Source organism: Cyanistes caeruleus, chromosome 1 (genome assembly GCF_971803275.1).
Source record: "Cyanistes caeruleus chromosome 1, bCyaCae1.hap1.1, whole genome shotgun sequence".
Taxonomy (NCBI): Eukaryota; Metazoa; Chordata; class Aves; order Passeriformes; family Paridae; genus Cyanistes; species Cyanistes caeruleus.
This window is the reverse complement of record NC_141701.1, coordinates 81,619,425-81,691,513: the sequence shown is the minus strand read 5'-3', so window position 1 is coordinate 81,691,513 and position 72,089 is coordinate 81,619,425.

Genomic DNA, 72,089 nt, shown 5'->3' with positions numbered 1-72,089 from the left:
TTCAAACATGTAGTAACAGTACTTGAACATGTACTTGAACATGTAGTAACAGTAACTAGAACATGTTTCTAGAAAAATCTATCAAGTAGAAATATGTGTTTAAAAATATATACATGTTCTGATGGGTAAAAGGAAAAAAAATCACCATATACACAAATCCAGCAGTGGAACAGGCTGCCCAAAGTGACTGTGCAGTCTCCATTCTTGATGGTTTACAAGACCCAACAGGATAAAACCCTGAGCAATCTGGTCTGAAATCAATGTTGATGCAGCATTGAGCAAGAGACAAAGTGACAGCCTCACAAAGTCCTTTCTCAACCTGAATAAATCTGTACTCTCTGATACAGAAAACTAAAAGACAGAGACACAAGCTTGCATTTCCTTCACTCAGGAATGGAGGTTACAATTTAAATGTTCAGTCTATGTTAGTTAGGATGTTCTCTCCTAGCATACTTAAATCAATAATCTAGCGAATTACAGAGAAAAACTTAAGAACTGTGCTTCTTATAAAATATTTTTTCCTGAAATGCTTGTGTAATATAAATTTAAATGTCTTAACTGCACATATGTAAAGTAATTACAAATATGTACAATAACTACATATATTATTGTACATACTTAATATGTTATCTTGTATATATGCAAACTATGTGTGGTAGTTAAACTTAATATAAACCTAATATGCCTTAAAAATGCACTGTAATTAGTTGATTCTTGGTAACATAATATTTTCTAAAGCCAGATAATATAGATCTTGCAAAGAGAATAAGCTGTTTTAGAAAAAGCAGGGTAACTCTTAAAGTCAGCTCTGATCTTACAGCAGTCCCAGCTTGCCAGAATTCTGTTCAAGTCCTTCCTGCCTCAGAACCAGCAGACACGCATACAAATTTAGGCTTGAAGTTTATTTTTTTTTTCTGCGCAGCAATGGAAGAAACATTAAAGCCAATCATGCAAAAACATAACAGGCCGGATGCAAGATGAGACGGAGATCATGCAATAAGTTAGAGCATGAATAATAAAGTAGATCCTGTTTGAACAACTGCAAAAGGATTTCTTAATTTGGCTTGAAATTAAAGTTTTGGAGAGAACTAACTGTGTCAGGAATGGGACCCAACACTTGATCTTTTATACATCATTACAAAGAACTTCAGAGGCGCTAGGGACCCCTCTAGGTGAGAGCATCTACTGAGCATATGGAAGTTCTACCTATAGTTACATTTCAGGTCATATATACAGTTTCATTATTATGTATTCAGAAACTGGCAGGAATTTTCAATATATGAGTTTAATTCCAGTCTGAAGAACGTCAGACAAAGGCAAACTATCTACCTCATAAATAGTTTATATTTTTTAGGTTGTTTTTTTCCTTTTTTTTTTTTTAAATTTTCTCCATTTTGTAGTGTAAAGCCTACTCACATCCCAATGTTTCTCTCACAGCAGGCCTTCACAGAAGGTTCCAGTAGATTCAACTGACCATGATTCTGAAGACAAATGGGAGGTATATGATCTTTATCTCTTTAAAAGGGTGATTCAGACTAACAAGGTTGATGTTTCCATATGAAGACCAACAAAATGGAAGTTAATGTGGCTAACTACAGAATGAGCTCACTGCACAGTGTAGTCATCAGAATAACAATACTAATATTTAATCTGACACTGCAGACACAGTTGTACCATTGAGTAAGGAACAGCAGGATGTTTAAAAAACCCTGTAATGAAATAATAGGAAAAAAAAAAAGAGGTGACAGGCATTGATGGTTAAAAGGTTGAAGAGAAGGGTAAGTGCTCTTAAAAGACGAAAAATGTTTTACCATTGCATATTAATGTCTGGATAAATGATGTGGAACATCAATGACATTAAATTTTTCAGATTTATAGTAAATAATGCTAAGAAAAAATCAGTCTTACTCAGCCTCAGGTGATCTTATGTATGCAGGTAAATCTAAAATCTAAAATCTAAAATCTAAATGAAATAAGAATGAAATGGACACTCACCAGCTAGACCAGCCTGTATTTTGGAAAGCAGAAAGTATGAAAAGGCCTTTGGAAAAATGACATATATGTTTGACTCAAGATGAACTCTCAGTGCAGCGTAATGCTATGGTAATAAGGAATGCTGTGAAAACACAGAGGTGTATAGAGGAGGAAATACTCTATGAAAATGAGGACTAGGTTTTTCACAAAGGTCACAGATGAAAAACATATAGGACACATTTTATGTCTCTTGAGAGTGTTTTGGCTGCATGAGTGTCACAGAGCTCCTTTCCTGCCTTTATGGCTACTCCAAGAAATGGTGTCTCAGAAAATTCTCTTTTTGACCACCTGTGCCAAACCAGCAGAACCTACCACGCACGGCACATACGCATCCTTGTACCACAAGGATCTGTTAAAGCAGCTAATTTAAGTGATGCAGAAATTGCATATTGGATATTAGCTTTAACTTCAAAGGAACACAGAACACTACATTCTGCATATGCAGCACAACACAGCATCCTAGCTATATGTTTTTTTACCTTTATATTATATGACTCAGCTATGGCTATTTCCTGTCCCCCATTTCAGAAATGAGACTAATGGCTGAAGACGTGGGGTCTCCCGCTCACTCTGTGGTTTATGCACACTGTTCTGACAGCACATCATGTTTCCCAATCAAACTTTATAGCACTTAAGTCCTTTTTGATTCTAGACTTAGGTTTGGAAATAATTAGCCACATGTAAAATACGCCAAGCTGCTTATAACTATTTTCCATTTTGTGGGCACAAACACTCTTGACTAGTTTGCAGATGTTTACTCCAAACATAATGTATTTATTGCTGTTCATTATCTCTGAACAACCACCTTAGGTTTAACTCCTGGTAGTGGGATTAATATAAAATAGATGCATGTGGAGACTACTGTATTCTCATCCACCCCCCTCCCATCCCCCCCACTAATATTCTGACATTAAAGATCATGTATTTTGGTGCCCACGATTTTAAAAAGCTGGAGACAAAAAGAAAATTTCTGAAAAAAACATAACTTGAAAAACCTGACATTTTAAAAAGGTGGTTTGCAGAATTTCTGGTGTATCCAGTGAAAGGGTAAGAGGTGACTTGATTATAGCCTACAATTACTTACAATGAGAAGATTTCTGATTGCAAATAGCCCTTTAATTTAACAAATGAAGCATAATGAGATCCAATATTTGAAGATGGAAGCTAGATGATTGATATTAGACTAGGTGCATATTTTTATCAGTGACTCTAATCAACTATTTGGACTATCTACCCAGGGAAGTACTTGGTTTGTCATCACTGAGAACTTTAAATGAAAATTGTATGTTCCTAAAAGATATGTAATAGCCCAAGCAGAAATTATGGACTTTATGCAGGAAACACTTGAAGGAATTCTGTCTTGTATTATGCTGTAGTTCTAACTAGTTGATTATTATGGCCTCTTCCAGTTCTAAACTTGAGTGAAATTTAGTTCCATTAAAATCAATGTGAATTTTGTCACTGACTGGAAGCAGGATTTTCCCATCTGAGTTTACACTAGACCACTTTAAAGCCTCGCTAACACAATAAAAATAACTTCAACTATGCAGAAATCTAATCATATTTAATTGTCTTCTACACTCTTAGGGTGATGGAAAAAAACATTAAATGTAATTAAAAATTAGGCATTCCTAAAAACTATATATGAATACTTTTAGAACCTGGGGTTGGAATATTGTGTTTAAACTAGTCTCCTACCATGAAGCTTGAAGCACATAAACTTCCCTGCTGTAAAGTGTTGCTGATAATAATTTAAGGCTGATATGGCTATAAATCAATAGAAGGAAGCAACTGCCCCCTCTTTCTTGTGCTTAAAAACCTGTTGTTTCTCTTGGACAATAAAGCCTTTTTGTAGTATTAAATTGTTCTCTCCTAATTTATAATAAAACAGCCACTAAGCCACTGTGTCAGAAAGCTATCATAAAAAATGTATGTGGTAGAGCGACATTAATAATTAGATGTATTAAGAAAATCCAATACAAGTTAAAGATATAGATTTAGGATTTTCATTACTGCAAGCAAGAAATGATACAGCTAGAAAAAAAAAAAAAAAATAGGGATACAGGTTAGACAATCTGAGTTGTACTACATTCCTTCTCTTTTGGTAAGAAAATAAAAGTATATGCAGTAGACTGAAGAGAAAAGCCACAAATTATTTCATTTATTAGAGTTATTATATAAAGAAAAATTAAAAAGGCAAAGGACTTGCCATTGAAAGAGACCACAGTACTTAAAAGCATTAGGTTTTCTATCTGGTTTGTGTATGTAGATTTACAGTAAGGGGGGTGGGGCTTAATATGTTTAAAGTTTTATGTTACTAGGTTTACATAGGCTAAATGTCACTGTCAGTGTGGAGCTGGAGCATCAGGTTTATCCCTAAAACAGCTCACAGGGCAGGGCAGAGCTATTATCTCCCATTCTGGAGGTGGGAAGACCCACAAAACCAAATACCCCAAGGACTTCCACTCCTAACCACCAACTTGATCAAGGTATATCCAGAAGCATCTGTCAGGATGTCAGTAGTGTTATGCATCCAGAAACTGAGTAAGTAGCTCTGCCACAGAGGCTGAGATTCCAAACACTGTAATTGTTCGGTGTCAGTACTTGCTGAATATGACTGTCCTTAGAAAACATTGTGAATGTCTCACCTCAGCTGCAGGCATCCCAGAACCAGCAGTGTTGACACATGGACTGCAGGATAAAGAACATGTGATTTACCCCTGCCTCTTTTTGTGGTCTGGTAGATAGTTGAGACACAGAAAAAGTGGTAGTGGGTCCACCTGCTAAAGGGATGGGGAGCACTGTGGGTATCACAGCAATTCATTCTTCAGATGGATTAATGACTAAATTGATCAGGCAGAAAAAACAGCTCCCTTATCCAGCTCAAAGGCCATTAGAGGCTCAGTTATTGAACGGATGCATAACACAGAAGGATGAGGCATGTTTTATGAGAAAAGCAATGTGTGTGTGCCCCTATCTGATTTCAGGGACATGCATGTGGGATGAGGGCCCTGGAGTCTGGGAAAGGTACAATGAATAAGTACACATCAGTATGGCATTTCCAGCTGCCTGTGTACCACCCCATACAAAGCGCATCATCCTGCCTGCAACCTCTCCTGTAGCTGCATTCACTTATCAGAGGAAATTATACTTTATGTTCAGACTCCTTTTACCTGTCTCTTTAGTGCAAAGTTCATAAATCTCTGTCACAGCAAGAGTATAAGTGCAGGTTTACTAAATCTGAGGCAGGCACTCCAGCATCCCAACTCATGAAATTTAAATCTTCTTTACAGGCAAAAATAATGGCTTTCATCATGTCCTTTAGGAACAGATTACATGCTAACAGTCAACTGTGAGATTTCTTGTATTGAATTCTCTAATACTGGAAGCACTTTGGTCAAGAAGATAGCAGACTAGTCTTTTGTATCTTTGTGAAGATAAGTCGAATTTTAAAATATAAATAACTTAAAGACATTTGAATATATAATCTGCATATCATTCTAAATGTTACATTATTAAATACCCCTCAGGTAGGAGAGATTAAAAAGTCCTACTGAACTATTGCAATGAATATGACTTTTATTTATTATTAAACGGATATTAATGGACTAAAGAGTTGGTAAATACATTTTACATAAAAATCATTTAGTCCTAATAGGGCAAATGGAAAGTTGACATGCTAATTTCTAACTTGAAAAATTCTTCCTTTCACATCTTAGCTGCTTCGCTTCCTTTTATATTGATTTTGCGTTTCCAGACAATGAGATTATATTTTGAAGCATTCACACTGGAGAGCATAAGGACAAGGCTATAACAAAACAATTAGATTCATATAAATGAGTCTCTAAAGACTTGAGTAAAGCATTATTCTTTGCTCGGAAAATTATCAAATTCCTTCTTTCACCTATCCATCACATTAGGTGGTGTGAAACAGTTTTAAGAAAGCAGATACAATTTTAGTCCATCACACAAGAAATAATTCAGACTTTTGATGACCCTATGCTGAAACACCTTGTTAAGAAAGGAAAAAAAGAAGTTTCAGTGATGTTGTCAAACAATTCTCAGACAACTCTGTCATGGTGTTGCTCCTGTTAACAAGAAAAGATAGATGAGGCAACATTAAACATAACAGTAACCTCAATATGAATTACAAGACCAAGTACTCATGACAAACATTTGTGTCAGGGTCTTCCGTAATTCAGTACTCATGCACTTGAGCAATAGAAAATGCAGCCAGAATATAAACTGTACATTAGAACTCATCTGAAAAACATGAGATCCTGAGCTCTTGCACACAAAAGTGGACCATGGGCAGACTGAAATATTTTTATACAAAACCTAAATTTGTCATTGAAGGCAGAAAATCTCTTGTAGCTCTGCTTCTTGTTGTTCTTTCCCAGACACATTGAGGGGCAAAGATGGGGTGGGGAGAGGAAGCTAAGAGTGAAATAGTAAAATTGAGGCTATTTCCTTGAAACAAAGCCTTACATATAGATGAAATATCTGCTTCAAAACCAAAGTATTTCAGACAGACAGGGTGAACAAAGCATAAAGTGATGGCAGGAACAGGAGCCTGAATTACACCTTTCCATATACTGGAAATGCCTTAAGGACAGTCCTGAAAAAGATGCCTCAGTGGAGTTTTTGGGTTTTTTTTTTGCCAATATACAGCCATGGGTTTCTATACAAACAAACAATCAAATGATAGCTTCAAAATAATTGACTTTTTTTTTTTCTCATTGGAGGATTTTGCTCCAAATAGGTTTTTGTGTTGTTTATTACAATAATAAATATATAGATTGAAAGGTATTCAGAGGACATAGAAATGGTAAGAAAGGATAGAGAAAATATACATTTCCTATATTTTCTTATGCCTTCTCTCGGATGACTGGGTACGTTTATGGTGAGGAAACAATACATAAGAAATAGGATCTCGACAACTGTAGCATCTGCCTGGACTCCTAAAAGGCAGAAGTGCAGTACAGAAGCTGAAAAGCGGACATATAGTTGTACCAGGAATATCCACTGAAGCACAGTGTTGCTCCTCAGCTCCATGAAAAATTTATGTGAAAACTTCATCTCTAATTAAAAGAGCTGACCAGGTGTCTGAAACTTTGTCTTGCACAGATACTTGGGACAAGTGCACTGAGATATATATCAGGTGCTTTCATATGTTTTTGAAAGTCCCAAATCAAATACTTCAAGGGAGATAGGTTGCAGAACACCTTGGGTTTGAGCCTTGTTATTGCCTAGGAATAAAATAGGTAGGAAGTTACATAATACTGGCAAGATCAAGGCAACCAGGGCATGTGTAGGAGTAGAAATGCTGATGTTGGAGGTTATTTGATGCAAAAAGCCCAAGAGGTATTCATTGTTTTTAGACATTTATGGGACTGCTGAATAAGTAAATGGGGACTTGAGAAGCTGCAGTAGGACACCAGAATTCTGTGTGTAGGCTTTATAGTATATTTTCATTCCAGCTTTCTAATTTTTCTTTCTGTATCTCCACTTCAATAACTGCAAAAGTAGGAGGGGTATGATTTGCACTCACTGATCAAAGAAACTTTGTGCGAGTAAGGCTCATTTATTATAATTACCTCTGCATCACCCTGCCATTTGGTCTCCTATCTAGGGAAATGTTGGCTGCTTAGCATCAATTTTTGCTTTAGTTTTCTGCTGAATCCCATCACCACCATTACACTGTGCAACAACTAGTTTTGATGTGTAAGCCAACATATGGCCATTAAACTATTGGCTTCAATTACAAACATAAGGACTCGGAAGTGTGACTTATTAGCATGAAATTATTAAGTTCCTCTTAGAAAATGTGGCCTCATCTTTTTAGTCAAATGAAAATGCACACAAAACTAGACCTAAAAGATCTCATTTTCTCAGATGATACCATTGTATTTCACATATTGCCATATTATGGGAACAGTTAAAAACCCTTCCTTTAATAAAAGTGTTATCAAATTTAGATTATTTGATCCTCACATTCCTGAGTCTCTCTTCCAGTAGATGTCATACCCTTGGTTTGTTCTTTTTATTCTCTAAAAAAATAAAAAAATAAAAAAAATCACAGATTCTGAATCTTCTTAGGTATACGAGATGAAGCTTCATGACAATATAAAAAAAAAAAAAAATTTTAGAAAGCCCTAACTATTTATTTGTAAACGTTACTCTAAGGAATGGAAATTTAGAAGTATTTTGTCCCTGTGTTGTGGTGGAAACTCACCCAAAGTTTTTGAATTGCTTGCTTAAAGGTGATATACAAAGAATATTTTTTCCTGTAAGCCCTTGTCATTCTTTCTGTATTCTGTGTAATGAATCTTTCCTGTCAAGTTTACTATTTCCCCTTGGTATTCTCATTAACATTAGTCATTAAAGCAAGATTGGGCAAAGTGCTGGAAAACCTACCCTGGGGAAAGACTTTATTTAGAAACCACACACCATTCTACCAGACTAGCTTAAAATGCTGCAGTTATTTCCCTTCAAGCCTCAGTGTTTTGGATGATTAAAATAGATTTTTTCAGTATTTGGAGAAAAAAACATATTTCAAAAATAATAGAGAAAGTTTCATAGTACTTCAGATAGACCTCGAAGCTCAATTCTAGATTCTTAAAATAATAGGGAATAGAATGGGAGGGACTAAATCATCATCTAACTCCTCTCTGTCTCCAAAACAGCATTAGCTATGTTAACGTATTTCTGGTAGATGCTGAACAATCTTCGTATATCTTTGAAAATACTTTTTACCATCTCCCAGTAAATAAAAAAAATTGCAATCCAAAAATTAAACACCTTTCTCTGTGTGAAATATTGGTTTTATTTTGACTTTTAGCAAGTCCTAACTTCTTCCTCAGCTAATGCATCTAGGAAAAAAAATTGCCTGTTCCTTTTTCACAGGACACAATAAATACACATGATGAAGAACATACTAACAAAGATAGTTTGGTAGAAGAGTTAGAAGTTAGGAGCAACCTATCCTGGCACTCTGAAAAGGAAAAAAAAAAAAATATATATATTATGTTTTTATTTTCTCATTTTCTAAGACAACATTTGCATAGATTGGGACTGAACAAACACTAAAAAAATGAGGTTTGGCATAAATTTTACAGTAGCATGTATTTATGATAAGCTGATTCAAAATAAATTCTAAGCAGAAAAACCAGTTGTTTTGATACTAGCAAATTCCGAACACTTCACAAGCATTTCTGTCTCACAGCATGACATTTCCTTCTGCTAAAAAATGCTTCCCTGTATTAATAGTTTTCAATAATGTATCACTAAGAATAGAGAGTTGGTCATACATATGAATGGAAGATGTTTTGTATCAGAAAGAAAATTAAGTGTTGCTTACTTTGCCAGAAATAACTGCCTCTGCCTTCGCCTCTCCTCCTCAGTACCAGATTTATTATTGCCATTATTCATTCCTGTATGTTGTCTTAGGGAACACTTTTATGTGGAAATGTCACTTACTTTCAGATGGCAGTAACTAGAATTGCTTTACAGTTTCATTAAAACCCACCATTGCTGCTGGCTGCTCAGCAGACATCTCAGCTAGTAAGCTCTGATGTGCTCTTTACAGCCAAGTTGAGAGGCAGTTTTAACTTGTGCTTTCCACTTGCCCTATAAATAAAACACTTTTAAGAGCTAAATGGTCCTGTCTTCTCTTCTTCATTACCAGGCAATGAATACCTGCCATTTTCAGAGCACTGCAGAACTAAGGACCTTTCCCATCTCTTACATCTCTAAGCCCCAGCCTGACAGGCTGTGAGCCTGCACCGTGCTCACTGAGGCTTGACGTGTCTCCAGCCCCCCAGGCCAGCCAGTCTGCTATGGGACACAGAGCACTTTTCCAATCTGCCACGCCACTTTAAAGCATTATTTTTTGTCTGTGTTTTAGGGAAGAGGGATGACCAGACATACTTTTGACAGGTAGCTTGTTACCTGATTTTTTCCATGCTAAAATTTATACTAAAATAGATGTTTGGTTTTCAGCCACAATAAAGGCTTTCTACTGGTTTATAATTGTCGTTCTGGAGAGACAAAGACTGTTTGCCTATTTCCAGATGTAACCCAGTATTACACATTCAAGAGTTAGGTTAGACTTCAGCCCTAGCTCTACTCAAATAATTATTTTAGGCTATTAATTCATACACTATTGATTTACAGAAAAGGGTATTGACCAAGAGAGAAAAAGCCTTAAGGATTACCCAGTTACCCAGTATTAATTCCTGTTAGAAATGAAATTGCATTCTTGATGGATTGATGTTTTGTATAATAGACAAATCAAACACTTCTATTTCTAGATGATGAGGGATGCAGGCGATAAGTCCTGTCAGGAAAATTACCTGAGCAAAAGGCAGACTTGATAAACTCAATCAGTAAGTTCTCACTTTGAAAGAAATTGTAAGTTATTACTTACAAAGAAAACATAATTCAGTGTGTTTTATTTGTTCGCTTGTTTATTTTCTTAATTTAATCACAATTACTTTAAATAGATTAACAAGGATTAAAAGGAGTGCAGAGCTCTGGGGTTCTTTTCTTCTCTCTATAAAGTTCTGTGAACACCATAAGCTATCAGCAATTCTATTTTGAAAAGAAAAAAAATTTCATATCCAGAAAAAAAAAGTTTCCAGATAAAATGATGCAAGATGGAAACTTTTTGCAAGCTGTTTTTGCACCTGACTGAGATGAAATCAATTGTGCCTGTGAATCAGCAAACTCTTTCTATGCAGAGACATTGTATGACTTTGTTGGTCTCCTCTCCATCTGCTATCTGGTTAAAGGTCTACTTAGCAGCTTAAGTAGTACAAATAAAGAAGAAATTCAGAGTGTTAGTGAAAAAACTTTATCAGTGGCATACAGCTTGCATTTAGTGTATATGAACCAGTGAACAAAACTGTTGCACACGTTCATTATACCATAAATTTAATGTATTTGCTTTCTTAACTTATATAAAGAGTATTGTGGCAGATATCGAGGAATGGAAGTGGTAAAGTAATATCAATCATTTTTCAATAAATATTATGCCATGCTGTGTCATCCTGGTCTCCCAAAGTACATGTTAAATGGGATACAATGAGCAAAAAAAATAAAGTAACAGAGATGAGGACAGTGTTACTTATGAACCTTATGGAAAATAACAGTATTAACAACCTCTTCTTACATATATTTCATAATATCATTCTCATTTCTCCTGTTTTATAAGTGGCTGACTTGAGCCACGAAACACTGAAGTGACAGTGGCTCAACAACATTTCATTAGGATGTGCATCCAACAGGAGTTTAGCAGCTAATTCCATTTTAGGTGACACATTTGTACTGCATGACAATCTAAACTGAAAAGAGAACGCTACTGGGGCACAGCCCAAGCGACAACCTGATCAAAATCTAGGAGGGCTATAAAGGCCTTGGGGTTCAAGTGATTTCAAAACCTACAAGTGTCCTTCAGGTATGTAAACAACAAGCAGAAAGAAAAGGAAAATATTGGCCTGCTGTTAGGGAAAGCAAATTAATCATTGACAAGGAGCACCTCTTTGGAAAGTGACCTGGAGTGGCCAAAATGCTCCTGTGAGTGAACAGTGTGCTGCTGCATTAAAGCATTCCAATGTGATGCTGGGCTGCACCAACAACGGCATCACCAGCAGAGAAAGAGAAATCATTATTCAGTGCTTGTCAGGCCACACCAGGAATAATGTGTTCACTTTTGGTCCCGTCTGTGCAAGAAAATAAAAAAAATACGGCATTTTGGAAAGGGTCCAGAGAAGGATGTCAAAGATGACCAAAGGACTGGGAAGCCTGATGTGAGGAAAGGCTAAGAAAATTTGGTTTGTTCAGCCTTCAGAAAAGAAGGCCTAGGGTAGACCTTACCACTATGTGCCACTATTTAAAGGGTGACTACAAAGAAAATGGAGACTCCATTTTTACAAGTGGTCATGACGCTGCTCTTGGCCGCACCGGAGCTCCGGGCTAGCTCTGTGGTGCCACTCCGGCACAGGCAGTCACCAGGAGTGCGGAACTGCAGGGGAAAGACGATCCCACTGCAGAACCTTCAGAGCACCGAATCCTGCCGAGCTCTGCCAAATCAGGCGTCGTGGGTAAGCATGGAGGAGACTCACTCGGCTGGACTTCCCAGGAACAGGTTTATTCAGGAGAGGGGACGAGTACAAGGGTCTGAGGTGGGAGAAATCAGGACAGAAGAGAGCCCCGAGCACCTCTGTGCACTGGGTTTTATCTTGGGGCGGGCACAGTCCAGGGTCCAATCGGAGCTCAAGGAGGGAGAGGTAAGGGGAGGAGGTTACAATGTCAGGGACCAATGGGGATACAAAGAAGGCGGGAACATAACATAACAAACAATAATGTGTCGAGGAAGGGATTATATACATGGAAGGAGCTGGAAGGAGAGGTGGGGTTTATGATGATGGATGGGGAGATGGGACAGGGTAAAGGTGATTGACAGGGAACATTCAGGAAAACTGGGAGGGGTTTATATAACAGACAACTGGGGCTAAACCATTACAATCAACAGGGGGAAACAAGAACATACTAACAAGTTTTAACAAATTCTTAACAAAATTAAATAAATGAACTACAGCAGAATCACATGGAACAGATGAGGAATAATGAGGTTGAGTTATACCTGGGGAGATTCTGATTAGACACAAGAGGACATTTTTCACAGTGAAAAAATCAGCCACAGGAATAATCTCCTCAGGGAAATGGAGGATTGATTCCCTAATGTGGGACAATTCTAAGGCCCAGATGGAAGGGTTATCTTTTCTAGAGCATGCTTTTGTCAGGAAAGTTTGGAGCAGGTGATCCTTGAGGCCCCTTCCCCACCTGGTATTCTACGATTCTGTGAAATAGCCTTTTGAGTCAGACTTGGTATTATTAATCACATGCTGTACATTGTCTTTCAAGGCAATTTTAAGCCTCAGTCAAGTAATGTTTTCTGTGACTTTAAGACTATTTCTTTCTGCCAACCTATTTTTAATAAAAAATCCATCATTTTGGTAGGCTCCTTGACATGTCTCTGTGAGAATGCCTTTGACATCACTTTTTAAGCTGAACTGTAGATATATTTTATTCATGTTGACTTCTTCTTACCTCCATAAGCATTTTAAAAACAGCTGGCCTCTTTCCATACCTTTTAGTGCAGTTTCTTAGCACCAGCCATTTTTATAGTTGTATACAAGTTAAGGATTGTCTCTGTCCATTTGTGTTTGCATACTGCAGATGAAGATCACCTTACAGACAGAAATAAAAAATAAGCATGATTACCCTTGGCTTATTGGATACCTCTTTAAGTAAACAAAAATGTACATGAAATAATTGACCCATTTTTCTTCAAGCATTATCAGAGCAGACTAGGAACAGCTAGTTGTGAAACAATGTTAGCATAAAAGGATAATGAAGATGGATGAAGCACAAACTTTGATTTTGAAGCTATTCCACAGTGGTTAATAGTAAAGAAGAGGACTCCTGAGGTTCCCTTTAGATGCTTTTCCAAAGCCAATATACTCAGTAGGTACCATTAAAAGGAAACAACTTTGATTGATACAGAAACCTAATAATGGTGCTTTCTAGTGATTATAGCTTAAAGTCATATGTCAAAATCAACAAATATCATATCTTCCATACAATCCAGCTATAAATCAGAAAGGATTCTTGGCTGTAGAGAATCTAAACAACATAATGAGCCACAACATTTTTTTTTAATTTCAAATTGTAAGTGTAGATTTGCTAAAAGATTAACCACAGGATGAAACTCAAGTGTTTGTATCAATAATACTGAAATCTGGAAATTGAAATTTTAGCAATGGAGCTTCTCTGCCATGTTACATCTACCCCTTATGATATGCCAGCAAAAAAAAAAATAAATTTAGGCATATCCTCCTATTCCACACATATAATTTTTACCTCTAAAAAAAAGAAAAAAAGAAAAGCTAGAGCATGCCTTAAGTCATAAGGAAAATAAGATCCCTTGACAAATTTTGTATTAATAATAATAATAATAATAATAATAATAATAATAATAATAATAATAAACAACTTTTCATTTATTCTACTTAATATATGAAGTTTTGATATGAGTTGCCACCAACAAATGTGGTAGAGGAATGCAGTTAATATGAGACATCTTGCCCCAATTTTTAAGGAACTGTCTTTAGTATTTCTGTGTAAATTCCTGTGGGTATAAAATTAAAGACAGTCTATGTATAACTTATGAGAAAGATCACACAGTTTCATGAGAAATCATTTCACTCTTATTTTTGGAGTGAAATGTTTATTGTTTTTATAATTCCAAAAGATATGTTGTTAAACATACCTCTGAGTTTTTAACTATAGTCATTAAAATTCAACCATGTAGAAGACTTTTAGTCTGTAATTATCCAGATAGAAAATATTAAGAGTCAAGAAAAGAATCTGAATTCCCTGACTTAGATGAGCCTGAGATTCTGTGAGTAGTACTGGGGAAAAAGTACCTTTATCCTTCACAGTGCTGGTCAAAGAACTGAGTCTTTCAACGTGATATGCATGATGACCTAAATCAAAGAAAGTGGGTACAGAAAGCTGCTATTGCTTAACAATTCCAAGACTAGCAAAAAAAATATCATCAAAAGGCAAAAGTTATAACCTTTCATATTCAATTTTTAAAACTCCAGTTGAAGAGGAAATGTTCCCATAGCTATAGGACTGAGTTTGTTCCCTAGCATTTGATAATTTATTTTGTATTAAAATATCAACAAGGAAGATAGGAAGATTGCTTTTATTTAGAAGTAGACCACATGAGAGAAAGAAGGAACAAGACTTGTACAAAAAGCTATGCAGCAAATTTCTCACTGTTAAAAGATTTTAGGAATGAAGAGTGTTAGTGATCATGTTCAACAGAATTTCCATGTTAAGTGAAAAGTCTTAGTAAATAGGTTAAACAGCAATCTAACTTAAATTTCTGGTAACAGCTGACTGACAGTGGTCACTTATGCCTACAGGACTAAGCAAACTTTTTATACTCTTCTTAGATTAAAGAAAGAAAGAAAACAAAAACAATACCAAAAAAACCCAAACCAAAAGACCAGAAAAGTCAATCTGAGATGGTTAAGTAGAAATAATTGACATGAAAATTTCAGCCCCATTTTTGTTAAAAATAAATCATGATAATTTTCCTTTAGAAGGTTTGATTTTAGTTTTTGTGGTACCATAAGGGTATTGTTTATTATTACGAGTTCCTATAACTAATACAGAAATTTGTTTCATAGTGTGCTTCTTTTTTTTTTTTTTTTTAAATCAGGGAGTCCTCTGTTCCATTTCTACTGAAATGAATCCTCAAAACAGGCCCAATTCACACCCTGCCAATTAAGAATCAAATTAAGAAAGGACATAGCGGTTATGTGAATATAGAGCAAGAGAAATGATTTGTAGTGCTTTCCTCACAAATTTACCTCTCTAAGCTCTAGGAAGAGATTGGTACCTGACCAGTTGACATTCCAGGGATGAGAGGTTGCCCTGGCTGCCAGGCAGCGTTTTTCCCTCCCTTGTCCAGGCTTTCCCTGGGACTTCCACCCACTCACCCCTGGCTGAGGGGCTCAGCCGTACCCAGCCCCATCACTGCCGACACTGCTGGGGCACCATGGCCTGTACAGGTGCAAAAGCACAAAATAGAGATATTTATTGCCTTATTCCATAGGAGGCAGATATTTTTATAGGGGGTAGACAAAATACTCCTGTATGTAGATTCCAGGAGAAGAAACAGCTTGGACCTATTGAAAAAAACATCTGTAAACAAATTTGCTGCATTCAGAATTGAAAAGCTATACTTAGTTCTTCTTTCTTTTAAAGGTAATAATTTTCTTGTTATTTATTACTCTTATTTCATTATATTATGGTATTTTCTCTGTAAAATAACAAAGGCAGTGGAGAGATGACGTGAAAGAGGAAATCAATAAAGAAGCTTATCACAAAATCTGTAAATAAAACAAAGTTGTGGGGAAAATATCCCTGCTTGCAGAGCAAACGGATGCAGCCAGAAACAAAAACAATAGATTTATTAGGATCAACAATACTACTGCTTGCAATCAATATGCAAATGCAATTTCTGTGCTCAAACAGAAATACTGTGTGGAGCAGAATACTTATGAATTCACATGATTAGGCACAGCACACTAAAAGCTGACCACTTCCATCACAGGGGTGTTATGAAAAGACAGCAGGATACATGCAGGATCCATGTTTGTCTCTTAAATCCAGAACATTATTCACATAAAATTATGGTGAAATTTTAAGAAGTTAGACTCTGACATTCGAACACCATTACTGACACTCACCTCAAAAGTAATTTTATCATCTTCCAAGCCATTTGATTCCAATGCAGTAATATAGTTTTTTTATTTTCTTCCTTTTTTTTTTTTTTTCTTGTTCTTTTCTCTGGTGGTTTATTATTGTCTGTATTCATAAAGGCTGATCTTTGTTCTGTGGATATGGGGCCTAAAAATTTCCATTAACAATTAAAGAAAAAACAAAATGAAAAAAAGGCTATTATTCCAGTATTATTCCCAAATCACAGTATTTGGGAATTTAAGATAGGTGTAGAACATCATGATGCTTCTAGAAGAACTGTGAGGGTTGAAAGCTTAATATCTTTGAACTGACTTAAATAATACACTGACTAAAGGAAAATATTTCTGTCAGTTGCAACATAGGATCTAAAATGTCATGTCATATCAGTGATACCCACTTCACCTTCTGTTTTCACAAAGCGTTTTGCTCAGGCTTAAGCTGGTGTTTCATATGAAACACACAAAATTATTTTTTATCTATCTGGCACTGACAAGAGACCATTCAACCTAAGATGTCCAGAGCAGAAATTGCAGGGTAGAAAACAAATAGAGCATTTAGAATATTTTGTTTTCTCTGGGAACTATAGAAAACCTGCCTGAAACTGAAGGCTGTCTTCACATTTTGGTAAACTCACTCGATTCAGGCAATTTAATCACCTGATGAACACTTGCCAAGCCAGGAAAACACATTTGATATTCCTTTCGTGATGTCTTTGACAGTGCAATCACTTTTTCCCTTATACCAAGACAGCCCATTGCTCTCTGGGATATTAGGGTCTTCTTCAGTTCTGCATTCATTCCTCTCTGCTTTCTGATGTGTTTACAATTTTACTGTTGTGTAAATGTTATCTTGAAACCCATTCAAGCAGAAAGCACAGAACACAAAGCCTGTAATAATACCATGGCACTGTAACCTTACAATTCCCATAACCATACCTAAGTAGTTCCCTCAACCAAAGGAAAGAATTGTAAAGAAACAAGAACACAAGAAGGATTAATTCATTAAAAATAATGTGTTAATTTTTTATTGAAAGACAGTGTAAGAAATAGAGAAATATAATCTTCTTCCTTAAAAAAAAAACAGCTGTAAGTTTCTAATTCCAAAGAGTTCCATTAAGAAAGTCAGTTCATTGCTCTGTTCTCAACAATGCCATTAATTATAGCACACCTTAAATGTCCCATTAACATCGGACCAGGAACTTAGTACTTCCAAAGTATAAATATAATTAAGAAGCATCTAGTTTATGTTTATAACGCAGCTAAAAATAATGCTTCATTAAAAATGTGGTAGTTTGACAAAAACCCACCACAAAAAATTATAGCAATATTTTCTTTTTTCTAGAGTTACCTAAATACCTGCTTAGAAAACATACACAGGAAACAAATATGATCATCTAGTATAATTTTCGTACCTCTTTCTGACATTTTCTGTATTATGCCTTACTTTTATTTTGGCTAAAGCAGATCACAATATTTAACAAAAAAAATATTAAAAATCTTTGGGGAAAAACAGGAGAAATATGTGTGTTTTGGAGAGCATTTTCATTGCCAGTTGTCACAGGCCAATTAAAGTGTTTGTATGTGGATTATTATTCTTGTAACCATTAGGTCACAGTTGTTCAATAGGTATTCAGTTTCTATGTTTCTGAGGTGAAAAGGTAGCTGAGTATGGCCAGACAGTTTCCCTGAATTTTTTTGACTGATGTATGAATATAAATGAATCACCAGATATCCCAGAGAATAGACTGTCTCTCCATCCCTGCTATGATTTATAAAAAAAAATAAAAGTGGTATCAGGAGGAAAGCAAGCAGAAATTTTAAATAACAATGTTTAGCTCTGGAAAAAAAGATTTAGCCATTGAAATCTATAAATTACATCAAATAAAATACAGATTTTCTATCCACAATTCTTTATATTTCTAGCCCTAAATTGTGAACTCTCATAATTAGTAATTTTTGGTGTTATATTACAAGAATGTAACAGAACAGAACTGCATTTTCAACCTGTCAAAGCTGCAGAATTTTATTGTAGCTCAAAGAAATAAGGAGACTTGCATTGCAATTAGAGCTACAAAGGTTCTCACTTTTTAAGACAGAGTGTCTTTGCTGAATATAAAACCCCGACCTGGTAGCCTGTGAATGTATGCAGGACACATTGACTGGGCTGTCTGGCTTGGAGGCAGAGTTCAGTAGTGACTTTGTCTTCCCTCATGCCCTCCTACTGACTATAAGAGGCTAAATGATTTTTATGACATTGACCCAACAGCTCCACTCTTCAGGCGCACAAAATAAGCAATGATCAGGGCACATTTCCGGGGGTAGGATCTAAGTTACAGCTGTTCTGGTTTTAAGAGTCAGACAGTTTCAAATTGTGCATTTTACTTCTATCAGGTTGTTAGAATTTCAGATCACATATTCTGGACTGTGAGCTAATTGTTTCTTAAATCTATGGTGAGTTTAGGTGTTGATAATTTTTTTTGTAATTTGATCAATCATATAACAAGATTAAAGAATAAAGGATCTGTGGCACTAGGTATGAAAAAGGACAAAAAACAAAATCAATCCTTTATTTCTCTATTTCCCTAATGAACATTTTACAGCAATGACTGTACTATGTGATGAAAATTTACACTGCAGCACCCTGAGAGAAAAGGGGATTAAAATATTTAAAATATTTGTACTCATTCATAGAGTTAAACCATAAAATCAGAGCTACCTTAATGAATAACGTGTAAACTCACCTGCTTTTGTATAACAAACAGGAGAACTTTGTTTGATTACCTAGGTTCCTGAATTACATCACAGATTAAAACCATTACAAAAGCATCAGCAGATTTGTGCTGCCTCACCCTAGGATTACACACATCTCTTCTGTGGCAATTTTCTTCCTTCTATCTCAGTAGCCGCCAGAAACTAATGTATACAGACCTGTACTACCCCTAACTTTTCTTTACACTTTATTATAAACTGCAACACTGATCTGCACTTGTCCAAGAACTCAAATCCTACTTTAATCTAAAGACTTGGAATGCATGCTCCTTTTGAGGCATTTCCATGGTGCATGTGTTATTACTTCTTGCTGCAGTACAAGGAACTCTAAATTTCACTATTTTTCCATTTTCTTTTTCTTTTTTCTTTTTTTTTTTAACATGGTATTAAATAATGCTTTAGAATAAATAAGTTAGAGTTCATGTTTGTAAGCATTTCTATGTTTTATGACCATGCATGTTTCATGATCTCAACTAGGCAGCTGTTCCCAAAATACCTGAATGTCTTCAAGGTAAAAGACTGGTTTGGAGGGACAAGGCACTGTGTCACATTGCTGCTGTGTGAGGACAAGGAACAGTAAGTCTTCTACCTGTCAGCTTGCTTTCAAAGTAAAATCCCCCTTGGAAAGAGGTTAGTGGGGGACATCCCCTATTGCCACAGGAGGCATGCACTTAATTCAGCATCATACATTCATCTGCTGAAAATATTCACAAGAGGGCGGGTGAAAAAACGCAGGATCTAGTGAACTTGTAGTTTTGGATGGAGATGTCAGAGATTTTCACCTCCTTATAATCCTCTTAATATAGCATATTCTAGGTTTATATCTGAGTTAATTTCTTAAGATTTAACTCAATTATTTTTATCCATCCCTGTCTTGTAAAATTCACTACAATTAGTACCAGCATATGTGGCAATCTTCATTACTGCCAACCATGTAAATTACCTGGTAATCCCAAAAGAAGTGAATGGTGTCCTATAATAAAAAAATGAACTTTCTAAAATAAGAAGATTTGACAATAGTCCTCCAACTTCTCGTTCTTCTCAAAAGCATTCAGATGTTAGTAAAATTGCTTTCATTATAGCATTTATTCCAGCCAACTGAAGCATTCTGAATTTTCTGAAAGAAACTTTCTCTTTTTATTATTTTATTTTCAGACTAAGGAAAATATTATGTACAAAATTACCATAGTAATTGGCACAAAATTATCTAGGTCCTTTAGGAGTCTCAGTTTCCACTGACTTTGGGGAAAGAATGTAGATACTTTTGAAAACACTGACTGAAATAGTTTTTCCAAAGTCACACAGGACATCAGTGACAGAACTAAGGCCTCTGGAGTGTTGGCACAATATCTTAGCAAGAAGACCATCACATCACTACAAGAACAACCATAATTGCGAACAGATTACAATTCAATTAAATGCAAAATAAAGATTTTACGAAGAAATTGAATTGCAGTCAAGTCTACAACATTTTTCTCCTACAATAATAAATTGAGAAATATGTCACGTGTTTGTATAGGAGTGGAATCTCCCCTTTCAACAGAACATGTTATCATTGTCAGATATGTACTGTGGCCAGAACTGTTAAAGGATTTATGTAAAGTAACAAAAAAAGAAAAAAATATGTAATGTTTATCCGTTTATTAACTCACTATGTCAAGGAGAAAGACAGTGATAATGATGAATTATCTACACATAATATTATTCTGCAGTTTCAAGAGAAGGAACACTGAAGCATCAGAAAATTTGCACTCTGAAATCCAGTTAAAATATTATTAAAAAATAAGACAAAAGCTTTTAAATGATAGATGACTCCCTTCTGAGGGGAACTGACGGCCCTGTATGCCAACCAGATCCATCCCAGAGGGAACTAAGAGATATTAATAGGAGACTTCCTGGACTAATTTGGCTCTCTGATTATTACCCAGTTCTGGTTGCCCAGGTCAGCAGTGACAATGTTGAGAAGTCCTAGGACAATCAAAAAGAACTTTAGGGCACTGTGACAACTTGTTGAAGGGACAGGAGCAGCAGAGGTGGTGTGTTTCTTCAATCCTTTCAGTAGTAGGGAGGAATGATGAAAGAAGCAGAAGATCCCACCTGAGGAAGATGTGACTTGAAGACTGGTGTTATTGATAGAATTTTTGCTTTTTAAATCACAGGGTGGTTTGTATGTCACCAGGCCTGCTGTATAAACAGACAGGGTCCACCTGTATAAAGGGGGAAAAGAATTCTATTCCATGAATTGGCAGATTGAGAAGACTTTAGGTTTGAAAGAGGAAGGAGATAAGACCAGTCTCACTAGAAATGGGTAGCATTTCAGTGTTGGGGTTGAAATTGGCAGTCCAGCTGAAGTACATCTACATCAATGCACACAGCATGGATAAAAAACAGGAGGAGCTGCAACCCATGGTACAGAAGGAAAGCTATGACACAGTAACCATCACAGAAGCATGGTGGGATGACTCACATGACTGGGGTGCTGCAGTGGATGGTCACAAGCTCGTCAGAACAGAGAGGTGAGGAAGGAGAGGCGGTGGGGTGGCTCTTTACATTGCGGAGTAGTTTGAAGGAGCTCAAGGATTGTGAAAATAAGGTTGAGTGACAATGGAAAAGGAATCAGAGGGAGGGCCATCAAGGCAGCATCCTGGTAGCAGTCTGTCACAGACCACCCAAGCAGGATGAAGAGGAGAATGAAATATTCTAGGAGTGCCTGGCTGCAGTTTCACAGTTGCCAGCCCTTGCTCTTGTGGGAGAATTTTACTTGCTGGATCAATTGGAAACTCAACACAGTTGAGATGATGAGATGATGCAGTTCTAGGTGGTTCCTGGAGTGTGTGGAGCTTCCTGACACGGCTGGTAAGTAACCCTGCTGTGGGCAGTGCCTTGCTAGATCAGGTTGAAAACAGAGGAGGGCTGGTGGCAGATATGGTGGTAAGAGGCTGTCTTGGCCACCAAGAAATGGCAGAGTTTTCAATCCTTGGTGAAGTAAGGAAGAGGGTCAACAAAACCTCTGCCTTGGAATTCTGGTGGATGAACTTCGGCCTGGTCAGGACACTGGTTCAGAAAGTGCCTTGGGAAATAATTCCTAATAATAGAAGGATCTAGCAAGACTGGGCACACATAAAGAGGGAAATCTTAAAGGTGCAGGAACAGGCTGTCCCTGTGTGCCAAAAGATGAGCCTGCAGGGAAGAGAACTGACCTGGCTGAACAGGGAGCTTTTGTTTGAACTCAGGGGAAAAAAAGAGTTTATGACTTTTGAAAAAAGTGACAGGCAGCGCAAGAAGATAAGGGTGTCTTTAGGTCATGTAGAGAGGAATATAGAAAAGGTTAAAATTCAGCTAGAATTCCATCTGGCCACTGCTGTGAAAGATAATCATAAGTGTCTTTATAAATACATCAACAAGAAAAGGAGGGTCAAGAAACGTCTCCATCCTTTTTTGGGTGATGGGGGGAACCTTGTCACTAAAGATGAGGAAAAGGTTGAGGTCCTTAATGTCATCTTTACCTCACTCTTCAACCGGAAGGCCAGTTTTCCTCCAGGCAACCAGACCCCTGAGCTCGTAGACAGGGACACGGAATAGAACTGAACCCCTGCAATCCAAGAGGAAGTAGTTGGTGATCTGAGATCCCAGATCCCAGATCACCAAGTGACAGAGATCTCTTAGACACTCACAAGTCTGTGGAACTGGATGTGGTTCATCTTGTGATACTGACAGCTGATGAAAGAGCTCTTCAAGCCAATCTCTATCATAATTTATCATCAGTCCTGGCTACCCAGGAAGGACTGAGGAGACTGGAGGTTGGCTGATGTGATGCCCTCCTACAGGAAGGGCTGGAAGTGGGATCTGAAGAACTACAGGCCTAAAAGAGTGACCTCAGTGCCCAGACAGGTTATGAGCAGATTATCTTTAGAATGATCGTGTGGCAAGTTCAGGATAACCCAGAGATCAAGTCCAGCTGGCATGGATTTAGAAAATGAATTCCTATCTGACCAACCTTATCTCCTTTTAGACCAGGTGACCCAGCTAGATAGATTATGAGAGCGTTATTTAGCAGCTTAAAACTAACTTTGCTTTAAAATGTTCTCCTTACCAAGAAATTTATTACAACACAAAAACTTATCATTATTTGAATCATTCTGGGAAGAAAACAAAAAGAAATATTAAAAGAATGTAAAGAAAAAGAGAGAATTAGGGCAAGCAGAAGGGATGGAAACATAAAAAATGCATAAAGATGTTTTAAATGTTACTCATCATATTCAAATTAGTGCCCGTTAACTAAGCAGGGACAGTCACACAATCAGTCTTTCCTACAGTGAAATGGGATAAGATGGTGTTTTCTGGCCTTAAGAAAATCATTATTGTTATCCTTTTTTTTCAGTTATATTCAAATTCAAGCAGCTGGCTTTGTTGAGGGAAACAGAAAACAAATTCAGAGCTGAGAAAAAATACTTGTAGAACTCATAATATGAACACTTTTAAAGGATTTCTTCTAAACTGAAAAGATAAATTGCATCAGTAGGAAAGGCAAATTAGCAGTTTTGAATTCTAGTGTTTTGCAAAATTCTCAGGGACAACTTGAAGGGGAAACTGAATTAAAAAAAACATTTAGCAGAACACCTGGGGTCCTCTAAATGGACATAAATCCACTGGCTATTTCCAGCTTGGAGTCTTAAGCCACTCTAATATCTGTTGATTTTTTATTTTTATTTCTTGTAATCATTTTTCATGATATTCATTAAACAAAAAATTGTGTCTATTCTTTTTGTTTGCTTATTTCTAATCTGATTTCGGTCTCCTAAAAATAAAAAAATAATATTCTATCAGTCTGATTTTTATAATGAAACTAATAATAAAATTATTTATTATATTTTTGACTGACTTGTGTTCTTGCTCAACTCACATAAACTGAAATAAATAAACTCTAAAAAAGGATGAATATATGTTCCAGAATTTGGCTTCCAGTACAGGACTTTTTTTGATAATGTTGCTTCATGTTTTTTGATAATGTTACTTCAAACTGATGTAGACAAAGTTAAATAATTTAACTGATTGTGAAAAAATACATATCCCTTTAAGAAAATCACCTTTTAAGTGCTAAATGACTAAATCCACTGGTCTGGAACAATCGTATTTTAATCATTGTACAAAAAGTTTGCCTTGTCAGGTCTGAAAAATGTTATCATCGTGGAGTTTCTCTATGATACTTTGCCTTGGAATATTATTGCTTGAGAAATAATGCTTTATATAATCACTTAAAATTATTTATTATCTTGTAGAGGATAAGTCTTCTGTGGAAAATTGCTTCTTGCTCAAAACACATGTATTCCTTTTGTGCATGTGAAGTTATGTGCACTTTTTTTAACTGTATTTTATTTCTCATCACTGCACAGTGAACACAATTCACTTTCCACCTAAAGTTATGTTTTATGTGGTAGAGGATAAAAATAATTTGCTAGATTCATCGGTCCTATCACATAGATTTAGAAATAGTACTGTAGAAGACAGCAGCTTTAAACATACATGGTTAAAACAAAAGTTGGATTCACAACTAACATTCTATTGTGATGGTGCATTGCATGAAAAAAATATAACCAGTTGAGGAGATATTTTTCCATTTTAAAGCAATCTTAGCTTCCAGTAACATTTTTAGTTAGGTCCATCTTTCCAAAGTTGGCCTGTAATTATGGGGTTTTTTGGGTTTTTTTTAATATTCTTATGCATTGGCCCTTCAAACTAAAAAAAACCCCAACAAAATAGAGTCACCTCTGGCCCCCACCCCCCACCCCCAGATAAAACAAACACCCCTGAAATATCCTAATTTTTTTTTTTCATTGTTTGAATTGGTTCATTCCTATAAATATTTTATGTTTCAGTGACCTCTTACATTCTGACATTCTCATATTTTAAACATGTGATATTTAATCATTTTTAATGTGTGATAAATACAGATATTTAATATCTGAATGAAAACCTGCATATATAGATTAAATAAACAGAGGCACTTCCAGCTCAAAACTAATTTTATTTTATCATGTAACACTGAAATATGTTGATATAGTATAGATTGAAACTGAGGGATGAATGCAGGTCAAATAAAGATACAACACAAAATATGCTCAAAAATGTTCATTGATTCTATATTATACACAGATCAAAAATAAAATCTGTATCTGCGAGCTCATCAAACCTATTCAGTCCACCAAAAGGTATTAGCAAAAACCCTTTATCACTTTCAAGGTAATCAACAAAGTTATGATACCAATCAACACGTATTTTGGACTAAATACTTACTTGAGCACACAGACACAAGTTTGAGTTGGACTACCTGGGTTGCAGATTACAAACACAGGCAAAACCACCTTCAGTCAGTTCTGTCACAGCTGTTGTCACATTAGATGAAACATCCAGGAAGAAGGAAGGGAAGATAGTTATGAGATTTCTATTTAAGGTTTCCAAGCAGTAGATTGAACCAAATGACCTGATAGCTATGGTCCTGTTTTCTGGTTTGTATGTATATAAAGACAGACTTTTACACACAGACGGAAACCAGGGAACATAAGGGAAATAAAATAGAAAAATCTTATTATTTTGGAGGGAAGAAGAAATCTTGTTACTAGCCAGAACCAGCAGATGTTATGATGGCTTAAGACAAATCTATTTCTTCAAAATTCTCCCTGACTCACTTTTATACCCTTTTGTTTGTCCATATATACGTATCAGGAGAACCAAGCTTGTATCCTTCATACTTCTGGTAGTGACAATTCAATTTGCTTTTAATGAAAAACACATCTTGAGACTGATCTGACTACATACAGTCTTAACTCATCCTTGGAATAGGTGAGGAGCAAAAGGAGTCTGCTTGGCTCTTTTGAGTCTAGAATAATTGCTTCAGCTGGAATAAATATGTCACATACTTGGATTTGACAACTCTTTATCAGTCCTACCCACTGATATTAGGAAAGTTTTAAATTATTTGTCAGTGAAAAAGATATCTTGTCTCTGGGTTTCATGCCTTTCCTTGGCTTGTGACTTGTGTAAAACAACCTGTGCACTATCTCCTTTTGAAGACTCCAGGTAGAGATTCAATAGAGAATTACATGTTTATGTTTGTATCATCTCTGTTTTGAGAGGGTTCCTTCCTCCACACAGGGAATGTCAAAGAGTCTAATTTTGAAAAGAAGAAGGCAGAAAATGATAGAAACCCTTCCTTATTGCAAAGCAGTAACTTTATCAATGACTCAAATACACTCTCAATGGTCTTTCATTTTTTTTATTTTTTCCTTGGTCACTGGGAGCCTCACACCCTTCTCCACAAACAAAATGTCAGTGTCTGCTTCTCTAATTGTCTGTTGAGCAGTTGAATGATAACAATTCATCTGACTGTCTGTGTGGATTCAAAGTTAGGATTGTAATGCAGCAATCATCTGCAAGGAGTCATTTTATTATTCTACTCAAGAAAGCTGATAATGGAACCATTTTTTATTTATGTATTTTGAGCAGGACATTTTAGTTTAAGTATCAAAGAAAGATGCCACTGTTAATATTAACCAGAGGCATTTTTATTTTATTAAGTTTTTTGAATTATATTTGCTAGTTCTAATTAGCTGCTTTTATCGTCATAATTTTTAAGAATTTCTATTAGTTCAGGGAGGGAATTTAATTAGAATATGACATTATTTGATACTGCAGGGAGACTTTAGATTCAGTAGTTAAAATTAAATAACGTAGCCCTAGCCTTTGCAATGTTTTTCAAATTATTTAATTAGCCAATTACAGCTTATTTAAGATGTACATGTTATTTACCTTGAGACATAATTCCCATTGTGATTTGGTTCATCTGATAGGTTCCACGTTTGTTCAGACAGTATTTGGACTTTTTGTTTTGGCAGTCTTCACTGTTGTTAAATGGGCTTAATAATCTAAATAAAAGATCCTACAATGCCATTGGTTTTGTGTATATCCCTGTACTCAAGATTAAATTCAAAGTTTCATATGGTTTCCATGAGCATTCTTACTACACTGCAGTAAAACTTATCTTTTATCTACCCAACTTGTTTTATTTTCAGTCCATCTGTTCTTAAGAGAAAATTCCAAGATCACAGAGTGCCTTGGTTTGAAAAAGCAACCGAAGACATAGAGAAAATAAATAAAAAGAATATTTGGGATTCTACAGTCTTACTTCAGTGAAAAATTTAGTGTGCTTTTAGATTGCATTAACTCTCAGCCCTAAAAAAGCCCTTAACCACAAAAACATGTCTATATTTTTCCTAAAGCATTCAAATATAGCTCAGTTAAGTAACAAAAGGCAGTAGAAAAGCAAGGAAAAAAAAAAAAAAAAAAGGGCAGAAGCCTTTACTTGCTTTATACAGATAGCAAGAGGCCACAGTTTTTCACCCTCTGAGCACTCAGAGAATGCACATGTCACCGAGTCCTTATGATAGTTATTCTTTTGTCCTGAAAGGTGTATGAATATACTGCTTTGTTGTAGAGAGAATGTTGTATTGCTTTCCAGTTTCTTTAGGAATAACACTTCACTCAAGCATGGTTATAGTATTCCTGCAATTCAAAAAAACCACAATGGCCTTTCACAGTAGGCTGAGACCTTGTCCTATGGTTAAATGAGCAACATAACTTGAGAGAGAAGGCAAGCAACTCTCTCTCTCCCTGCTCACAAAAGTCTTTCTTGCTGAAAGAGTGAGTGAAAGCTGCAGTTCCTGAACGCTGCTGCTGAAGGTGGGCAGTGGGGCATGCAGCCTTAATTTCTCTCAACCTACAGTGAGGAACTGCAGCCTGAGGGTGCCACCTCATGTTATTTATGTGAGCCTAACTTGCAATTTGGTGATAACCAAAAAGCGGGATCCCACAGCCACGTCTGGCTTAAAAATTACAGTGCTGAGTACTCTTTACATACTAACTGCTCCTCATCCAACCTAGGAAGATTTGTCTCCTCAGTGAGCTGTGGGGCTGTCTCTGTATGCCATGCTCCTAACACCAGATGATGTCTGGCACCCATCCGCGGGGCGATGTCCCAGCCTGGCTGGACCTGTCCCCAGGGAGGAGCCTGATGCCTGGGCAAGGCCTGTTATGTACTTAGAAAAATCTCTTTACTGTGAAAAGATTTCAGAATGCTTACAAGGCTTTTTTGAAATTTCAACCAGTGCGGATGAAAGAGAGGTAAAGGGAGATAATGAAAATAGGGATTCAACAGATCTGAAAAGAATACATGAAAACTTATAAAATGAAAGAAAAAACTAGGTTTATGAATAATGCTACTGAGGTAGAAAACAAGGAATTCCTTAGAAAATTTGTGCTTTGGGCACACAAATACCCTAAGTACCCTAAGTACCCTAAAGAACATTAAATCAAAATTAATTTTTAAAATGTAAGCTATAGTTATAACACTGAGCCAAGGTTTCTCATTGTTTGGAGGTTTGATGTAATAATGAGATAATTCTCATATTTTCGGCCTTTGAGCAAAAGGAATCTTTTGGTTTTAGTTTCTCAGGCCACTCCATTTTGGTGAAAGAAACAAATTACTACAACCTTCTTGTCTGTAAAATGCAGCTCAAGAGCTCATCATCCACCTCCTTTACAGAAACATGCCATAAAAATTACAGGGTGCAAAATGTTAGTAATGTCAGCACAAAGTCTGGAGTTTTCCAGGCAAGTTTCTTTAAGCACTCTAATTTTGTGAATATTAGATGTAGTTTATTGCCCAGGTAAATCAGAGGCAGCCGTTTTCTTGCATACATTTCAGTCACAATCTGCAATTGCACTAACCTGCAGTGATATTTGCACTGACCTGTAAGAGCATCCAATATGCAGTGCAGCTGTCTTTGTCTCCCTGAACGTGCTAACAGCCCAGAGAAACCACAACATACAGCTGAAGCTTTACATCTGGTGCTTCACTGACCTGAATGGCAGGCCTGACACGCCCCAGAATCACACTAGGATTTCTGAAAAACTTCCTTTTTTATTTTTTTGATCTAGGTACAGGAATAAAGAAGAAAAACAGTGAGGAGATGAGCTTGAAGACCATACTCTAACTTTATCATGAAGATCTGAAGCAAATAATTTACAGGGTTTTCCTCAAATACAGTGTTGCAAAGTGCCTTATCCTTGGGGCTGTGCTAAGGCTGCAGTCATACTGACTACAAAGCTTTTGCCCTTACGAATCTCTCAGATGGGGGAATGCCTCTCTCATGAGGTAAGATGCAGGAGATTTTTGTTGGAGGGCTCTGGAATAGATGGATTGGCTTGCAACAGGAGAGCACACTAGCTACATTTCATGGAGGTAGGATGTGCTTCAGTGATTTTCTTTAAATTAAGTGCCTTTCTTAAAGTTAAGTCAAAAGAATGAGGTTCTTCTACATTTAAAAAAATAATAATAATTACATTAACATGGCTGGTCATATGATGACCAAATATTGACTGCATGTAAATACACGTGCACAACATATATGTGGGATATGTTTTCTTCAAGCCTATACTGCACAATGTTTCACAGCTGTTGGCAACAGCACAGAGTACCTTTTTACTTTTACCTTTCAGGTGAAATGCAAGTTGGAGCTTCTCTAGAATGGAGTAAATACATCCATAAGAAAATTCCTGAGCTGACTGCAGATTAACTTATGCTCTGCAGAAGAGAACTGGTTTACTTAAAGAAGGAAATTGAGAATTTCCTTATTGCTTTCAGCTTTCACTGAAAGTGCTCTGAAAAATATCATTGTAGAAAAAACTAAGTGACAAGTTTCCCTGCTGGTATAAATGAATGAACTCAGGTTTTGTGTGTATTAATAACCTCTGTTTTATTTTACTGAGTTTTTAAAAAGTAAAACGAACATTTATGAACCCACCAAGAAAGGGAAATGTAGAAGGAAGTTACATTATACATTATGAATAACTGCAACTTGGAGGGGTTAATGATTTAGAACTAGATCTAATAGTCTGTATAAATGCCTACACAGAGAAGGAAATTTTTCATGATTTGTAAGAAATTAGATATGCAGTAAAATGAATTGTACATTAATTTAAACACCTGCCTTTGACATACTTCTGAGATCGATGTTCTGCTTACTGGCCTTTCCAAACTTCTTCACAAAGGTAGAACTCAGGTAAAATCATTTCAAGCAGAAATCATTTACCACAAGAGCTCAGTAAAACATCTTAACAACATAACTTGCTTTACAAAAAATTCTGCATAAAAATAATCTATGACATTTTGGAGTTGGTGGACCACATTATGCAGAAAATAACTTCTATGAACTGATCTTTTTTCTTATTCAGGCCATGTGGAATTTGCTTCTTATTTGCAATTCTGTAGGATTATTACAGCAATGACACCAGTTGCAAATGTGGAACAGTAATCTGAGGAGAACAGTCCTGCAGAATGTCAGGTTAGTCCATTTCTCTCATGTGGGTTGCTCATTGACCTTCTCTCCAAACTCCAAGCCAACTGGAGCTCAAATTTTGATCCAAGGTCTTTGGTGCAGGAAGGCAAAGGCAGCACTCTCCCAACTGCAGTGGAGGTAGCATCCAGAAGCAGAGGTGAGTCCCACTCTTTCCTCTATGCTTGCCATGAGGAAGCTAACTGCTTCCCAAACACTCTCCTTTTGCTTCAGGACAAAAGAAGAGTACTATTTTCACATTTTACAAGCTTTAATAGTCTACTTTCTCCCAGCATGAAAGAAAGTAGAGCAGACAGGAGGCTTTCAGCTCAAGACTGGATTTCATGTTATAATTGAAACCACAGTAAAAATATTTTCTCTATTTACAATTATTATTAATAAAAGCTTATAACAACAAAGCAATATCTGTGGTACTAAAATGCTAGAAAATGCTTGTGACTTAATTTCCTTTAATATTTCAGGCATATTTAAACAACACAAATCCTGGTGTGTTGCGCAATTTGAAATCAAACTATTAAATCTCTGAGATATCTTAGTAGATTTTTATGAGGTTGAATTAAAACCAGAGTTTGTTATATTTATAATTACAGAACAACTGATTAAGCTGAGTTGTAAGGGACGCATCAGGATCATCGAGTCCAACTCCTGCCCAGCATAGCACCAACTCCAAGAATCACACCATGCACCTGAGGGTATAGCCCAAAGACTTCTTGAACTCTGTCAGGATTGGTGCTGTGATCTCTTCCCTGGGGAGCCTGTTCCAGCACCCAAAGTTGCATTATTAGCTCAAAATTTAACTTCAGTTTCTAGATTTAATGGAAATTATCTGACGGTATGAGGATGCACATATGTATGCCCAGATACTTGACAGCCCAGAAACTAGGAAGAAAGGAATACATTATATGAAACAATTCTTTTTCTGAATTTTCTAATCTGCTCCTTTAGCAGCCCTCTGCTGGAAAACAGACCGTGATAAAACAGGTTGCACTGGGCATCTTCATGGCTGACTGCCAATGTGGCTGTGCAAGGTCCTGGCTTGCTGGCCCTCCTGTGAGCTGCACAGGAGGCCCGTTGACCTGGGAGCTTGAAGCCCCAGTTGTCTGCTTTTCTTCTTGCCTAGCAGTTTCTCAGCTGTCCGGGTTTCCAGAGATTACGAGAAACTCTGGCTCCTGGGAAAGAGCGATACAGCGTGATTAATTCTCCCTCACAAAGAATTACAACATTTGGAAATTTTCTTGCAAAGTGGAGTAGAATCACTTTGTTATAATTTCTTCTTATAATCTCTAATAAATATTTCACCTCTTTATTCTGGAGCAGAAACGTGTGCTGTAAAAATGCACAGCCACAATGAAATGTCTTTTGATGTGAATGTATATGAGTCTCTAAGACTGAATTTGTTCTTTTACTTGTTAGGCACACATACCTTCCTAAAGTTAATGAGTAAAAACATATTTTATTACACCTAAAAGTTTTTCATTTGTTATGGAACAAATAAAAATAAAGGTTGGCTCTAGACTCCATATCCTGATTCGGAGTTGGAGATGATTAAACAATTTATATTTTGTTACATATAATTTTCTTTATTCTCAAACCCCAGGCATGCTTGACGCCCGAACAGCAAAAAAGAACTGCATTTCTAACTTTACTATGCATACAAAAGCACAGTCACATTATATTTGGATTCTGATTCTTTCCTTTCATGAGCATTTTAAGAGCTTGCGTTCTGAAAGGGAAATGAAATTTGGTTTTGTGCAGAACAATACATCTGTAGTACCCTAGTCCAGAAAAAAAATCCCACATTGCAGCCTAACGTTTTGTTACTGAATTTGGATTCATGTCTGTTTCCACAAGAATGAGAAGACAGACAAACAAGGTGGTCATAGGACAGCAACATAATGTGTTGTTTCCTATTTGTGCTTTGGATCAGCATGATTATGACACTAATACAGCAGCTCTGCTTCTGGGAGGAGCTGGAAATTCACAATTTAAAAATTATATTCTTTCACATATAATTTTTGGTGGCATTGTTGCAGTAATGTCAGAGAAAGATTTTAGTTTGATCTGAAGAGAAGAAAGACTGTATGATCAGATTAAAACTCATATTCTGTGTTTCTATCAACATTAAAATGGATTGCAGCATAGCTGCAAAGACTCAGGCTGCTTCAGGCTCAGAATAAGCTCCTTGGTTAGGAACTAGCAGTTTTTTCAACACAACATTATCTCTCCATGTTAATTTATTTCATTATAGTGATTTATAGTTGATATTGCTTTTGTCTCACCTTGATGGTTGCAAAGACATTATTCACTATCAGACACGGTGCCTTTTGTCCAATTTTCTAAATGTCACTACTAAAAGAAACTATGCAAAACATTTTAATTAATGTTGAATTCAATCAAAGAGAAGAGAAAAATGTTCATTGTAGTGCTTCAGAAAAAAACCCTCCAAGTTATAATAAATTAATCCCTCCATGTTGCCATTTATAGCATAAAAGTGAACTACAGAGGTTATTCAAAGAGGGTGATTCGATTCTCATCATTTAGGAGTATCTAATTTTATAACATTTTAGAAATATTTTCTGGTCTTTAAGTGTATAGCTTGTGCCTATTTGTTCATAAGTTCCATACCTTTAGAAGAAAAGTTGAAGGGATACTGTAGTATAGAGAGGAAGTATGAGAGAAAATACAGGAAGCTAGTCATGCTGTGAATTTTCTAAATACAGTGCTAATAAGAGATTATTGAAACACAAACATTATGATAGAGAGACCTTCTGACATTCATTATCATAATTTTCAGTTCACCTACTATAAATTTTACATAACACTGCTAGAACTATTTATTTTGGTCAGATTATTTTATCTAGGCATTTGTTTGCTAGATTTTCTAGTGATTTATCTGACAGCTCTGGCAGCATCTGACTCTACCTGGGGAAGAATTTCAAGACAAGTTTCCCACTACACCAGTGCCAAATTACCTTTGTGATATAATTTTTATGTTAGTTCCTTTATCCAAACCTATGCTTGTCACTACAAAATTTTTAGAGCTGCAACTTGAAGTGGCCCAAATTTATTGTATAAATACAGTGAAATGAAAAACCTTGAAGTAGAAGTGCTACGCCCAGTAATCAGAAGGTAATATTTTTCTCTAGACTGTCAAGACCTTTCATTTTTATTTTCTTCAGATTTGTAAAATGGAATTGTAAAATAAATTACAACCTTGCAACTTTCTCAAAAAATATTAAATGGAATTTCAGAACCTGTAGATGTAGTAATTATTTTCATTGCCATTATTTATTCCCCATATGATAAGAGGTACCTCTTCTGAACCTGGTGTATCAACCTTACAAATTAGTGCATAAGCTAAAATTACGATTTCCTCCTCCATCTTTTCTTTTTTTGTTGTTTTTTATTTTGTTTCTTACATCTCCACCTTAGAAACAAAGTCAATAAGTCAATGGAGGGCCTATTTTGAAAGGATGTTTAGAACTCAACTCGCATTTCCTCAAATCATATTTAAAATTTTCAGAGAGATTTGAAAGTATTTTAGAGGAGGAACAGTGAGTTTAGACAAAGTGAATATTCACATCAGATGAACTTGTGAAGATCGTGTCTTCATAGTGTTTCACTGAATGCTGAAGATGTATTAAACTGTCTCAAACTGAGAAATGGAGAAAATGTTATCCTTACCTACACCTTCTGCAATTCATTATGGTGGAGATTTTAGAGTTACAAAAAACTGGTCCTTTAAAACAAACAAACAAACAAAAAGAAAAGCCCCAAAGCTAACTTTACAGGTTAAACAGTCTTTCTTTCTTCTCTTTTGCTTCATCCTTTGATACTGCCAGCTTCTTTATTATTAATTTTAACTTCCAAGCTGCTCAGCTGGTGGATGGAACCTCTTACTTTAGTAATGATACAAACCTTCATTCCTTCCTGTAAAAAAGAAATATCCATGAATAAATGAAAATTATCTCTCTGCTGTCATGTCAGTCTCCTAAGGCTTCTCATCTGAGAACTGGTACCTGTTTGACAGTGGTGGGAAAGTGGTATTTATTAATGAGTTTCATAATTTCTGCTTGGGAATTACATATTTTCTCTACACTGCAGGCCAGTTGCTCTCTGTCTTACAGCAAATCGCCTCTGCATACAGGAAAAATCCATTCACTTCTTACTCATAATAAATTTTGTCTGTGGAGGAACACCAGGTCTCAGGAGCAGTTTAGACTTCTAAGTTATGTTTCTGTATGTTTACATAATGCAACTGGTATATAAAACTACTTACAAAAAAAAATCCTCTTGCCACTGAGAGGCTGTAAAACCCTTTAGATATGAATTTAATACAGAGGGAATGCCTAGGATAATAAGGATCAGCTGAATCCAGGCAGACAATGTGGCTTGGAGAAATACAGAGAAAAATAGCTTGGAGTTACTAAATGTAGGGTCTCAGCCCACAGAGAGAAGGCTATTTCCTGTCAAACTGAAGGGACAAAAAAAGGAGCAAGGTAAAAGAGAGGACATGAAAGGGCCAAACTTGTTAGATCCCCCCAGCACACAGCTCTCCTCACAAAGGTGAGTTCCGTGCTTAAATGGGCTGTATGACAAGCCCCAAAGACTCTTGGGACTCTTGGGGAAAATGGGATTGTACATTCAGAACAGCAGTTGCCATCCAAAAGGGGAAATGTTGCTGAGCTATAAATTCAGGACATAATGAAGACTCTGAGTCTACCTGGTGCAGAGATAGGCAATGGAAGTGAAGGGATGTCGCTGCTGAGTACTTTGTGAGACTTCTATTGAACTGATGACAATTTTCTTTTGTTGAGAAGGAACTCACCAGAGATAACTCAGGGCTTTTAGTAAGCCATATAAACTTTTACTCCCATGGCTTTAGATCCTTAGTCCGTGTACTCTGAAATATATTCTAGGCTTCATGCTAAAGCATGTACCACACAGAAAAACAGACAATCATTTTTATGCCGAGAATTTGCGAAGTAGGATTAGGACTAGCCAGTTGAAGAAATGTTATTTACAGACATAGGGGTCTGTGTATTCACTGGGAATTGAAACATGTTACAGCTGGTCAACACACTGGCTTTCACTTATCTGACTAAATATTAGAGTGTGCCTTACACAATTCAGACTCAATGTAAAGGAAAGAAGTTAATTTAAAAAAAAAAAGGACTAATTTAAAATAGGAACAGAATATAGTAAAAAGCAGACTTCATTTATTTTAAATGTTCACTAAAACATCAATAAAGGAAGATTTTCATTAAATATAGATTACAGGACAGTTTTATTAAAAAATTGCAACTTTTGTCCTTTTGAATTAAAACAAAGTCAGTAGTGGTCATCATTTGTACTTCAGGCCATATGTGAAATATCTGCATAGCATTTTGGTATGCCAGGAAGGGGTCAGAAATGCAGAAATGACTGTATGTTAAATATATAATATAATTTCACATATGAAGAAATTTTTGTACGTATAAACATATCGACTCAGTGAGAAAAGAAAGTACATTCTACCATATTTTGGAAAGAAAGTGTTTTAACCTTATTTTCCAATGCAATAATTCATGTCACAGGAAAAATAAATAATGCCATACTATTATATGGATTTTCAAGGAGTTAGTGAGGAATAGACAAGGCACAAATAGTTGAGAACAACAACATGACATTGAGTTTTGGGAAGGTTTATAGTGGTGTCTAGTTTTAGGCATTTATTGCAGTGGAGATAAACTCAACTTATACCTTTAGGGTGTCAATTGCAATACAGTTGGCCAGAGTGTTCCCAGATACCTGATTTAATAAGAACTAGGTAAAGATAAAAACAGACAAAGGAATGAGAGTGAAGTTTGAAGTCTAGAGGCATAGAACATGACTGAAACACTGCTTGATATTTGTTCAATATTTGTTTGATTGTTATGACAAATTAGATTAAAATTGATGCTTTACTGCCCAGTGACAGTGATAAGAAAAAAAAAAACAAAACTGCTTCAAAGGAAATATTTGCTATGGTAGTCAATAACCAGAAAAATTAGTTAAGCCTAGAAAAGAGGAGAAAAGAGCACAGACATAGTGTCATGGCAATTAGTAATGTGTATGAGAAATTATATTCCTGTGAATTAAATCATTACCTAATTTAGTTGTTTTTAATCAATAATTCTTCTTCAATAAAAAAGTCTCTCATGTCTGAGAACCTTACACAGACTGCTATTATTCTATTCAACAGTTAAATGGGAAATTTCAGGAGAAGCATTTTGAGTATGTTTTCAGGCAAATATATGTTTCTGGATAACTTGACAGCTAAACTCAATGATCTATCGAAGACCACAGGTCTCCTTTTAAAGTAAAACTTCATTTGCAAAAGAAAAGAGAAAATGGCACAACTCTCACTAAACTTCTTGCAGAAAACTGCATCTCAGATTCTTTTGATGACAGGGTAAGGAAAAATGTTGAACTGTGGTTTCATATCTACTATTATAAAGCCTGCCCACTATGAAGGTGCCCCAACAAGAAATCACTTACTAGATTCTCAACAAAAAAGAATTTGGATGGCTCTACTCATTACTTGATTTAAAGACTTGCTAAAGTAAATGCCCAAGTCACATGAAGTTTTTGTATGCTCATCTCTGTGACTGGTGTTTAAACATCTGTGTGGAAATATCTTTTTCTAATTTTGGAATTCACATTAAGGAATATTTTGTGTGTGGGCAGTTTCAACAACTTTGTGCAGACTAATGTTCTTTCCAAGAAGAAGGTGGCAAAATCTGGTCCTTTTCCAGTGAAAATGAGAGCTTGGACCAGACTAAGGTAGCATTTTGATGTTTTGCAGAAAACTCTATTACAGTGTCTTAGCTTTGCCCTGCTGAGCCTGGAGTACTTACAATAACTTCCTAGCCTGTTTCAGTTTCTAATTTTTTTTAATATTTTTTAATTATGAAAAGAAATATTTAGGAATTAATTTCTTCAATGCAATCATTAAAAAGACAGAAATTATATGTAAAATTATATAAGCCACTTCTTTGCATGCACCATAACAACTACGAAAATCTCATTTTTCAGGTTGTATCAGAGAAGGTGGAGGGGTATTAACTGAAAAATAAGCAACTTGACAACAGAAATAATAATAAAAATTATCTATAACCTTGGCTTTTACTCAGAACAACAGCAATAAGGAATGTAAAGGTGACTGATCTGTTCTATAGCAACAGAGTCACCATGGAAAGTGTTATATATTTCTTAAGTGCATTTTGTTGATACTAGGTACTGAATATAAGAATATAATGTATCTAAAGTCCTTTACACATCTTCTTTATTCAAGAAAACAAAGCAGGGGACTTTATTTATTTATTTATTTATTTGGTTGGTTTTGGGTTTATTTGTCTTTCATATCTAACAGTAAAAGAAAAGAAAATAACAGATTACAGATTTCTGTGAGTTTGTCTGGGGACTGAATTTGCCATTGTGTTTTTAGAACTATTTGTGACTTAAAAAAACCCTTCTGGCTTTGAGACACCTTCATTTTTTGAAAACTGTTTTATACAGTTGATCAGAAGTTTCCCTCCAGCATGTTAGTTTTTCAAGAAGCTGTTTACACATCTTCCTTTACACCACACTGGCAACACAGAGGGGATTTAAAATGGAAGTAATTTACCTGCAGGTCTATAACAGATACAAGACAGCTCATAAGCCACTACTCAAGATTCATGAAAACTCAGGGTAGGTATCCATTACCCATCAGGTTTTTTTCAAATCATACCTAAAGGTATGCTATGATCTGGTTAATAAAATTATTAGAGAGATGCGTTTGCCCCAGTTAAGGTGCAAATGAGACCATATGCTGAAGTGAAGAATATGGATTTTATTTAAAAGTAAATTTGAGGAAGAGAGGGAGATAGAAAGAAATAGAAAAAAAAGGGAGGGAGAGAAAGAGAGTGACAGAGAGACAGAGTAAGTAGAGAATATCACTACTCTGTGGAACCTGAAGCCATCATATTGATTCTCTTCCACTCTTCTTGGTGCTGAGGGTCCCTCAAAAACATAGTCTGTCAGATTAATATACATTTAAACCAGGTGGAAATGCCCTGGAGCTGGTGGAGGGGGTGCAGCAAGTTTGGCACTGTCTCTTGCAGCAAAATCTGGAGATCCAGACTCTTGCATCACTTTGCATCACATACATGCTCTTGTGCAAGGCCTCAGGAATGAGTCTGGGTAGCACTTTGGGGTCTCTGATGGATGATGGCACCTCCTTTGCTGTACCATGTAAACATGATGTCCCACAGACGTGGCCTACCCAGGATTGGTTCAAGAGCTGAGTTGTTTTGTGTAAAGGAAGACAGGTGTTCATTGCCTCTGACCAAGGGTTATACCACACACCCAAACCTCTCCTCCTTGACACTTGGTTTGTGGGGGAGTGTGTGCAAACCTGGCCTCGGCAGATGACACAGCCAGTGATGACTTTCAGGAAAGCTCCTGGGTTTGGCTTTCTTGTAGGTACATTCTTCTCTCTCAGCCTTGTTTACTTTTCCCTAGACCTAAGATAATTGGACAATGGCATCATCTTTATCTTGTCTTAAGTTGCCTTAAACTACTTAACTCACAGTCCAAAGTTCCAGTCAGGAGGCATATTCACAGAACATTCATGGTCACAGGTTCTTTATATACTTTTGCCATAATGGGCAAAAAGTCCTTCATAACAATGTCTGAGCCATGAAGTATAACATTTCACTTTCACAAGGTATCAGGAAACACAAGGATAATGAGAAAAATACTCATCTTCACTTGTTTGAATGCTTGAATAAATACTATCGATTATAACCCAAATTCTGATTTTTCTGTTTCAGAAAAAGGTTGGTAAAGGCAAAACACATAGAAACACTATAGAGCTGTGCTGATTATGCATTAGAGTTAATTTTCTTCACAGTGGCTGGTACAGGGCTGTATTTTGTATTTTTGTTGAATATGGGCTTGATAATACAGAAACTTTTTTTGTTGCTGTTGAGCAGGGCTTACAAACAGCCAAGGCCTTTTCCTCTTTTGGTGGTGTCATTTTGGAGAGGAAGTTGGAGGGTGCTTGGGAGGCTGGGAGGAGAGACAACTAAGACAGATGATTGCAAAAGTTCAAAGGGATATTCCAGACCGTATGCCATCATGCTCAGTATATAAAAGTGGAAGGAAGAAAAGGAAGGAGGCATATTTGGGGTGATGGTGTTTGTCTCCCCAAGTCACTGCTACACATGATGGGCCCCGGTCTTCTGGAGATGGCTGAACACCTGCTGCTCCAAGGGAAGTGGCAAATGAATGCCTGGCTTTTCTTTTCCATCTGCCTTTAAGACAGTGTAATATGGAAAAGTAAAGCCAGTTGGTGGGAGAGTGAAAGAGCAGCTGAGTGGGCCTTGGTGTCTGACTGGGGATGAAGCACAAGAAAGGGCTATAGCTTTATACATGAGCGTACAACTGACTTGTAGTTTTGGGGGGAAAACATTAGCAACAGCAACCAAAAAAATACCAATAAACAAATAAACACACAAAAAAACCCCCAGGAAACCCCCCACTAAAATTCTGCCACAAATTACAAAAATGGATTGATTGAGATACTTTGTTTTAGTATAGTTCTTCATTTTATTTACTGAAATATCCAGTATTATAACCTACTTCCTTCATGATCATTTATTTGGATTGCTTCTGAAGTTTCAAAAATTTGTTTTTTTGGATAATTTTCTTCTTCATTTACTGATATCTTACTTGGGAGATGGAAGCAATTAATAAAAAGCTGGTCATTGCTCAAATACACATAAAGAATAACATACTAGCAAAACAATGCATCATAGTTTAAGTCACAAAAATGTTAATGCAAAATAGCATTTGACACTATTTAAATAATCAGAGTTAATTGTCAGCCACATTTGAAAATGAAAGAGAATGGAAAAGCTGTTGACTTGTTTATAAAATCAGTCAACATTCCAGTACAGGATGGGCAGCTTGCAAAGGGTTAATATGTTCATAGCACTTTGAAGTCTAAATTACTTTTAGAAAGTAATATCCATATGGTACCTTGAAGGAAGGCCTAAGCAGTAAACTTTAACTGCTGCCTGAGTTGGCAATCATTTCATAGAGACAAGACACTGCACGAGAAATTGCTCTATAAATAAGATCCCTTACAGAAGAATTAAAATGAAATTCATATTATTGGTCTTCACTAGGAGCCATAAAAAACCCAGGACAGCCAGGAAGTGGCACTTGTTTCAAATCACTGTTAGAAGCACCTGAAGGACACCCCTAAAGTCAGCTTGATCAATGATGATGAATGCATTGGTCAAGTTTTTGTGCAACTGTAAAGCATTTGGAAGCCTTGAGGAAATTCATCTGGCAAAAAGAAATAGGACAGATATGAGATATTCCTACTGCAGAGATTTTCCTATGGCCATTAATCCAGATATGTGCCCTATCTTACTGAGTAAAGTATCTCTAAACTCTTCCCTGTATCATCCTCAAATCTTTTAGGAGCTCCCCGGTTCTCACCTCCTTGATACAAGATCTCTGAAGTGTGACCTGTTTCTTGTGGTTTGAAGGGAGATATGTGGTCATACTGTCTGAATGAGATTTATGATCCCCACTGTCAAATCATGCATTTTGCTAGCAGTGACAAGAAAGAAACTCTTGTATGATGTTTGTATTGGATCTCTGCTGTGCCTGGATGCTGATATTCTGTGAGCATTTACACAAGGCTGTCAGTACTGGAGAAATGTCACATCGAAGTTTAAAGGTTTGACCTGTAAATCTGATGGGGACGATGGCTGCAGGTAGGTGGAGGAGGGAGTGAAAGAAATTGAAAAGTGTATGTTACCTATTTGAACGAAGGCTTCCCTATATCATAGAAGAGGCAGGCAGAAAAGAAATAAAATTGCTGGAACCAATGTCAGAAGCCTAAAGTATCCAAACCAGAAAGCAAGAAATGATATATGATTACCTAAACTGAATCGGATTACTGGAGCCCTTCCACTAAAGTCATGATTTGTTTTCCTTTATAATTTATTTTTTTCTTCAGACACTACAAACCATGAGCAAAATATTCTGAACTATTACTCATATGGCATTTTATGAAGGGGAGTGATGGATATACTAGAGGTAGCAGTGACATTGATGGCAATGCATAGCAAAAGAAACCTGAAAATGTTTGAAATTTGTTTAAAATAAAACTTCTTTCTAGTTGCTGCTATTTTGAAAATTATTTTCAATCAGTTTCATGCCTTTGAAAAGTGACAGATTAATGTCAAAAGGACTATAAATCTGCTATTATTGCACACAACAGATATGTGCCTGTCAGCTGCCATAGCTTTGAACTTTAACCACATTCCTTAAGGGTGATAAGATAGCATCAAAAATTGTTTTGATACCTGAAGATTATGTTGGGAGATGTATTGAGAATACAATACCTGATAAAATGGACAACAACAATTTCATTAGAAACAATGCTTGCTGGTTATTAGAGAACACAAAAGCTAGGCACAATACCTCGAAAATTTAAATATGTGTTCAAAAATGGTTCACTAAGATGTTTAATTAAAAATTGTTTTAATTTAGATTTTTAATTTGGTGTTTTCCAATAAGTAAAAATGTACTGTAAGACGATTGTGTGTTTAAACACATAAACTTTATGTTCACTGACCAAATATCCTTCTGCTCAATTTTCATTCTTTTCCTTTCAAGTTTTCATTTGAATTCATAGAACCAAAGAAACATTTTGGTAGGAAGGGGCTTAAAGTTTATCTAGTTCCAATTCTTCTGCTATGGGCAATTAAGACTCCAGAAGAGCTCTAAAATTCTGCACATAAACTTTAGCTCACAAAGAACCAAAACCATGAATTTCAGCATCCTATGTCTTCCCTGTACGTCAGGTCCTGTTTCTGGATTTAGCAGATAAAGTAAAAAGCAATGAGAAGTCAACTAAATGTTAATATCTTACTCAATTATAAATTGTCTTGGATAGGATTTAAACATACACTTTAAAGTTTTGTTAAATTAGGACCTAAAAGAATTTTGTCTTACTAAAGTCTGTTAAACTCTGTTAATAAAAACATCAATTAGTGTTAATTTCAGCAATGTAGTCCCTGAAAAAGTCATAATTCACACTCTTGAAGAATGCCAGACAGAGCAGACAGCAATCATTTTCAGTTTCTTTTGCCCTGTAGCCTGATTCTGCACTCTCACACAGACTGATGCAAGGTGCTTACAGTTGTGTATTAAACAGTCTTGAATCAACAGGCTGGATTTGAACTGACAGCTATGCTATATATTTCTCCATTAGCTGAGGCTGATTTTAACGGATATATGTACAAGAAAAGAAAGCTAAAAACATTGGAACACTGCAATTTTATGCCCCATTGAAACACAAACAAAGAATTATTGTTTACTTAAGGCTTTATAATGTTGGAATTAAATGTCATTCTGCAATGATATCTCCCTCACTGAAGACACTTTAGGACAAGATAGCATCTAAGACTCAAACAAATAACTGAATGATTCAGGGCAAATTTGGTGATTTATAATGCAAGAGTCAAGCTCATTCATGTTCTGAACATTCTTGCAAGAGCACTTATTTTCTTGAGAAGAAAACTTTAACATGAGTGACAGAGTAGTTAGGATCAAGTATAGATCTAATCATCATGCTTCATTACTTTAAGGCTGGTAAGTACTGTATGAGGTTTCCAAAGTTGGTTTATTTTGCACATTAGTCACAACCATGCTCTTTTCGATATGACAATTAAATAGTCCATTAGTCATTTTATAGGGTATTTATTCACCAGCCAAGAGGAAATTGTTATTCTGCTCTGAGATGAGCTGGGTAATTCCTGACAGATAAAATCAGAAACCTTTTTCACAAATGTGTGCATATCCAGATGCCCACCTTCAATTAATTTCAGCAGCACGGTTTATTACCCTGTCCTTATAGGGTGCTTAAGTACCTGCACAGTAAAGTTCCTTTCAGCTCAGTAGCAAATTAGTTGCTGGATCACAGAACTTGCCTCTCAGAAAAGGCAGTACAATGTCTAAGGTCAATTAAGTTTAGTTTTGGCATAGCTTACAGATTCACTTTTTAGGTTGCCTAAAATGACATAAATTCACAAAATCAATTCTGATATCTTCAGAGTATTGTTTGAAAGATGCCTGGCATCCTTGAGAGGTAAAATATTCAACGTCCTCAAATTTTTTGTCATCTTTGGCCACAGCAAGCCCAGCTGTCTATTTGCAAGGTTATAGTTAGCAGATCACAACAATTTAAGCAAACAACTCTGTAGGGGTCTGGAGCATTTCTCTTATGAGGACTGATTGCAGGACCTGAGCCTGTTTAATCTGGAGGAGAGAAGACTGAGAGGGGATCTCATCAATGAATATATATATCTCAAAAGCATTTGTCAAGGGTATGGTATCAGAATCTTTTCAGTGGTGCCCAGTGACAGGATGAGGAACAATGGCCCTAAAGTAAAACACAAGAAATTCCACCTGAACATGAGGAAGAACCTTTTACATTGAGGGTGGCAGAGCACTGGAACAGGATGCTCAGGGAGGTCATGGAGTCTCCCTTTCTGGAGATACACAAAACCAACCTGGACACATTCCTGCGTAATATGCACAAGATTACCTGGCCATGGCATGGGGGTTGGACTAAGCTATGCCCAGAACTCCCTTCCAGTCCTAACTGATCTATGGTTCTGTGATTTTGTATGAAGTATCAATTCATACAGGTAGACTGTAAATCTGGCTGAAGAAGACCATGTTCCAACCTGACAGCACACAATAACTTGCACAGTGCCTCCTCTAGCTACTTCTTTTGCATGGAAAACCTATACCTTACTCCATGACATTAGTGTAACATCAAATGCACATGTTAAGTCATATGTTTCAACTGTGACTAATGTGTCAGTTTAAACAGTGCTGATCTGAGAGGAAGAAAATGAGGAAAGATAAAGGGGCTGCTGTGGAAAAATGAACACAAAAACTTTACAGATAAAAAAAATTCTCGTAACTTGAATCTTACAAGATGTAATGAGGACACATAAAATAATTCCTTATGATGGGTTGATATTGGCAGGCTGAAAGATGCCTCCCCAGCCACTCTCTCTCCCCCACTCTTCAACAAGACAAAGGTAAAAACAATATGGAAAAGCTCACAGATCATGATAAAGACAAGGACACTTATCAAGAACTGTCACAGGCAAACCAGACTCAACACAGGAAAATTAGTTTGACATATTGCCAAGTAAAATAGAGTAAGATAATGACAAAAGAATGAAGGATGATGAGAAAAGAATGACTAAACCTAAAACACCTTCCTCCCTATAACCCTTTTCTGCACAAGTTCAACTTCACTCTTCCATCCCTGATTCCTCTACTTATTTTCCTGAGAGAACTGGAGCAGAGGGATGAAGAAGGGAGGCTTGAGTCCATAGTAGCTCCTCTATGCCATTCCTTCCTCCTAACACTTTTCGGAAAAATCTGAGGAGATGTGCTGTTATTATTATTATTATTATTATTATTATTATTATTATTATTATTATTATTATTATTATGTTGTTGTTGTTGTTGTTGTTGTTGTTGTTGTTGTTGTTGTTGTTGTTGTTGTTGTTGTTGTTGTTGTTATTGTTATAATTGTTATTGTTATTGTTATTGTTATTATTATTAACTGTAGCTAATGTGATGTGTTGATGTATGCAATGAAAATGGTTAAAAAGTGGGCAAAGGCTATTTAACTTGGAGATGAGTTGTTTGTGATTTGTTTACTTAGGAGAATAATTTACATAAAGTTCAGAGAAATACTGGAAAAAATGTACTTTGCAACTCCTTTGTTCAGTGTTTAAAGGCTGATCAAACATTGGAAGAGACTGCCCATAGAAGTGGTTGAGTCACCATCTCTGAAGGTGTTTAAAAGATGCAAATGTGGCACTTAAGGACATGGTTTAGTGTCAGACTTGGTAGTACTGGACTAACTGTTGGACTTGATTACCTTAGCGGTCTTTCCAACATGAATATTTGTATGATTGTATGATTAAGAAAGCAGTACAATGTTTCTCACCTGAGGCAGGATTCAAAGAGTATTTTAAACAGGTGATGACCTTGACAGTATTTATGTGGGATATGGGGTTATAATTGTTAAAGTTTTTACTTTAGCTTATGTTCAGCAGAAGACCCTATGTAGAGGCACAGCTGCAGGATAGACAAAAGTCAGTTGGGGATGAGAGATAGCTGTGACTCATGGACTGCAACTGAGTCAGCCAATGGGTGCTCTTCTTATAGTATGTTTTGGTTTTAGATTGGCTGAGATTTTAGATTTGGTTGAGATTAAAGGTATAAAAGGGGGATAACTTCTACGATAAAGTGATTTCCTTCACATGGGCAAGGAGGTCTGTGTCTTTGTTCACCATTGCTACATATTTAATTGGTAGAATTTCTAAAATGAAATTCTGGATGTGTTTGATAGCCTGATCCAACCTCTCTTTTTCCCAGTTGAGAACACAGATATTATATATTCATGTTTGTGATGTATGTAGATTCTCATTAAGCCCCTTCTTACTTCCAGGTCTGAACCTGACACAGAAACCTCATTGCATGAGCATTTTCTTATGGTAGTCAGCTGTAGACCAGACACACCACCACCACCTACGACAGAAGATACCTTAATCTGATTTTGATATGCTGGCTGGCTGAATTTCTGCCTAGTCATCAGGGGGATAGCTCAAAAAACTACAAAATCAGATACCACTCCTGGAACTGGTGGCAGCCAGTACCTTTATCCAGAATCCATGAAAACTGCTATGCTACAGAAGAAATTCAAGAGGACCCTGCAATCGCTTCCACTTGAAGAATGCTGCAAACGGCAGAAGCAACACTCAGAAAAGTAAAGAAGTTTCAATAATTTGAGATACTGGTTTCAGCCCTCCAGCAAAACTAAGACAGCAGGTGGTTTAAAACAACACACTGTGCCAGAGAGATGCAATATCCCTGAGCACCTACAATCCACCAATACACTTATATTAGTGAAACCCAGAAGAATAAATCACTCTACTAAAACAAAATTATGAATATGTGATTTGTACTTAATGTTAATTTAGTGAATTGGGCCCTTTTAAACATGCATACTTAATTTGTCTGACTCATTAACCCTAAACTACATTTTTAAAATATAATCTCTTAATAAGTTTAAATATCAGCCATGCCTTATTAGAAGGACGCGCAGTTTATGAATTAACAGCCTTCTCTTCTTCAGGGAACTAGCAATATTTAGCTGAACTTTTGATTTTAAATGATCTACAGTAGTTCATATTCATGTTGTGAGAAAATTAGTACATAATTCCACTAACAGTCACAGGAATTAATCCTCAAATTTTCATCTTACTGACATGAAATTCTATCCTCATGAGTCTGCTGTGTTCCTTGCAGCATTTCATAGATAATTATTCTTGATCTACTTTCATGACCTACTGAGTTCCATTCTGTTAACATTTCGTTTTTTTCCTTAGACTGTCTGAGTCTCTCTCCATATTTGCTGTTCCTTGTGTCCTTCTGTCAATCTTCATTTCATATTGTGCATGAGCTGTATGCACAAGCTGATGAGCAGAGTTTAGAAAAACTTAAAAATAAATTCAGGAGCTTCACATTGATGCTTTGTCCTTGTAGATTAAAGGGCAACATTTGAGAACAGAAACTATAAATAAAGTCATGAGGGGTGTGTGCCAAATTGATAATGAAGTTTCAGTAATGATGCTTGTATCCAAATCCTTTAACAAAATATCAGGAGTAAGCTCTTTATTTTCATCAATGCACCAGTAAAAACCATTGATGAATCTGCCCATTACAGCTTGTCCTACAGCCAAGTCTGTTTGCTTGAATCAGAAGGAGAGCCAGGTTCCCTGAACTCTGGTCATGCCATGTTGTGGAATCACTGTGTTAATTTTGGCTGTATCCCTTAGGGACCATCAGAGCAACCATTATGTTAAGCAGCACTTCATTCTTGGGCTGGTCTCTTTAATTATATTAGCTGATTATAGATGTGAACAAAAATGGCAGAACTGAAGACAAATGGATTTTCCAGCACGGTTCATTAAAATGCAGTTCATTCAAATATCTTGCAAGGATGTCAAATAGGTGAAAAGATGTAATATAGGCAAATCAAAACTGATTATAAAAGCTGCTGAAGAAATCAGAATAAGATAAAAGTTGACATGAAAGGTTAATTTAAGCAGTGAAGATTGCTTTAAGTCCATTGGCTTAAAATTGTTGTGTAAGTCCACTGTGCTAAAATAATCTAATAACTGCTTTTCAGCTTATTGCAGTCTGGCCTCTAGTTTGTGCAGACATTGTGAAAATTGCCTTCAGGTAGCTTGGATACCAATCAAAATACCTCTTTAATACCTAATACCAGCTTAGGATGGAGCACAAAGCCGTTGCATAAATTGTCTAAAAATGGTGCAGTTAAACCACTATGAAATCAAGTGCATGTAACCACACTGAACAGAGCCAGAAAGACTGGAGTTTGGGATGGCAGCACAGTCACAGAGAAATGTCTCCTGCCTTTATAGGTGAGCCTTAGAGGAAACAGCTCCTGAGAGTAGCACTACACTACCTGGAAAGCATATCCTACTTGAGGTGCTATTTGAACTAAGGTTTTCTAAACCTGACAGCACTGTCAGGGTACTGACATGGGGAAACTGATCAACGTGTTATCTTGCTAGCATAAATTTAGTTATATTCATACATAGTTAATCTTTGACTACTGTAGATAAACCCTTATTTATTCAGTGGTGACAGTAGTAGCAGGAGTTTTATGTTTGTAAAATTCCTCACACGATCCCACTACAGAAGAAATTTTTGTGCTTTATTATATTACCAGCAGTGTTATCACTAGGTTGGACCCATATTGCCTGGACTAATATCCATGTGATACTAATTATAAGTAACAAGTCCATAATTACTGATATCATTAACATTCTGAGTCAAGAGTTTAAGGCATACAATAACACTAATTCAACTAATAGAAGATGGAATATGTTGTTTCAGAGTACAAATGCAATAACAGATCTTTAATCCAAAGAATTTAGTCTTACTAGTTAAGAGAAAATGTTATCCTTATATGTTGTGACACATTTCTACTTTAAATACTAAGTCTGCAGGAAAATTCATATTCCTTAAGTACACAATGTCAACACAAGTACTTTCTTAAGACTGTGTCTGTCATGAAACCTGCATTCCTTTGAATTGAATAGCAAAGCCTACCCACCCCAGATTTCAGTGGGTCCAGAACTTTGTTCATGCATTGTTTTCCCATTCCTTTTGAAAACTATCAACTCCAGAAGTCCTTCTAAAATTCAAAGTTTATATTTGTTCTCTCTCCACTCTCCTCTATAGTGTCACCATTTAAGTATTGCTGTGTGGTGCAGAATGAATGTCAAGTAGTCCCCATTTGTAAGGGGTATAGATTTGAAGTGCTAATATGCCAGCTATTGACATTTCTAAAGAATACTGCTGACTGATATTCTGCAGCCCAGAAGCATCTTTTAAACACTAGAGCAAAGGGTACACATCAACAGTAGCACTACTCAAACATAACATTCTGACAGCATGCGATAACAGAGACTATTTCTCCTTCAAGTCATGGAAAATTCAGTTTTAAATCTAAGGGTAAATGAGACCTCTGAAGAGTTACTTTCTCAGATTTTAATTTCTCTTACACTGTCCTTTTATCTACCTGCAGACAAACATCATCAGCACCTTAAAATTTCTGCTGCAGTTACACTGACCCTTATCATTCTGTATTTGCTAATCTATCAATATTTTCCTTAAATACTCTCTGAATAACTGTTTTGTTAACCCCGTCCTTAAAGACACACAAAATCCAAACAAATCATCAAATCCAATCAGCAGAGCTGTGGATAATAACAAAGGGAATGCAGCTGACTCCAGCTAGTTTCTTCTTCCTGCTAGACTAAGACTGTCATTGCTCCACACCTCCTAAGCATGGGATACATATCTGAGAGTTGCAGACAAGATTATTGTAATAATTTCTTCCTAATCCTGTTTCCTTTGTTCCTGTGATGAACTGCCTGGATTCAGCACCTGCCATCACAGACAACCATGTCATATAATCCTCTTCATAAACTTAATCAAGTCATTTAAAAAGTACTTAGGCCTCTTGATCTTGCTATTGCTATTTTGCTGAAAACCATCACAGATCTTTTTGTTAGAATTTGTCTTATATTTCTGATCCTTGTTTTGTTCAAAGACATGTTTTTACCCATTTGATCTCTTGCCCAACATTGTATACTGGTAAATAAGATGAAATGATAAGCATGAATTAGGAAAATAAGCTCTTTTAATTAAGAACAGTCAGAGCCATTCTATTCACACTGTGTTATACCAAAGCCTGCTCCTTGAAAACCTGCTGGGTAGCATGTCCTCTCTGTTTATGGGGTCCTGAGATTAGCCTATATATATATATCTCTATCCCACATGGATTTTTAAAGTGTAACCTGTAGAAACACACATGGGACAAGAAGCACATGCATTATATACTAAATCAGCTTAGTGGCTTCTGAAGTAGAAATATTTCTTCTTGTTCAAAACGAGCAACTACACTTAGATTTTCTGGAATCATATCTTTCATTTCCATTGCATTTTGGTATAATCGTCCTATGAGGAATTAATATATACACACCAATTGAGAATAACTATCTTTTAATAAAATCATTGATCCCTAGTTTTTAAATGCATTATGTTTCATTTATATAGTTGAATATGATCTCTTTTCTATTATTCACCTCTTTGAGATTCTCTGTGAACAACATCACTCTGAGTTGATACTTACATTCAGTAAAACTTGTTGCAATTTTATTTTCTATTTGTCTACTTTATAAGATTCACCTATCCCTGTCCTTTTTTAAAAATAACTTTTTACTCATCATTGTGTTGAAGACATTATGGAAATTCTAACAGATAAGACATCTGTGAAAGAGTCCATCTAAGAAAGATGTAAGGTCAATCTAATACTATTTTGTTAATGTGTTTTTTCATTTGATTCAGTTCCTATAATAAGTATTTCCTTTAAGATTCATTTTAATTGAATAGCCAAGGTCATTTTGAAAGTCCCATAGCTGTCTAAGCCATTTTCTTTCATTTACATGCAAGCAACATGACTAGTGAATATTGATACATTAATTTTTTTTCTTCAAACTTTTGTTTGTTCCATTCTGGCTTGTCAAAAAAAAAACAAACAAAAAAACCCCCAAAAAACCCCCAAAAACCAAACAAATAAAAAAACCAAACACTAGCCTCTAGAAGTTTAGAATAGAATAGAATGGAATAGAACAGAGAACAGAGAACAGAGAACAGAGAACAGAGAACAGAGAATAGAATAGAATGGAATAGAATAGAATAGAATAGAATAGAATAGAATAGAATAGAATAGAATAGAATAGAATAGAATAGAATAGAATAGAATAGAATAGAATAGAATAGAATAGAATAATTTAGTTTGAAAAATACCTCTAAGATCATTGTGCTAAATCATTAACCCTGCACTGTCAAGTCTGCCACTAAGCTGTTTCCCTACACTTTTAATATTGTCAGGGCTGGTGATTCCACCTCTCCCCTGGACAGTCTATTTCAATGTCTTACCACCCTTTCCATGAAGAATTTATTCCTAATATCTAAACTAAACTTCTCTTGGAGCAACACAAGGCTGTTTCCTCTTGGTCTCTCTTTTGCTATATGGGAGAAAAGGCCAACTCCCACCTGGCTTCAACCTCCATTCACATAGTTGTAGAGAGCACTAAAGTGTCCCCTCAGCCTCTTTTCCAGGCTAAACACCTCCAGCTCCCTTCGCCACTCCTCATCAGACTTGTGCTCCAGATCTTCACCAACTCCATTGCCCTTCTTTGGACATGATCCAGCACCTACATGTCCTCTTCATAGTGAGAGACACAGAACCCAACAAAGGATCCAAGTATGGCCTCATAAGTGCCAAAACAGGGGGACGATAACTGCCCTTGTCCTGCCACACTATTTCTGATCCAAGACAAGAATAGCCTTGGCCACCTGGGCACACACTGGCTCATGTTCCACTGACTGCGATAATGCTCAAGATGACTCCACAACCTTCGAGGTCAGGCTGACAGACTTCTTCTAGGTGGGCAGCACATTTGTCAACTTTCAATCAACTGGAATCTCCCCAGTTAGCCAGGGCTGCAAGTAAATTCTGGTAAGTGGCTCAGTGATCATTTCTGTCAGCTCCCTTGGATGGATCCCATTCATCCCCTTAAACTTGTGCATGTCTACATGGTGCAGAAAGTTGCTGATCTTTTCCACTTGGATTACAGAAGCTTCATTTTACTCCGTCTCTGTCTTCTAGCTCAGGGGCTGGATAACCTGAGAAAAATTTGTCAGACTGCTAAAGACTGAGACAAGGCACTAAGTACCTCAGCCTTTTCCTCATCCTTGTCAATACGTTTCCTCCTCCATCCAACAAAGGTTGAAGATTCTCTGTTGCCCTCCATTTCTTGATGATGTATTTGTAGGAAAACTTTTTGTCTGTTATAGCAGTAGCCAGATAAGGTTCTAGCTGGGATTTCACCCTTCTAATTTTCTCTCTACAGAACCTCACAAGATCCTTCTGAATAATCCTTCTGAATTAACCACCCTTTCCTCCAAAAATCATAAAATAACCTTCCATTTTTATTTTTTTTTAATTCAAGACAGAGCTAACTGTTAAGCCCAGCAAGTCTTCTTTGCCACCTGCTCTTTTTCCAGCATATGTGTCTTTAAGATTTGCTTCTTGAAGATCATCCAGCCTGGCTGAATTACATTGCCCTTCAGGAATGCTTTCCAAGGAACTCTGTCAACCAGGCTCCTTAAGAGGCCAAAGTCTGCCTTCAGGAAATCCAAGGTGACAGTTCTGCTGACTCCTGTCCTTGCTTCTCAAAGAACCATAAAACTCTATCATTTCATGATCGCTATGCTCAAGACAGCCTCCAGCCATCACATCACCCACAAGTCTTTTCCTCTTCAGAAACCACTACTCTACTAGGACACTTTCCCTAGCTGGCTCACTCAACAGCTGTGTCAGATGTTTTCCCTTCTCTTGAAATATAAATTCCTCTGAGTTTTAGTAGTTATGATTTGGAGAAATTTGGGCATCCTTTGCAGATAAGTTGTTAGTATCTAGTCAAGAGGATTTCATGATAGCTACACACACATAATGCTACCAGGGTAAACTTTAATCTGTAGGACAAGGTAGGAATGCTATAAATAGTTATTTTACTTCATGAAAAAAAAAAAAAAGTGTTACAGCCCACTTATTCCTCTACCTGATATGCTTGTAAAGTTGTTTTATTTTTCCCATGTTAGATACATTATCAGCACCCACTGTTTTATTAAAGTTTTCACAAAGAACTGCATTAGTTTTGATGACCAAGAATATTCAGACAACACTCTTTCTAGAACTCTTTTGCTAGCTATATACAGTGGAGAAATAATTACCAATATTGTTGCAATTTCTAGTAGCATTAATCTCTCTAGTAAAATACAGAAGTCTGTATCTATCTTCAACACTTGAATATTGTGAAGAACTCCCAGAAGGCCAACAAAATAAAACTGCTTCTCTAATCTTTCCCCAAAGTAGCTTTGATAAAAATAAGTTTCTCTTTCCTCCATGCTGTCTGATTTTATTTCTTTACAATTTATCATTTCATTAACCAACAATATGATCGTACCTTCCCAGCTTCATTATTCATTCCTGAGAATCACATAGCTTTAAATAAGGATGTTGAAGTCATGTTATTAGATACTGTAGTCATCAGTAAAAGCACATAAATCAATGTAAAGTACATGCAGAATGGAATCTTAGTGGTCAGAACTGGTCAAAATGAATAAAACTATAGAAGAGTTGTAAGAAAATGGAGTTTAGGGATGGGAAGATAAGCATAATCACAGGAAAATAACAATTCAATAAATAAAATTAATGGTCATAAAAGGATTGCCCAAGTACAGCCTATGCAATCCATTAAGAGGAACAAATTCAAAAATTATTTCTGTGTTGATATGCAGCAGTAGTTTCACACTTGTAACTGTTTGTTGCTCACAGACACTTCCTTAAATCTACCCTCAAATATTTTTTAGCCTCGAGTTCAGAAAAAAAGTTAAGACATTAATGGAACTTACCTGACTCTACAATAAGTTCTTTGTCATAACTTAGCCAGGAGTTAATTATTTTTTACCACCAAATAACATTTTAATTCAGAACTACCAGGATTAAAGCAAGAATCACTTGATCAAATGCATTTGTTTCTGTGATGCTTAAACTAATTACCCTAACAACCTGCTGAATATCTACAGCATCAGTGTCTCCCAGGACCTTAGATGTATCTTCAGACACTTGGCATCAATTCATACCACAAATGCAGCCCAGACACACATAATTTTCAAAACAGATGTTATCAACATTGCATCATTGAATTGTTTAACACCAATAATTTAACCCTCAGTCTGGGTTTCCATAGCTCAGCTCAGAGCCTGCATTTCCAGGTTCAACTCCTCAATTCTGTTGCTGCCTGCTCTCAACAAACACATTTCTGTCACATTTCTGCTGCATCTGCCACTGCTGGCCTGGCATCTCAGGTGGCCTCCTGAGCTAATGAGGAGGGGCAGGGGACAATCTTGCCCCAGCTAATTTCACCTAGGTTCTGGACTAAGATTTTTTAACTAATAACTGCTGCTTTATCCATTACGCTATCAAAACCAAAATGTTAATTCGAAGTCACCAAGTATTTTCCATCCACTTGCTAGTTTACTGGATGTTCAGAATGTGCTCATGGACATTGCATCATACCTGGTTTAAATATACCTGGTAATAATTTGCAGGGCTCTTTTGACTGTACAGTTTAGAATTTAGAGACTGAATACACTGTTGCCACCTGCTTTATGGAGGCACTCAGCAGTCTTGCTGAAAACTAACCCATCACAGGTTATCTCCTTAGGACATAAGTACCATGGACAGTATCTTAATTTTATGCTCTTTATAATTTTTTGAATAATCACTAAATGCTCAAAAGATACTGTTTTGAGCAAAATACCAGAAAACATGTATAGCAATACTTTAAACACAAAGTTCATGTAGCTTTAAGGCTAATAATTCCATGGATATATAAATAACTTGTACATTAATAAAATATTAGTTTAAATACAAGAAAAATAGTTTAAATACAAGAAGATACTGAGTTTTCCTTTTCACACAACTAAATCAGGATTACATAGAATGTTTCTGCAATATTAGAATTGGAGTAATGCTTGAAATTAGAAAGTTAATTCCAGAATCTTCTATTTACAGAAATAATCTGTGCATGGTGCTAAAATTATACATTTAAAGGATAAGAAAAAAATTTTCTATGCCTATTTTAAATTTTCAAATTTTTTTTCAGTGGAAATTTTCATTAGAGGTAGGCTTTAATCTGGGTCTTAGCGACCTATGGCTCCTGAAAATTTATTTACATATTTTGTTGTCAAACTCCTTGGTTATTTATATTGCTGTACTTGCTGTTCAACTCAATGTTCAAATAAAGCCATAGAAGAATCTAGTGTAAACTAATATTATACAATGCTATGTATCTATGGTCCAAATCCTTTACGTGTAAAGAAATGGCAGCAGTGACATTCAGGCTGAAAAACAAGTGTATCAAATATATTGTCACAAACTAGATTATTAACATGTGAGTTGGTGTAAAAAGTGGGCAGTGCACAGTAGTGATGACCCTGGACATCAAAGGAAAAATAAGAAAGAGAAATAGAGATTAACACATCCCCACCACCACTTCCCCATACTCCATGTTACATGGAAGAAATTAACTGAAACTTTCTTTTTCCCTCTCCTAAAGAAAGTCACAGTTTTTAAAAGCCAACAGAGGCTTCCTCCTTTTGTTCAAAGACATACAAATAAGGGCTTTAATTTTCCCATGAAGTGTTCAGCAAGGGACTTCATCTGAATTTGTACAGAGTGTGCAAAACATTATTGTTTTATATGGTTAATTTTTTTTCTTCTTCTCAGTCATTGCAGCTGCATTTTCAAAATAAAATAAAGTATTTTCAAAAGGAAAGAGAAAACACAGGCTTTCTCTTCCCACTTGTAAGATTAGTTACAGCTTAACTACACTATGCTAGAAAAAATGTCTGAATGACACTTTACCCATGCAGCACCAACTGTGAACTAATAACTTCTTGGCCAGGAAGTCTGCATACATTTAGGGATACAGGAATTTTTACTATATTAAATTAGGCATACTCATAAATTTTAGAAGGAGCAGGCCATATGTTTGAGGAATGAAGGACTACAATGAGTAATTCAGGAAATACAATATAACTTAGTCTTATCATATTTTTTTTTGATTTGCTGATTATCTTAGAGAACAGGCTTACATTTTGGCTGGATTATATTTGTCTTTGGGTTAATTTGGAAGGTACTTAATTGCCTAGCTGGCTTGAGAGCTCAATACTACAGTGGGAGATTAAAGTGTTTTTCCTTCAATTTGCATTTTGTAGGAAATGATATAGTTTGTGGTTTGGGGTTTTTTATTGTAATTATTACTCATATTAATTTATGTGTTAGATTTACAGAGAGCTTCAGAATGTTGGTGAATTATTTTTGTGTCAGCTGTTAACACTGATCATTTACATAGAAGTTATTATCTAAATTACACTAATCTCAAGCACTTCTTGTGACACTTCTCTCACATGTGGGGAAAAATATAGCTGAACATATAACTGAACTTATAACTACTTTATTAGAGCAGAGAAGACACTTCAATAAAAGCGTAAAGTGAGTCTTTACATACTTATGATTGACATCATTTAGTGGGTGCTTAGTGCCATATATCCTTTTAAAGTCTCATCCTTCTTCAGAGTTAATAACATATTCAAAGACTATTGTAAACCCTTTTTATTGCTTAAATATTCAATGGTGCCAAAAATACCTTTGGCTTGTTCATGCCATGCACTTAAAAGATGAATATGAAACTTGAGTCATGTTTAAATCTACACTAACCATAAAAGATGAAGAAAAGCATATTAGTTTTGTCAAGATGGCAAATCTTACAGCTGCCTCTGCTTCTAACCCTGTCAGTCTTTTTTTCCCTTTCTCATACTTGTTTTTTGCCAAAAGGTTAATTTTGACAAAGATATTTATTTGACAAGATATTTATTATATAAACAGAGGGCCCACCCTAAAACACTTTTTCATTGGAAAAAGGCATCAATGGCCACGAACAGTAGAAGCTTTACAAAACAAAGCCTCCTTTCCAAAGTTGGGGTTTTTTTCCTTTTTTCTTTCCTGTATACCGTTCAAATCATAGCCTGCTGCTTTAAGCCCTGAATTATATATGCTGAATTCTTTGAAGTTCCTAAACAGTGCATTTATGTATCACATGAACATTCCTATCCTGGCTTTCCTGTCCTTATAAATTATCTCTCTATCCTCCATTTCTATAATGGATATTATCAGTAATAAAATAAATATATTTTATTTATAATAAAATAAGTAATAAAATAAAATGGATATTATCAGTAATAAAGCCACCAGAGGTCTTCAGAGTACCAAAATCCCCTCCCCTCCCCTCCCCTCCCCTCCCCTCCCCTCCCCTCCCCTCCCCTCCTGAAATCCCTGGGAGGACAAGATCACTCAGGGGAAGCTGCTGGCCAGTTCCCAAGTCTGCTGCCCTGAAGGGTCTTTTCCTGCTACCTTTTCTGTTTACCTCAGAATTTAAAATTGTACAATGGCATTTTCACAGCAAAGGCTGTCATTCATCTTAAAATCCATGATCACTTTTCTTTTGCATGAACTGTAGATGCACCAGGGCACTTTCTCTAGTTGGGCCATCCAAAACCTGCATCAAAAATTGATCCTGACAGACCTCAGAAATTTGATCCTCTCCAAATTTTCCTTTCAGCAAATGTCAGGTAAAGACCTCCATGAGATCCAGGACATGTTATCGTGAGGCTATTTTAAAGGAGGCTTTGTCCCCCTGTTCTCAAGCAGCAATCTGTTGCAAATGTTCACAGCCATTACCATATTTTGGCTTGCACTCCTACCACATTACACAAACTCCCAAATTATCTGTTGCCCATTCCACAGCAGGGTTCTCTACGTTTATGTTAGGTTGACTCTGGCCAGCAGGTAAGTCGCCACCCAGTCGCTCACTCACTCACTGTCAGCAGGACAGGAGAGAGGATCAGAAGGGTAAAAAGCAAAAAAAACTGATGGGTTGAGATAAAAGACAAAGCTGCATATGCAAGAAAAAAAGGTAACAATGAATTCCTCCACTACTTACCATTGGCAGACAGGTGTCTAGCTATTTCCTAGTTGGGAAGACCAATGACATAACCATAAATGTCTCACTTTCCTTCTCCATTCCTTGAGCTTTTATGGAGATTTTACTGGGCATGACAACATATAGTGTGGAATACACTTTTACACAGTTCAAGTAATTTCTGATGCTCCAAAATCCTCATATATTCACAGTATACTCACTAAGGAAGAGTGGGGAAAAGCCTTGGTGCTGTGAAACTGCTGTTTAGAAACAGGTAAAACATTGGCAGGTTATCAACATTTGTAGACACAAATCTAAAATATAGCACCAGGCAGGCTCTTATAAAGAAAAATACCTCTATCCTATGTCAGATCCAGTACAGCATTTGGATGACACGGGCTGTATAACCAGATTTCTCTGATTGTAGCTGTATGGCTCAGCACTGACACTATTTTCTTTACCTCCTGTGGTGTATATTTTCTGCACTGATATTTGAGATATGACTCCAACCATAAACTGAGGGAGGAATTATGGGAATGTGCTCATCTCCCTCAGCTGGTAAGCAGACTACTTTCTGAAGATGTTCGCACTCCACTTTGTTAGAAGGATCCCAACATAATCCATTAGCACAACTTCCACTGTCAGACAGACATTTATGTGCAGGATGCATCCCTTCCTACTTGAGTCTTCCCCACAAGGAAAACACAGCCTGGACCCTGGACCCTAATGCCTTTCATTGTGGCATGTCCCTCCCCATGCCTATGTTCCACTCAGGGTCCTCCTTATAGTGTTCCCATGGATGGGCAACAAAACATTATTTATGCTTGTTACATCATGTTAAGATAGAATATGTGAACTGCAGTTGTGGATATTGTGCTAGTCAGTGCATATAACAATTCAAAGCTGAAAGACTAGTTTAAGGGAAGAAAATATGAGTAAAGATAGATGGAAAGATAGAAAGAAAAAAATAAGACAATTATTCACCGTAACACAGCCTGATCTCTACACATAGAGCAGCTTGAAACATTGCAAACTCTCTATTTCTTTGTGTGATTTTAGAAGAGTTATGAGAAAAAATTGAAAAGGCAATAATACAAAAAATGCATGGATGGAGCGGCCTCTTCAAAGTGGAGGGTGGTATGCACGATAGGAAAGAATTTTCATGGTTGAAACATAGGCATACTGGAACATGGCTGAAAGTCTTTCTATGGCTGAAAGGAGACTGAGAGATGGACAAAAAAGATACTAAACTAGGAAGAGTAAAGTTGAAGCTTAACTGATCATAGAAGACATATCAGTGAATTGTTCCAGAGTAAAATATCAAGAAAGAAAATGTTTGCAACGCCATTCTGGATGAAGAAGCATGGAGAAAGTTTTAGTAGCTATGGCTGTAGGAAACATGGTAAAAAAATCATAATCAGAAGGAACAGTATGAATAAAAATTTTAGTTACATGTGTGAAGCCTTCAGTGAAGTTAAATCACCTTTCTCATCCCTATCAAATACACTAAAACTGCAAACCAGTGTTTGAGGTGAAACAACTGCAGCCTGGAGTGACAGATAGCAATATTTTTTAAGAGATGTACAGATGTTACATTATCACTAGGTACCTTTTGGCTGTAGGATAGAGAGGCTATAATTCATGCACATAAAGCATTTTTTATCTCTCTGTTTATTAATTTTATGTATTTTATTGATGTCTGACAATCATATGATTTGTAGCATTTTAAGATCTAGTGTAAGATTTAAAAAACTTTGTAGACTAAATACATAAAGTAGCCATGGTTTTGTGCATAAGAATGCAATTTTGTAATTTCAACTTTTAATTCTTTTCAAGAAATATTTCACCAAAACATTCATTACCATTGGATGTTTTCAAATATTTTTTAATATTTCTAAGTTTTAGCAACAAGGGTCATTTTTTGGACCAAATTATGCTGCAGTCTGCAAACTAGCACATTTTTACTGCAGTATTAAAACTTAGAATAACTACCCTTCAAATGAAGCAGGTACATAGTCCTGGGTTCTTCCAAGAAAAGTATTTTTTAATTTGAAAATTTTTACTATTATAACTCATGAATATTAAATATTATTTTCATCATAACAAAACCTTGGAAATGAGAGTATTTCAAAAGGTTTTACACAAAAATAGCTACCTATCTTTTGGAGGTAGTTGCAAGGGATTACTCCTTTCTATACATTATGATCAGCTTCCAATGTCTTGCACAGTAGAGTGTGTATTTTTTTTCTTGCAACAATGATCGTTGCGATAATGGGGAGAGCAGAAATTCCAGTGTGACTTCTACCTTTTGTTTATATATAGGCTGCTATGGAAACCCATCCATCAGCAGTCAAGACTTTTGACTCTTCCACTCCAGCAATCAACAAACTCTGAATAAGAGGTAACAAACCCCCACAGAGTACTATATGGAATAGAAAGACTTAATAACATCTCTGTAGACTCTTAAAACCATGCTATGTGAGCAGTGATTTAGAAGCAACCTATCTAAAGAAAACAGAAAATATCCAAGAAAAGCCCAAACTACCAGCTTCCCAGAAGTCAGTGAGCCAGTAAGTATTAGACCTTTGTGAAAAGGGACCTGCACTTATTTGCAGAAATTTAATTTGAAATACTTGTTTTGGTGTGCTTTATCACATTGATGGCATTTTCAGTAGCATTACAGTGTTTATGATCCCTCATGTGACAAGACACAGAATAGCAGAGGAAGATGAGGTCTTGGCAATCTAATTCAGAATGTCTGGAGAGTGTGAAAACAGCATAAAGACTCTATTCTAAAGGTGATACTTATTTCTGCATTCACAGGCATGGATCTGAATTTAGCTAGCTAGGCAAATATGTTCTGCGCAGGTCCAGTATTATGTATTTTTAGTTTAATTTGAGCAGCATTCAGGTGGTGTTACATTTAAAGAAAACCTATAAAATATGCTTATGTGTATAAAAATTTTACCAGTGTGTTAGTGAATAGTTTATAGCCACTTCTAGCAGCTCCAGATGCCCCAGACTATACAGAAATGTAATGGCTGAATGAAATTTAAAATTTATAGACCCTAAAGAACAGCCTCCTAATATATTTAATGTATGTCAGTGGAGTTTTGGGGTGGATTTTTAATGTTTTTTAAGTTGAAAACTTGTTGTAATTCACTAATACTGGAACATAATGACAAATAAAGCCTGTAGCAGCAGCTGTCCTCAGCAGTTGTTCTGAGCTATGGAGATTATTCTGGCACAGATCAACCCTGTGTCCTGATTTCCACACCCTAGACCAGCAAAATGGTCAGGTGAATATTTGACAATCAGCATCTGCTCAAGCCCTGCTGATTTAACTTGAAAGATTTCTCTGTGAAGGTTGTAGCAAGGATATGATCTGCTAAAGTAACAGTATGAATAGAAATCTGTGGTTTTTCCATGTCTCTGAGTACAGACCTATGGTTTGGAAAGTTTCATGCAGGAATCTGTGAGCCACATCTTGGCTGCTCCTGACACCTAGGCTACCTAGATTAAAGCTAAAGTGATTTTGCTTATACAAGCTAAAAGAAGACTTTTATTTAGAATAATTTAAAGGTGAACTGAGCATGAAAAAGTCCTTTACTGAGTAAGGACTGATAAAAAAAAACAGATTTCAGAGTTAAAAATAGAGAAATGACAGAGATTTCTCCAGGAGATTGCAAGACAAACGATTATTTGAATTTTGCAAGAAACACCTTATCTTTCTATTTACACAACCACAATTTTACCATTGTACATTGGTTTTGATAAAGAGGTGGCAAACAGAAAGTTTGTCATATGGGTTTCCCCATCAGGCTGTAGGAAGACCACTGCTGATGCTATTGACTGAAGGGATATAAGCAAATGTAACTCTCATCCAATCTTGACCCTCTTGATTCTGTCTCTGTTTTGTTTGTTGCATATCTGTGGGGCTTATAGCAAACTCTCTGAGGAGGGTTTTACTGCTGCTAATATCTATACAACGCTCAGAAATATATGTTCTCAGAATAGCTTAGTAGCAAAATTTGCCATGTTAATTCTAGGACTGTAGGCAACATTTAAAAATTTTAATATACAGCTGCTGAGCCATTGTATGCCTTGTAACCACAGCCTCTTCTGTCAGATCTACACTACTTTGTACTAGAGAATCAGCACATGGCATTTAATGAAGTTGCACTTTGCTTTGTCCAGCAAAGTCCAGTGACTATGACAGACTGCTCTGCTCCCAACAGTATTTGTAACAGATTTTATTTCAGGAGTCCCCTTGCTTAAATCCTGGTATTATCATATGTGATTCAGTCTCCCATGATACTCTCTCTCATAGGCAAGCTCCAGAAGTGTGGGCTGGACAAGTGGATGGTGAAGTGGATTGAGAACTGGCTGAATGACAAAGCTCAGAGAGTTGTTATCAGTGGAAGAGTCTGGTTGGAAGCTTGTGACTAGTGGTATTACCTCAGGTTCATTACTGGGAAAAGTGTTGTTTTACTTATTCATCCATGACTTGGATGAAGGGGCGGATACTTCCTCAGCAAGTTCACTGATGGCACAGAGCTGGGAGGAGTGGCTCAGTGGGCTGTGCAGCCCCTCAGAAGGACAGATAAAAGAGATGGGCAAAGAAGAATTGCCTGTAACTCAACAATGGCAAATGCAAGGTTCTGTGCCTGGAGAAGAATAACCCCAAGTACCATGACAGGCTGGGGTCTGACCTGCTGTAGAGGAGCTCTGTGGAGAAGGATGTGGGGGTCCTGATGGACAACAAGCTGTCCATGAACCATCAGTGTGTCCTTGTGGCCAAGAAGGCCAAAGGTATCCCGGGGTGCATTAGGAAGAGCATTGTTGCCAGCAGGTTGATGGAGGTGATCCTGCCCCTCTGCTCAGCCCTGGAGTGCTGTGTCCAGCTCTGGGCTCCTCAGTGAAACAGACACAGATAGCTCTTGGAGAGTGACGGCCCAGAAAAGGACTGTGAAAATGATAAGAGAACTGGAACATTTCTCTTACAAGGGAAAGCTGTCAGAACTTGGCCTGTTCAGCCTTGAGAAGAGAAAACTGAGAGGGAACCTCTTTAATGTCTATATGTATCTGAAGGGAGTGTATAAATGTTGCAGTCTGCAACTTCAGGATCTTGTCCGTCCAGAGAAGCCGCAGGGTTCTGGAGACCAGCATGGAACACCAACCTAGACAGGCTCCCGTTCATGAAACCATTTATTCAGCATGGGAACAAAGTCAGGTCCAGAACAGAGAGCCCTGAACAGAGGCACAGCAGGGGTTTTTGAGGGACAGAACTCTTAAGGGTCCCCACCTTTGAGGGTGGAGTTCAGGGTCAGGGACCACTAGAAACACACCAAGGGAGAAACCCCCAGGGATTCAAACCCAATCAGAGCACCTGGGCCGCCCTTCACAAGGGGTTTGGGGTGGGACAACGTAACTCTTTGCCTCCCCTGAGGCATGCCACCACATATCAAGGGGATGGATTTAGGCTCTTCTCAGTGATGCCAAGCAACAGGACATGAGGCAACGGGCACAAACTGGAACACAGGGAGTTCCACCTGAACATGAGGAAGAACTTCTTTACTTTATGGGTGACAGCACTAGAACATGGTATCCAGAGAGATTGTGGAGTCTCCTTCTCTGGAGATGCTCAGAAGCCATCTGGACACAACCCTGATCAACACACTCTAGGAGTTGATCTCTGCTCAAGCAGAGAGGCTGGACTAGGTAACCTCTAGTTATCCTCTCCAACCTTATCCATTCTGTCATTCTATGGTCCCTGAATAGCAGAGAAATAGCCAACAAAGGCCATGAAGACCCGGCCTCAGTTGCCAGTACTGGAAATTAACAATACTGTGTTGTCAAAGAAGCACCTTTTTCTTGCAGCGGGATTTTCAAAGCTTCACTGAATACATATGGCTTTATGAAACATCTTTAAAAAAGCAAAATATCTACTCCATTCAATTTAGTCATAAACTCAATGCTCCAAAATTTATTAAATTTTATGTTGCATAAGAGATGGAAGGAAAGAAATAACTGTGGAACAGAACATGTACCAAGAAAATTCCAGCCTTAAGGTTGTTCCATAATATTACAAAATCTTGAAATATTCTCAATGGTATAAGAAACAATGCCTGGTTAGTCTAGAAGTTATTTCTTTTTTTTTTTTTTTTTGTCTATTTTGTAGTAAGAATGTATGTGTTAATACTGAATCAAACCAGTATTGCACTCTGATGCAGTAAAATAAGAGTTCTATCATCCCCAGGGATGATGTGAAAAACCTTGTCATGAATGCATAACTTGCTCATTGGTATAGACTTGTCTTTTCAGTCAGGAGATAATTATTGCTCTTGCAATTGAATCACCTACTCAACTTAGGTAAAATATTCAGCAGACCATTGTATATGGTTCCAACAATTTTGCTACCAGTGTCTACAAATTGATTGTCATAGTAATTTAACATCCACCCAAATGTGACAGTTCATAATACAAAATTTACACTGCAGTAAAGAGAAGAAGCCTAGAGAGTGAAATTACTGACTCAAAAATTCATCTCCAAGAAATCAAGAGGGTCAAGTCAGATTAGTACTTGATAGTCAAATTAAATGTCATGAGCATCAACATGTAAACACTGTTAATAAATCTGTGCATTTCATTCCAAGTTGTGGTGTAAGTATTGCTTAGGTTTAACATATTTGATAATTATTTTTAGAAGTACCACTGAAAATATTATTACTACTGTAGAGGGAAAAAAATTGGATTGTGTTTCTTTCTTTGATTTAAGTAACAGTTTTAAAAATTACAGCCAGTGTACAGTTATGTGTATTCTCGTATATGCTGGACTGGTAAAGATCTGCCTTGCAATTAGGAAGGTTTTCTAATAAATACCTTCTTCAAAAGATATACTTTGAAAAATGACTGTTTAATGTATCCATAAAAGTAGTTCAGCAAATACATATTTGCATATAATCAACTTTTGTCCAGAACTGATACCCTGCATCTGATAACAGTAGGTGCTGTAAATTCCCAGGCATGAACCAAGTTCCATCAGGCATGAACTTGTTCCATCAAGTTAAAAATGTTGATGGATATTTAAAGAACTGATTTGATTGATTTAATTTGATTGAGGGGGCAGAACTCTTTCCTGGTCAGAATAAAATCTTCACACTACAGCTATGATCATTCCTAGGGTATGCAACCAAAGGGATCATTATGAGCTGATAAGGTAGCTAAAACTTTTACTGTGAAGGAGCAAGTAGAACTGAAGCAATCTAATACAATTTATCCAAATAATACAATTCTACAAATACAGGACACCTTTATATTCTGAATGCAAACCTAATCAAACACAAGTGACTGCTCAATACTAGAACGAATATTTAACTAAAGCCCATTTAGATCTGTCTAAAGGAAAAAGGAGATAATATAATTTTGTTCAACTCGAGCTACCTCGCTGGTTTCCTTTTAACAAAAAATACTTCATGTCTTAGCAGAGAAATACCATCACATTTAAAAGTAAAGGATAACAATAACACAGCTGTGCAGAGAATACACAATGGTTTTAACTAATGACGAAATGAAAAACAAAAAAAGTAAAGAAAAATATATATTAAAATTTTTTTTCTTGCCCTGATATCGTAAACTACTGTTACTATAGTTGACTAATTCTTGTCTTTGACAGGAAGTTAGTTATGCACAATGAATGGCAGAAGGAGAACAGACTTGAAATGCTGTTCTTAGAAATGGGAAAATAAATTCAGCCATGATGTACTTATATCAAAGTCATTATTTTGGAAATTAAATGTTAATTCCTCATTACATGAACAGATGGACATGAAAACTTTATTAATTCAAAATTATTTTAGCATTTATGCCATCAAATACATTTAGGAAACACAAACAAAAGTAGCATTCCTTGATCAGATAGTTTTGAGCAGTCAGGAAACATCAACTAGACAGTGGGAGATTACTACATTACTTCTGTTAAATCTTAGGATTTCTTTATCTTTTCAATAAAGCTTAATGATTTGTTTCCTTTTCTTATGAAAAGATATTTTTTTTAGTGTGAAATAGAAAAGCAATGGGTACTGGTACATGCGTTATACTGATTTGCTCGGGTTAGCACAGACAATCAAAAATTATTGGTAACTGCTTAGATTTTACTAAGCAAGACTTCAAATAAATTCATAGTTACACCTGATTTTCTTAAACTATAGCAAGCTGAAATAAAATTTGAAATCTCCTACCCCACTGCATTGTTTTAATTTTTTTATAAAGTGTAGTTTTATGATAAAGCTTTACTGTGCTGCTACTGGTTCAATTTTCATAAGGCATGAAATACAATAAGGTTGAATAAAATATTAAAGTGATAAGAGCAAAGATGAATCACCCACAGTGGCAGGGATGTCTTGAGGCAGATTTTAGTGCCAGAAAAAGCCTGTACATTTTCTGTATGGATTAAGGAAGAAAATTCCTACTGGGGATGGTTTGATGTGTAGACATCACCTGGTTACTGGTTCCAGTCCTACAAGTGATGAATCGTAAGATAAAACCAAACAGAAATTTTAAGGTAAACTGAGAAGTTTATGCTAAAGGATAGGGGAGCACTGATGCAGAAAAATAGGAGGAAGATGTTTGCAGAGGCATAGAAGGAGAAATCCCAGCAAATCATCCCTGTATGGAGACCTAGGGTTCTGGGCTTCTAGGGAAATCCTGAGCCAAGAGGATCTTGTGAAGCAGGAAGAGCAGTGAAGCAAGAAAATGTTCATGGCATTTATTACTCTACACCATTGAGCTATGCCAATGGTGACATTTTGGCTGTACAAAGACTTTAAAGGAGCATGGATATCTGCTTTCTTTTCTGTATATTTTTTTGCATATTCCCAGTGAACAGCTTTCTAGTGTAAGGGTTCATTAAGAAATTTGTCTGGTTTTGATGTCCTCATTTTATTGTGCTTGAAAGTAAATTAGACTAATAAGGAATAAAAATATTTACAATATTATAATTGCTTCTGCTTTTACCAGATAAGGAATTAGGGTTTTGGCAATACCAGATGCAGATAAGTGAAAGTCATATTCAAAGATTATATTTCAGTTTTGTTTTCTGGTAGATCAAAGTTCTCAACATCTGAGAGATCAATAAGCTACAGTGAAAAGACAAAATGTTATCATGGGTCCAGAAAATTTTTGTACCCTTTATGCTTCAAGACAGTCTAGAAAATTGAATTTAGGCTAAGTTGATGATAACAGTATAGTGAATCAATCCGTTTAACATTCCAGTCCAGTGCAAGCAGCGCTGCATGTTAGACCTTGTGACAAGAGGAATTCGCAAGTCAGACTGCACAGAGAGGTTCCTGCAGGGTAGGGCATGTGGTGGGAAACATGAATCATGGAATGGCATGAGCCAAGGTTCTCTCTGGAGACTACATTCTCTGCTAGCTGCTACACACTGCTTCCCTTTCATGCATTGCACAGAATTTCTCAGTAGGTCAACCTTCTGTGTCTGGAATAGAAATGGAATTGTGACTGAACTAAAAAAACATTACCTGCAAATCTTGAAGCTCAGCAATATGCAAGAAACACAGATATGTGAAGTGTACATAATGGCAGATGTGAAAATAAGTCTCTGAAGGGAAAGGCAAATAAAATAAAATAAAATAAAATAAAATAAAATAAAATAAAATAAAATAAAATAAAATAAAATAAAATAAAATAAAATAAAATAAAATAAAATAAAATAAAATAAAATAAAATAAAACAAAACAAAACAAAACAAAATAAAATAAAACAAAATAAAACAAAATAAAACAAAATAAAACAAAACAAAATAAAATAAAACAAAATAAAATAAAATAAAATAAATAAAATAAAACAAAACAAAACAAAATAAAATAAAACAAAATAAAATAAAACAAAATAAAATAAATAAAATAAAATAAAATAAAATAAAATAAAATAAAATAAAATAAAATAAAATAAAATAAAATAAAATAAAATAAAATAAAATAAAACAAAACAAAACAAAACAAAATAAAATAAAACAAAATAAAACAAAATAAAACAAAATAAAACAAAACAAAATAAAATAAAACAAAATAAAATAAAATAAAATAAATAAAATAAAACAAAACAAAACAAAATAAAATAAAACAAAATAAAATAAAACAAAATAAAATAAATAAAATAAAATAAAATAAAATAAAATAAAATAAAATAAAATAAAATAAAATAAAATAAAATAAAATAAAATAAAATAAAATAAAATAAAATAAAATAAAATAAAATAAAAATTGTGTCTTCTCTTTTCCCCAGTCTGTGCTACCAAATAGTTTTGGTAATTACATTCTGAATAAGTCATCTTTGGGGCGCAAGGAACTGTCCCTTCATTGTTCATTGACAATGGTGCAGGTCAGAGAAAATCTACCAAAAAATGTAAAAATAGAGGTAGCACAGATAAATAGAAACTTAGCCTAGTTTAATTTAAATTGTCTTCAAACTTGCTCAGACCAGATTTGTTAAAATTAGAAAAAGTTGTATGTTTTTGCACCCTGAGGCTGTGGTGCTTTTTGGAGCATTACTGCCAAGAAACCTTTGACATACTTTTGGATTTCCAGTTCTTGTAAATGTGACCAAGCCACTTTCTCATTTTGCTCAATGCTGGCTCATAAAGAAGTTTTCACAGAGACTTCAAGTATCATACCTTTGAAACAAAACTGATTCAAAAACTACAGAACAATTAACAATAATTCAAGCAAAACTTAAAATATATTTTTAGCCTTTACATACACTTGTGACTTTATAGTTCATAGCTCCTGAAGGGTACTGACCTTTCTATAACAGAAAAGATTTTTTTTTTTTTAAATAAAAGCATGCAGTTCATATGGAAAATGACCATAAGGAATTCTTAACATTTTCTTTTCCCTTTCTCTTCTGGGAAAAGGAAATCTATCATATTCCAGCAGCAACTGAAAAAGAAGGTAAATTTTTTTTATAGTAGTTTTTCTCTGCTTGAGAAAAATAGAAAAAACCTGGTTGGTAAAGGAAGCAATACAGAGTTGTCCTCTTTTTTTATTGGTCAAATATCTAATTTTTTTCTAGGGAATACTGAAAAGAAAGCCACCTACATAAATGGAGGTTTTGGGGTTTTTTTTAAGATATGGTTTGAAAAATATCTTTGAAATGAGCTGAATATCTTCCCAAGTCCCCCTGATACTATTGACTAAATCCCCAGTGCCTGTCATGGGTGTTTTGTGTTCTACTTTTAGGAGCTAAGTGTGCTATTGAGGAGCTGAGTACCACCTTATAAGTGTATATATACTGTACACTGTTTGTGTACAGGGACAACTGAAGATTGACATATTTTCCTCCAGGTTTCTCCCTGGATCACTCAAACTCCAGTGTAGAAATATAATTGTGTTTGCAGGCACAGGCCCTAACAAGGCACAGGAAAGGTGACTTCATGCACAGTGGCACAGACTGTTGTCCACTTGCCTTCGAATGTGGAGACAAAAGCAGGTGTCTATCTGCACCCTATTGGAAAATAAGCATAATGAGATACTCCAAACTTGCTGTTTAGAAATTCAGCGTATACACAAGACTTTATTGACAGAGTACATAACAGATTCAGTGTGCTTGTCTCACTGCTTCTCCTGCAGATGTAATCCTGCAGTGTGGCTCATAATGAGAGAGGATTTTCAGATGCTTATTGAATGCTCCGACTTATAAAATAGCTCATTTTGTCCCTGCTCCTTGGTTCTGGTTTCTAAAGCCTGTTGCTCAGCTGATGCTGAAGCAGAGAAAGCGATATGTATCTGCTAACTACAGGTGTTCTGACAATGGGGCTTTGGCTGATGTGAGAGACTAGCTACGGAACAGGCCATCATCTGAAGATCAAAGTTCAAAAAGGAAAAAATCAAGGAGTATTTTCACTTCATCTCTCCTTTGCCATTGTAAAATACCACCATAAAATGAGCAGAAGTTGCAAATGTCTGAAAATGTCGTGAGACCTGTCCCGTCCTGGACTTCTGACAATGAGTACATATAATTCTTATTGGATGTTTTGCTTAGGTGGAGTCTTTGTACATGTGCAGAATAGTTGGTTATTAATGCCTTGAGTGGCTGACTGAGCTCCCAGCTCCCTTCAGCCAGAATGCTGCAGAAAAATAATTTGACAAATTTTTGGAGAATCTCTCCTGGTGGAAATATCAGAGAGTCCTAGGGATTCTCCTGTCAAAACCCACTGCTAGGCAGTACATGGGTGTTTCAGTGTGTGCCTCAATTACCAGCCTGGGTGGAAAAACTTCCCATCCCAGAGATCTCCCTATGCAGCTCTACACACAAAGTTTATCACATAAGTAAGCTATATGGTAAACTTATATACATATAAACTTATATATGTAAGTTACAACCAAAATAGAATTTCACCTGTATAGACAAGTGCTTGCTGGAGGCTAATTGCTGCCTTTCCTCAAGGAGCATTTCAATCATTCAGATGCATTACTGGATTATTGTAGAAACTTCAATTTTTTGATTAAAAAGGTGTCATTTATCATATATGCTATTTATAACTGATTTACTTTGTCTGAAATAAACAAAGTCCATTTGTAAATTTGTGCATCCTGAGGTGTTTGGTTTTTGTTATGCCTTCTCCAGAACTTTACATTACAAAATAATTAGAAAGAATAAAAAAAAGAGAGAATTAATTGCATTTATACATAAAAGGTGCCATTTCTTAATCTTAGATTTGACATTTACATATTTTATAAGTCAATAGTTAAGTAGAAAAACAGTAGCTTCTGTGCCTATTTTTACTTGAATGAATTGACATACATGCCAGAGGACAGGAAACTTTATGAACTTTTATTTTATGCTGCAAGATGTGTCTTTTGAAAATTTTGGAAAAATTATGTCATCTGGTTACCCATTCGCCCATTATCAACCATAAAGTAAGGTGGAATAAATGCAGTTTATTCAGCCTCACTAGATTCAAACTAAATCAAAAGCTCAGTTTGTTTGATCTAGATATGATCTGTTGGGATTGATTAAAGTAAAAATGAGTGCCACAGTCCTAGAGTATATTTCAACATCAAAGATGTTTCATTTAGTTCCTTGAATACAATATAAAGATAACAGATAAAATCATTCTTTAATGCTAAATCCTTCAGACCAAAAATGCCTGTAAATTAATTTATACACATTATAATTCCAGCACACTGGAGTGTCATGGTCTGATAGATTTAGGAATTTTTATTCAAAGTAATTTATAAAAATAATGTTCATGATGCAAAAAATACTTTTCATCATATTTTATATTAGCACCATAGAATTACAGCACCTATTACCCATGACTGAAAGAGAGTATTTGTTGGAAAAATTATAGATTAATTGCTCAGCAGACATTATTTATGACTATGATATATGATTATCTATATAATCAATTATATAGATTAATTGCCCAGCAGTTTCTATAATGCTACTGAAAGTGAAGCAGCTACAGCATAACCATTGAAAATCTCATCCATGTCTATCTTTGACATACCAAATTGTTGTATTTCAAATGTCAAATTCATAATATTGGAATATTTTCTTCATATGAGTAGCTTTTCAGAACTGGAACTTTCTGAAGTAGTTAAGCTTTTGAAAACCCAGTGAAGTGGTTCTCAAATTTATCTTTGGAAAGCATATGTTAGTTAGGATGGTATTCACCTCACAAATTTATAGCCACCCAAAAGCTAGTATTGCAACTTGGCTAGATAAATTAAAAAAAACATGCAAAAGAAACCCCAAAAAACCTCCTACAAAAGTTAAAATGAGAATTATTATTTTGGATACCTTGAATTTAATATTTAAAATTTAATATTTTTGTTTGTTTGTTTCTTTTTCAGAGAATCAAATGTATAAACTATGATTGTGAAAATGTTGTTTACCTCCTTCTACTTTTAGCACTTCAGGATGTATATACAACTTGAATGTCAAAGGTTAAGGGTTTAATTTCTCTTGTGCTTAATTTAAAGAGAGGATATTGAATTCCTGAAATACTTTCTTTCATCCAGCTATCAGATGAGTTTCTGTAGGTTGGACGATAGGCTATAATTCTGAAGAATTTTGCATTATTTTTTGTTTCAAAAATTTTGAAATATTGTGTAATCTGTTCAAGCCCTCTTTTCACAGAAAGTGGGGAGGGAAAAAGGGAGTATTTATCTGCG